Source organism: Dermacentor silvarum, chromosome 5, assembly GCF_013339745.2.
Source record: "Dermacentor silvarum isolate Dsil-2018 chromosome 5, BIME_Dsil_1.4, whole genome shotgun sequence".
In the NCBI taxonomy this organism is placed as follows: domain Eukaryota; kingdom Metazoa; phylum Arthropoda; class Arachnida; order Ixodida; family Ixodidae; genus Dermacentor; species Dermacentor silvarum.
Window position 1 is genome coordinate 3,544,087 of NC_051158.1, and position 72,089 is coordinate 3,616,175.

The 72,089-nt window shown below is 45.2% G+C and overlaps 1 protein-coding gene across 2 annotated transcripts; it reads right to left on the reverse strand.

The window, feature by feature from the left end:
• Nucleotides 1-5,433: 5,433 nt before the first annotated feature.
• Nucleotides 5,434-14,815, reverse strand: LOC125945491 (serine protease inhibitor swm-1-like). 2 transcript variants are annotated; one of them, XM_049667223.1, is made up of 3 exons: nt 14,673-14,815; nt 10,547-10,610; nt 5,434-6,011 (listed from the first exon to the last, which is right to left on the reverse strand). In XM_049667223.1, exons 1-3 carry the CDS (start codon nt 14,688-14,690, stop codon nt 5,788-5,790), a joined length of 306 nt encoding a protein of 101 aa, XP_049523180.1. In that variant the 5' UTR covers nt 14,691-14,815; the 3' UTR covers nt 5,434-5,787. The 2 variants fall into 2 exon arrangements, 1 of the variants encoding a protein (XP_049523180.1); XR_007466927.1 differs by lacking the exon at nt 10,547-10,610.
• Between the last annotated feature and the right edge of the window lie 57,274 nt (nt 14,816-72,089).

The window sequence follows — 72,089 nt, forward strand, 5'->3', positions numbered from 1 at the left end:
ACGCTACCACCGAAGAGTGAGCCCTTAACACCTTCACTGTAAAAAAGTTGTTCTGACGGCAGACGAGCCAAGTCGAGAGAACATTGTAGGTCTCACAGACGTATACTGCACCAGGTATTATTAGTACAAAGCACTTTGCGGCTACTTATACCGGGTTTCTCGGTCAGCCCCAAAAGAATGACTTTAGCGAGCACAGCGTCGCTAAATAGTGCCTAATATAAAGGACACCTCCCATGGGCCAATTTCATAATTCAAAGTACTCACGTTAATTTTCTAGAACGAATTGAGCCTCTTCATAGAGGGGAAAGCTGGATTTAGGACGAACGTCCATCCTAGGAGCCCGGTATGGGCGAAAAGCCCTATTATAAGTGTTCATAATGTGGCAAAGTACATTTATCGTCAATTCGACGTAGCACAGTCACCTATGGAGGCCTGGGCCATCTTATGGTCAGGTCACGCCGGCGTTAGTCTCGAAGGCAGGAGGTGGCGGCGCTATGTATGTACAAATGGTATCACGTGATAAGCGCAGCGCCATTCTGTGTGCGCAGATAGTTTGTGCGGAGAGAAAAGTGATGCGGCCGAGGTGACCGGGTGTTGTATTCAAGCCGCTGGGTGAAGTGATGCGCAACAAACGGCAGTACTCTAGCCTTATACCGACGAGCACAAGTTTCGCAGGTTTACGATAATTCCCTTTGTGGAGTGATGGCCTTACCTTTTTTTAACAGGCAGACTGGTATTAGGTGGGACAACCTCGGCAGCCAAAGTCGTAATTTACAATATTCATTTCGGCAAATAACACCTATTCTGCCTCAAGCGCTAACCACATGGTTGAGCTTCCATGAACGTTCATTATCGTATTACGAGAGAAGCGCTCAAAAACACGCATTTAAACACGTAGTGTAGTGTAACACGCACTGTATCACGTAGTGTAAACACGTAGTGCATTGCAGTGTGCTGCAGATCAGGTTTTACTGCGAGTCTATTTGAGAGCTCCAAATTGTGATTGCTGTGCCTATACGTGCTTACGTTACATCGCCGTTCGTTGTTGCTACCGTTTCTCATCATCCAAAGCTTCGACCTGGCCAAAGTGATGTGAAAAAAAAAACTCTTTGCCCACAATTGTTGCAGTTAAAGTCAATTTCTCTGCCCCACTGTGCAACTGGCAGCTGGACGTATTGACAATTGTGAGATAGTGCAGCTTTGGCAGTTGGCTACCATTGTGGAGTTTTAATTGATTGCCAGAGTTGTGACGCTTTTCCATGTATTTATATGTCTACAACTTCTTGCGCCTGGCGCTGAATCCAAGAACCAGTAAATTGGTTGGCGTACCCCCTCTATGCTGAACAATAAAGTATTGCAGCAGCAATGAGTGAATTGACCGTCGTGCTATCTCTCACTTCAACTTGAACTAAACTTCGAAAGCAGAGCGCATACGAAGCTACCGGCACTCGGCGTGGCGCACTTTGTCCACGTCGTAAGCAGCAGCCGCCGGAATAGATCGTCATCCCTCTCCCTAGCCTCCCGGCGTTCCTCGCACGTGATAGAAGGCGGCGCTTCCACCCGGCCTTCCTCCCTCAGCGCGTGCAAGGTTGAGCCGCGATCGTAGGCTGACCCTCGAATGCTTTTACTTTCACATACAGCATACAGCGAGCGGCGGCGATGTTATCGTGTTTGTACTTTATCTGGAACATCAGGCTGACGACGACGACGCCGACGACGGCGATGGCAGAAATTCGCTTGACTGGACATATATTTGCTATCGCAATAAATGCCTCCATTTGCCTCCACGGTTTCACTTTGGCCTCGAACTTCGGTTAGGACTACCTTAATAAGGCGTAGCATTCTTCAGTTAAAAAAACCGTACATTACTGTGTGACTCCCATCAAACTTCCATATAAACAACACTTCTGAAAGTACTAATAAAAAGGCAATTAACAATTTTATTAAAATTCGTTCCCCGAAACTTACAATATTTGCGGTAAAGTACGTCAGTCACTGCTAGCAACTCTTCTGCAAGAAATCCAAGTTTGCTTCTCTTATAGCCAATTTATACAGGTAAACTCTGCATATTTTAAATAGTTTCGCGACTATTTCCTCATCGGTTCGTGGAGGGTGTGCTTTCTTTGTGAAATGCAAACGCCGCAAGCGTGCGGGAAAATGTAGCTTTAAAGAGAAATGTGTTGCTCTTCTGTCAGAGGAATAGGTCGTAACAAGAAAGGCGAACATCTATTCTTAAAGCAGTCGCAGCTGCGTGGCAGATTCACAAATACAAGCCCTAAATGTGCCGTGCATTGTTATTTAGTTTCGCTCGAAGGATGAAGCAATTAGAGCGATGGGACACTGCGCAAGGCTAGCTGTGGTGCTGCGCTGTGCAAACAACACGACTGAGGTGTCGTAGGTAAATTCGACGCAGCGCTAAGTGTGCATCTGGCGAAAGTACGTCGTGATAGCTCCAGTGGCTTCGCTCGAGCCCATACACATGTTCGAAGATGAGCAGCAGCGCGAAATCGTCGGAAGCCGCCGTGCGACACCGAGTGGTGGTGATTGTTCGAAAGTACCGGACTATACCTCGTAATAAGCACTGGTAATAAGCACTGGTATACCTCGTAATAAGCAACGGCAGAAGCGCCGTTGTCCGTATGCACAAACTGATGCCACAGAACACATTCAAACGCCATCATCTGTGTCCAGACCGCCGGCAATTTTAATCCGTTAGCATTGTTTGGATACTTCACGGAATTTTTCGGGGCTATTTATGTATGTATGTATGTATGCATGTATGTATGTATGTATGTATGTATGTATGTATGTATGTATGTATGTATGTATGCGTGTATGTATGTATGTATGTATGTATGTATGTATGTATGTATGTATGTATGTATGTATGTATGTATGTGTTTGCATCTGCTTTCCGCTTACCTGGGTCAGTTGGTAGCCCGTGGGCGAATAGGTAGCACATCGCGCGGCTGTGCTGAGGGAACAGGTTTCGAAACCAACCATTGGACCAACTTGGCTCACTGAGGTCACATACGTGCCGCTCTTCAACGAAGCTCCTTCACGTCGACATACGGGACTTGACAGGTACCACTGTTTGAAGAAACTCTTTGACGCCGACTTGGAGCATTGGGTATGTGCCACTCGCTCGGGGCTGGTCTCCAACGAACCTCTTTGACGCGAACTTATGGCACTGTCTATGTGACAGCAGGTGTGTGCTGGTATTTAATGAACGTCTTTGACTCCTACTTGGGTGACTACCACAATTCAATGGAGGCGAAATGCAATAATTAACGCCCGTGTCCTGTGCATTTGGGGGCACGTTAAAGATCGCTTGGTGGTCAAAATCAATCGGGAGCCCCCCACCACAGTGTCCCTCATAATCGAATCGTGGTTTTTGCTCGTAAAACCCCAGAATTGAATTCATCTTGGATGACTAGGTACGTGCCACGGGAAATGGCGAAAAAGATCCCCTAAAATTCACCGATGCGGCGCGGAATCGAATCCACGTCACAGAGGCTCCTCAGGGATAACAACCCGACACCTTAGCAGGCTGCGCCACAAGTGCATCGGTTAACCAGTGTAATGGAGCGACGCGTGATTACGTGCCGCTTTTAATTAACACCTCTCGTCAACTTGGACAATGTCCGGCAAGCAAAGGGAATTCACAAACTCAGCTTTCACAGGCGCCGGCGTTTCACGCTTTTCACTTCGGAGGCCGCGTGCGGATTTGTCGGCAGTGCCACCAGTAGGCGCAGCGAGTCACCAAAGGAGTGCGACAGAGGAACCCGGTTGCCGCATGACGCGTTTCTAAGTGTTCGCACGCACCGGCGCGCCGGGCACTTCCTGGGTCATTATCGGCAGCCGCGCTAGATGGCGCTGAGTGTTCTTATGGAAGCGTGCAAGAGAAGCCGTACTGCAGTACACGCCTCATACATAATTCGTTTTGACGGTGGAAATACGTTGCGCCGCTACATTTATTCAATGCTAAAGCATTACTGTCTACAGACATCGTGACATGGGTTCTGCCGCAATATCTTTCTACAAAAATTCTCAGTGATTCTACGAATGTTACCGAAATGTCGTCCTGGCAACAAATATATGTTATCGAAAGCGTAATTCCGTCCTTAAGTCACACCTTTATAACTTCTTTACGCTTACTTTCCTATCCATTATAAAGTCACCAAACGACACAAAGCGTCGCCATCACGCGGATTTCCGTGATGGCGGTGGAGCCCGGCACTAAACACTTCTGTTTTAAAACCTAATTTCAAGAACTCCGAGTCATTGGCAGAGCTAATGACACCCGCGAGTGGAGGAGCCTTGCTGCGTCCTTCACTTCTTTAGTTCGAAGTTTACCCAACGGCATAAACGAATAAATACACAAATTCAGGCTGGTTTTGACAATATACGTTTGTAGGGCTCGATGGTTGGGCCCATGTAGCCAAGAATCGTATTCTGGTGTCATCGCTTGATGAAGGCCCACTGTTTGCAGGTAGCGTCGTTGGATATGATTTAAACCAGACCCCTTTTGGGTAAAGCGTGCCACGAGCATTAGCCATAGGATGTCGCACAGTGCCTGGGGAGGAGCAGCTGTCCCTTAAGTGGTGACAGATAGGTACGATTCCCGAACGCTTAATTATGTGGGTGTTTGGGAGGCATAGGGGACAGCAAAAATACGAGCGCAAAACATTGAAACATGGCCCATATGCCTGGCATATTGGGTTATCTGATCTTTGTTCCATGTAATGATCAGTAGCGTCATGCACCAGCGTCAAGTTTTGACGGCCGCCGGCCAATACCTGTGTCTATTATTTCCGTTAATCAGCGTGAAGACCTTCCTGCCTGTGTTCAGCAGGTCGCGGGGCGTGCATCTAACTAGCACCTATGAGTGAAGGTTATTCGAGGCGCAGTGCGTTTCGGATGCTGTGTTGAATGTAAGGCGCTTCATCCGCCTTTACAGCATATCACAATTTCAGCCTATGGACTGCCAGCTCACGGGGTCATAAGTCAACCGTTCGGGCTACTTTCACATGGTCCCCGTAAAGCGAATCACGGTGCGGCCGAAAGCAAAATAGTCGTTTGGAATTTTCGGCAAGCAATGTCAAGCCACTGATGACCATACGTTTTATTACAACCAATTCCTTCGCTCCAGTCAAAGTCGCTAGTTCTACTGAAGCGCTATCAACAAACGTGTATCGTTTATCCTGTTAGGCTTATAACCGCGACTGAACGCGCGAAGCCTTCAGACAGACTTGCTGTCGCCCATTCATTAAAGAACACGCAATTAAACAGGTGGAAGCCATCATCGTCTGATTTTCTCCGGTGTCGTTAAAATGCTAGCAGCGTAGTGTCCCGATGTCAATACGCATTGTTCGGGTTGTTGGTTCTTCGCGACTTGCAAATGATGGCAGAGAGCATGAAGGATAAGCAAGTGGACATGAACGCTATGATAGGGAGAACTCATAGGTGAAAGCTGATTTCTAAATCGCGCAGAGTAATGCGAGCGGAGAAGCGATAAACCAAAGATATGCACCAGCACCAAGATGCAAAAGAGAAATGAAAAGCGAAACTACTGCATTATCATGCACAATCCAGAAAAGAAGCACACATCCTTCTCTGGCAGCAAACCAGAGTGCATTTTACGGCGTGATTCTCCGAGCCCAACTTTACCGACATGAGCTTTATTTCTTAACTTTGGCCATCGCCAGAAAGTTTTTTTTCTTCTTTTCTCTCAGTTCGCCCAAGTGAAATGCCACAGAATTCACTCTCTCGATGGTGTCGTGCGCTTTACTCGCCTAATTTTGCCTGGTAAAGAGTGTACTCTTTGAAGCAGTGGTACCCTAACACGCATCGCTTGGCAGAATTTCTGAAGTACCCTTCTCGACAAAAACATCCGTTTATGCAGTCACGTGTGCAGCGTCGGGGCCATCCATAGTACAGGTATGAGCACTTCCACTCGGCGCATCTGCTACTCTCGCATTCCTTGTACACCTCGTACTTCAAGAGGCATCCTGCGTGCGAGAAGGAGCAGGTTAAAAGTATAAAAACACGCCATTTCGCCTGCATTTCAATATGAAACGACGTTTTTAGGTCGTTGCGCAAGGTCAGTAGCTTAACACACAGGCCGATGGTACAGAAAAAATTAGCAAAAGCCTAAACATTTAAGGAGAGAGCTGGCTTTCGTTTACCTCTCCAGAACAGTCCGATAATCCTGGCACGGAAAAAAATTTGCCTCATAGGATTCATTCCAAATTTCTCCTGAGGTGCTGCTTCGCAGCACCTTCATTGCGCGTATATTTATTCATTTTTCTGCATCATAAGTAAGGTATCCTTCACCACAAATCTTGGAATAACACCTCTGGTTGCATCGTAATTATATGAAGAGTGCGACTAGTGAAGCAGTCTCAGTGATGTCGCAGACAATGTTAACTTGTTAATTCCAAATTGTAGTGGCCTGGCTAGATGCTGAATTCGCTAAAGAATGCATTATCTGCACATGCACTTCTCCGCTCCATCTGAGGAAAAAAAAGCTCAGAAATGCTAAACGATGCCTCCTAACTACGGTATGCAGACAAAAATAGCATAATGAGCGACAACACGGGGCCACGTCTTTTCGTCCACTTTTCGTTCTGCAGCCTAAATTCAGCATCACGACCTACTCAAATACTGACCTGCTCAGCTGGCGGCTCTCTATGGAGCTGCCTGCGCCGGTTCTCGTTCCAGAGTTCACCGCTAAGGGGGCGCTCGAGTTACCCCACCCGAGCATCGACAGGAAATGGTTACAGCCCACGCGGGCGCGCTGTACAAGTGCTTTACTCACGCAACGTGCTCAAATTTAGGCATATTTTGATTTATTGTAATGTTTGTCATAGTGAGCATGTTTATCTGCACTGCAGCCAACATTTCAAAGCGTTTATATACAAAAGAAGCGACTGCACCAAAGCTGGTGTACTATATCGGTTCTTCAGCAAATAACTGATGTTGCGCACGTTTCTTTCTTTGTTTTGTGGACCGTGCAAGTGAGTCATGGGCTTATTTGTCGTGCACGAGCTTAACGAACCTTATTACTACTTTCAGCGATCGCTTGGGGGCAGTTGAATTTTTTTTTCTTAGCTGGCGCTGAATGTTTTCATGTTGCTAGATTTGTTCGGGATTTTTTAACAAATATTTTGGGTCCCGGAGAATGTCTAACGAGCATTGTACTGTTCAAGAAAGTCTACAATCTGCGATAAAATTCCAAGGCCCGGTGTGCAAGTCTGGGCACCATCAACTTCGCAATCTTCTAAACTCTCATTGAAGATTAGGGGTGCATCTGTCTGTACCGATTCATGACTTGTCGTTCTGTGATAGGCTTTGTGACGCGCGTAGTGCATACGACCGAGGACTGTTTATTTACTGCATAAAATTCGACTGTATAACTTACGTGCTTGTACCTCGTTTCACTTCCTTTTTGCTGATTACATGCGGCTCGCTTTTGGTACGGCACCTATAAGGTACAATGCACCTGGGGCACAATGCACCTATAGTGCACCTAGGGTACAATGAATAGAAGTATTGAAAGCAGTACATCTCACCTTCAGCCTTTATGTCATATTCTGGCTTTTGTTGCAAAAATATTTCGTGCAACCCTTGCCATGCATGCTCGCAATGCAAATTGGATACCGGTGGGGAACGTATTCGGGAAATTCCATTAAGTTACAAGTAAATGTACGGGTACATCTCTTTAATAACAGAACACTTACGTACAACAATTCAAGGCATGTAGCTGCATTTTAGGCACGCCAAAAAACATTAGGGTAGCCTCACCTTTTCTAGAAACTGCATGTCTTGATACATTTGTTCACCCAGGTGCGTAAAGCGGGATCTCAATGTCAGGCGTATGCCAGGCATCTTACCTTGCCGTGATTTACGCAAAGTCACGTAGCAGTGCGGCATTATTGTTGATTTTGCTCAATAAACGTACTTTTGCTCATTTTCTTAGTCGTACAAAGTGCATACCCAGGCAAACATCGCCGCTCGGCGCGAGCAGACGACAGCAAATGTGCGGCGCAGATGGGGTAACTAGTAGCGCCATATGGCTCGTAGTGGCGAAAGTACGAGCCAGAACAGGCGCGCTGGCGTTCTGCTCGCTGGTCAGGTCAGTATACAGTAGGTCGTGATCAGCATGAATCGCCCTCGACTTATCCAATACTGTATGAGACCATAGCTTGCATTCGTTCACACTTTCAAAGAACCTTCTCGCAACTTTGCCATGTAAGTAAAAAAAGAAACTGCTTGAAAGGACACTAAAGACAAACACCAAATAAGTTTACACTAACAATGTATTGCTTCAAACTCTGCCTTCGCTTATCCCCCTGCAATACCTAGCAATCACTTGAGAAAATGAGGTCGCAGTTGCGTGTTTGTTTAAATTTTGCTTCAAAACCATGCCGCTGATGCATCAACTTTAGGTCCCAAGTTTCCAAATACTTTTCTTGTGTTTGGGCCTTGATGATCAAGCTAGGTTTAGTCTTTCACGTATTTGTAACACAAAGTCCGCCTTTACAGACAAGGGAAATTAACTACGGCCATGCAGACACCGTGAAAATGTTGACGTCGCTGCAAACGGGCGTAGGAACTGCAAGGAGGCGTTCCGATACGTCCTTTGTTTTTATGTCTCTTCTGGCTTACAAAGCTTATTACACAAACAGCCGACTTTTTTCGGTAATGCGAAAGAGTAATTTATTATTACAGCTCAATTTATTTTTTTAGCGTTCCTTTAACAAAAATTCGGTTTAACAACGCTGTGTACAGATGCTGGCGGCAAGCCGGCCGCGTCTCTATCACATTGTGTTAGGGCTACTTGCAGTGGCAGCCATAGACTCTCCAGCTAGATTTACTAGAGGGGACTCTGGCTTTATAGTGTCTAGGTGAGCGGCAAACAGGGCGGTTCCATCAGCCTGGGAATAATGGGTAGTGCATTGATCTGCCTAAGCTCCGTACTTGTGGCTTCAAAGGCCTTGCGAATTTCAGGTTTGCCCATTTTCGTCAACATGCTGCTTCACAAACACTACAGTTCGCAATTGTTATGCATGCACGCTGAGCCTTATTACATTTTCGTTTGTTAGAAAACTAGGCTTTCATAGAAATTTAAGCGAAGAAACACCGATATGTAACAAATATATAGCCACAAGAGTATTTGAAGCCACAAACACCAAAATCAGAACATTTATCAGCCATTAGTTCCAAAGTAGCTGAATGCTCGAAGCACATGACAATTGTCTAGCAATTTTAGCAGGAAACTTACATGCCAAAAACATCTTAGTGGGACTTTTGGGAAACCCTCGTAAACATTGTAAAAATTTAACGTAGATTGTAAGACCACTTCAGGTTCTTTCAAGGCGTGTACAAACAGGCACATACTGATTTTTAATGCTGAGTTATAGATCTATAAAACTATCGCTTCAGTTTTAACACGAAAATGTTTTATGCCGGGGTCCACCATCAGCCTCTTGTAACAGATGTAATGTCGGCGTACAAGCGTAAAATACGCTCTCTGTTGATAGGGATGGCACCGCCATCCAGGAGCGGTGAAGCGAAGCATTGTATCACGACACTAACGAGTGCCGACAGTGAGCGCTTAGGTAGTCTCTGTGCAGCAGGGACTAAAACGCTGTGTAACCTAGTGTAGGAGGTGTAGGCCTTCTGCTGAGGTGACCACACAGTTTTCGCACATGGTTTGTCTTTCACGTCCGATGAGCCTGTGACGCCTCGTCGTGTACGGAGTGCAGCCTCAACATACATCCGCAGTGCTTACACGCCGCCTACTGCTTTGCTTGGGAAGGCACCATCTAAGAAAATAACTTCTAGGGTGCTTAAGCTTCGCCTTTAAGAGTGAAACGCGATATCATTCAAAGACCCCTGACTGCTTCTCACGTTTCCCGGCAACTACAGCTTATGCAACCGTAATGTTTACCGGGAAACGCTAGCGGTGAACGCTATGCTTGCGGTGGTTTTTCCCACGGTTATTCTTTCGCAATTTTAATATTTCAGCCCGGAATGACTTCGGACATGCCTTTTGGACATAAAAGGCATGTCGCTGTTGTCTTTCATGTCATTTGTTTTTGCCAAGAACTTCGCAAGGACAGCTTTGTCGAGAATGTAAGACAAGGTATGCGCAACTTTATGGATGGAATGATGTGGCAATATAAACGGCATATAGCGCATATCAATCAGTAAGGCCGGGCGTGTACATATACCCAAATGCATACGGAAATGTTCACTCATGGGCAACGACGCTGACGCCGACACCGGATTTTCAGCGACACGGGGGCCCTTTACACTGTCGCGTTCAAACTGCTGCGCTAAGCAACGCTGAAAGGCAATAATGACGTCGACGGTAGAATCTCGCTTTGGTCCGACGAGAAACATGCCAGCGTGAAGCAGAACGCCTTCGCGCGTCCGCAGCCCACGCTGCGAACTCTGGCACTCGGATTCCTGAAACTGAGCGCGTCGCGACTCAACTGGCTGCAGAAGACACTATGGAGCCAGACCAAGATGCTCGTACCGTCGCCCAGGGGACTCGCCAGCAGGACACCGCTCGCCAACAGTACGCCAAGCGCCAAGCAAACCTGCAACACGGTCGCCGACCCGCAAATCGTGCGCCTTTCACTGCAGCGGACTGTGAGTTCACGAAGCAAACATGCAACAGCTTCGGCGAAGAGGCGCTTCACTTTCGTGTTCTACGGATTCCTATGAAAGCGGGATCAACCATATCTTTTTGCCTGACCCATCTTCAGCAATTTTGCTATGGCACTAAATAAACATTTTGCTTGATATGGTCGGTAAAATTTGGCTCCCTCTCTAAGTGCCGTAAATTTCATTCAAATCAGTTCAGCAGTCATTTTATGAGATTACTTGTTGATTTGAGGTGTATTTGAATAGTTTCCGTATTTAAATATTAACGAATGTATTAGTACTTTTTCAACATTCGACCGAACACGTTAGAGTTGCCCTTGAGGTAATAATAGGGAGTGGTGGCGTCACGGATGAGGCTCTCTTTGAGAGGTTCAAGCGGCTAGATTAGGTACCGCAGTACAGTTTTGACTGCTCTTGTGACGATGCCGATTGTCAAGGGTGAGAGAATATAAAATATGTATAAATGCAACGAGTGTTTAAAGCATATTTTAAAGAAAAAAAATCTGGCATTCTGTAGGTGAATGAGCCTACGCCCACTTGCAACATATGCTGGAATTTCCCGTGGTGAGGCTCGACTTTGCTGTGGTGATGATCGGAGATTTCCTTTGATAGTAAAGCTGATCGCGGTCTTTCGTTCCACGTCTGCGATCTTGCTTTCTTGACTGTGAAAGTGCCTGCTTTTTTACAGCACAGCTCCTAGGCGCCCGTTCCTGGGTTGAACGTCGGCGTCCCTAGGCGTAACCGCGCGAATGCGCTTGTGCCACTGCTCAAGCATTCGTCGTCATCTTCTTCCACAGCTGCATGGCTCCGATGCCGCTCATCATGCCAGCGTTCCCATAATGCCCCTGCCTCGGCGAAGGCGCTGATGGCACTGACCCACTGCCATTCAGCGCGGTGATTTCGGTCCCACATTATTTGCCTCAATATATCGTGAAATGAAAACACTTGTAGAGCTGCGCTCAAATTTCCCATTAGTAAGTATCGTAATCGTCGGGCATTTTTTATTATCATAGGTATGTAAGGAGATGTTGGCGCCTCGTCGAAGCGCCGGCTACTGCTCTGCTTCCACTTGCAAAAAAAAAAAAAAAGCTCCTCGCGACAACAGCGGCAAAAATTCGTTGGAGTGTCCATAAAATTGCTATTGCAATAAAAAAAGAGGTATATTTGGAATAACAAAGTAACAACCACACAACATCATTCAAGAACAACATATTTCTTGAATGAAAAGTTTGAGTATCGACATGTGGTATTAATATTTCGTCGATATTAGGCGAATGCTTAAGAACTGTGAAACTGTGAATTACGGATGCTCCGGCAGGTAACTTCTGAACATTCCAGCTTGGAAAAGTAGCCGTGCATCAGGACCAACAATCATTCAAACTTCAACACTGCAGCTATTCCGCTGGCTTTATCCTACATGATCGCGAAACTCACCTAGTGCATTTTATTTTCTGGGTTCCATTTGTCATTTTCGTACATTCCTCGACGATTGCAGTGTTTTAAAATACCTTTAGCTAAAGTTGGTGCGTCTTGAAGGAATTCCTTCATAAATCTGTCTCTTACATTGCAGCAAAGCATCCGTGCCGCTGATGGTATGGATAGACAGGCGCGAAAACACGGACAAATATATAACGAGGAGGAAATACAAAGAAGGATTTTTATATTGCCCTTCGAGTTCTACTGACCAAATTCTGTATTCCTTTTAGCTTCTACTGTGTCTGTGTTAGTGCACCTACCTTTCCGTACCCCGAATCCTTTGCAACTTTCCGAACTTGTAGTCGTACATACCTCGCACATAGGACTGTAAACGGTAGCGCAACATTACAGCTACGTAGCGCAAAGTTGGTTATACTGTTCGGTATACTATTTACCTATTCACTTTCCCATACTCTTAAAACCAATTGGCATAAGTTATCGACGCGTTATTTCAAACATAGCACTCCATATTTTCGGTCTGGTGCTTCTTAGGAATGCTTCTTATAGCTAAATAATGGAGCGAGATGTGTCTTGTGGAGATGTATTAGCCTGCATTGCCTGGATATTTGCTTTGAGCACCCCAGTTATTGTAGAAGCGGCGCTTATGGGGTGATTGTTATATTTGTGGCTTATTTATTGCGGAAGTTCGAGATTAGAGATCCTTCTCTGTTCTCTGCCTAATGCTAACACGTTTTTTTTTTCATTCGGCACTAAAACAAGCGCGAGGCAAATCTAATACTGAATAGGGCAGAAAACTGGGCAAGTTGGTATTGGTTCGTGGCTAATACCAAAGGCGTTATAAAAATGAAGATAACAAAATCGGTATACACAACACTCTTGTGCTGTGTCATTGCGTCATTGGTTTGTTTTCAGTGTGCTGCTGTTATTAGTTGTCAACCAATGCCAAGTTGCATAGCTTTCTACTGGGTATCATCTAATGCTCTCAATTGAACTAAATATAAGATGAAATCTTAAGAACAACATGTAAAATATTTTATGGTCTAATCAGTATTTCTGCTGTATTGGGAACAGATAGTGTGAACAGATTTCTCCGCGGCTTGTCGCGCAAATATTACTTTTTTTTCCCATTTGCACCGTATTGTTACAATTTCTTCAATCGCAACGCCGTATCACTGCCATTGTTCATGGTTAATAATTGTTAGCACTAATCAGTGAATTTTCTACTTACAAATTTCTGCCTTTCTCTCTCTTTTCTAATTGTAGAGTCTGCTTTTGCGTCACATGTGACCTCGAATAAACTGATCCTGCAAATTACCACAGTTTTGCACATACGCTAGGCCTACCTGGACACCACTTGCTCTTCGCGAACCCTTCAAATCGAAGTAATAAAAAAAATTCGTCTATATGGGAATTACTTCAGCACTGTTCCCTGTTATTATCGGCACCACCCTGCACCAGGCGTGTATTATATGGCAGTCAACGAGACGCATCGCATCATAACGACTTATCACTCACCACGGCGCCTGTCTCTTGTACCACTCAGAATTCATCATTCCACTACGAACTCACTAACACAGGCATGACGCTCTTTGGCCATACCTGGCACTTGCGCCAGTAAACAACGTATATTCATTCACTCTGTCTCTGCTCGATGCAACGATGTGAAAATAGCGTTAGCCTGCCAGAAAGACAACCGCTTGCTGTGAACCAATATGGATGACTTCCACTTCACGGTGCCAACACGCTCTACAGCTAACACTGAGGCGTTCTAGTTAAGTCTGTTGGAAATTCGGTGGTCCATTAGTACGATATAGCGGTTTCTCTTTTTTTAACGGTTCTGGCTGCATGATTCATTTCCAGTTTCCTTTAGCAGTTCACTTAGGCTCGATGTTTTTCAACGCAGAAAGACGGACGAAAAGCTCTCAATGAGTTAAAATGTCTTTACTGAAAGTCATAGTCGGGATGCTAGCTCAAGCATTTGCAGTCATCTGCAATGATTTAACCATGGGAGAGAAAAGCCTTTTATAGAGCATCCGTCAATGATGCTACTTCATTATTCAATTGGCCTTGCTCAGGGGCTCTTACCAGCATTTAAATTACTTGATAGGAAAAGCTCAAGGTATTCACAGACGATCATTAGTAAACTGAATACCTTTGTCAAAGACTTAACGGCAGTATAACTTCACGGGTGGTTTGAGAGAGAAACATGCTTTAATTTGTTTTTATTTTCTCGAACGCCAAGAAAATCGGTTGTAGCATTGTGCAGACAAAACACAGCGAGAGACTAAAAAATGACACCAGAAGCTTCCTGCGCTTTCCATTACCGACAACATTAGCCAACTCACAGCTTTTCATGAAAGTTTATACACGTCTGCAAAGCACTCCCTGTTTTCTCCCTTGCAATGCGAGAATACTTATTTTTGTTGTGAGAGAATATCTGCCGCTTTTTCTAGAAATGGTGGTTAAAAAGCCTAGGAACTTGAAATTACGCGACGCTCACCTCCTTTTTAACTTCCCCGAAAATGATTGTTCAGCAAAATAAGACGTTTAGTACGTACGACTTTCAGGACGTTCATTTGTGAGCAAGGAGTGTTGATCGATTCCGCTAGATCCGATGGCGTTAGTTTGAGCTTGATGTCCCTCTACGTGTACTAGTAGTTTACAAAACAAGGGGAACATAAGAACGAGCACAGCTGTTAATTCTCGCATCTTGCGACGAAGTGAAAGCAATTCACAACTGTATGCCCTGTTTTTTGTTACACCCAGCATTGGATGTATGCGCTATTCAGACAATGTTCACGAAGGAAACCTATGTTTTTTAGCTTTTTTCAGATTTTTTTTTACGTAGGCCGAGGCTATTGTGCCTCGAGGTTTACCCAGAATAGTGCCTTGGAAGCTCTGGCTGTTTTCAATCTTCTGACATCTCTGTAATACCGCAAGGCTCAGCTTTCGCAAATGCCGCTTGTTTTGGCTTAGCGAGTGCCATCAGCAGTGGCGAAGTCATGGCAAAAAATTACGCTTCATAATCAGCAAAAAAAAAAGAGAAATGACGCTAGAATTTTTTTTTTCAAATTTTCTGAACATTGAATATACACAGCACTTAACCATTAGAAGAACAAGGGATGTCTCAGGGTATAACAGGGTGCGTTTCAGCCACTAACGCGCTGCATGTGATTTATATTTATACAAAATATCGAACAACAGTACCTCGCACCGGGATCCACCTATATCATTATCTTCATTTTTCTTTGTACCTAGCATTTTTCTTTGCACTGTTTACCTAGCCGAAAGGACAAATACAAGACTGGAGAACCCTTGTATGAGGATAAATACCATGTCTCGTAAAAAATAGGTGGAGAACCAGTATAAAAGAGCAATAGTGGAGTTTACACAGCGAAACAAAAGAACTATGTAAAGTACGGTGTGCTAGCATAACGTACTTGAACGAATCTCTTCTGGCCTGCATATATATATATATATATATATATATATATATATATATGTGTGTGTGTGTGTGTGTGTGTGTGTGTGTGTTGGTGTGTGTGTGTGTGCTGTGTGTGCGTGCGTGCGTGTGCAAAGAGAGAGCAAGATACAGATATGTATTCAACCACTTAGGGTGGTACGCTGCGGGTCCCTGTAGTAGCACTTCGCTCTTCGAAAAGGAAGTGTGTCGAGCCAGTTCAATATAAGCTTCAAGAAAAAAAATATCATTTACTGAACGTAGTATTGTTATAAGTAACGAACGCGTCTTATTGATGCTAATAAATCTTATTATTAAGCATCCGTTTCCACAGAATATATTCTCAATGTGTTTTTATGGTGTAATGCGGAACAGATATCTGTAATTCTTACTGAACTGTGCTAGTTGTCATAATCTACATACAATGTCGCAGATGATGGGCGAAATGCGCTTTAGTTGGTGTGCTTAAGAAAGAGATCAAATATTGATTTCTAGTTATTAACCTGCCTCTATTACGAGCAGTGGTTGTAAACAGAGCATGGATGCTTCTTTTGTGTACGAGTACTTACGTGAACACAACAAACTGTCACAGTGTCAACATGGTTTCAGAAAAGGCATGCCAGCTGTTACCCGACTATCACCTGCTGTTTATGATTTTCACGTTTTTTGGACTCCACTGGGGATATTGATGTCTTATTTGTAGACTTTTGTAACGCATTCCTTAAGGTTCTACAAGGCAACTTACTGTATAAGCTGGAACTAATAGGACTACCTGTGAGCATATTTCATTTGGGTAATGCATAGCTGACTAGTCGAAGCCAGTATGTTAAAATTAGTGGCTACTCATTGTATGTATTGGTGGTAAACTCTGGAGTCCGTGCACTTGGTCCTGTTTATATCGTTTGTACGTTAATTATTTGGCAAGTGCAATCCCAGATGGCGTTACAATAACGTTCTTTGCAAGATGATTGTGTGCTGCGCATACAAATTTTCTTGGTTGAGTACCACAGAAAATTACAGGAAGAAATTTCAGCCACTCGCGCTTGGTGTCACCTTTAGGTGATGATATTATATTGAAAAAAAATTGCACTCGCACGGAGACCACAAAAAAATGACTCGCAGCATTTTTTACCATTCACTCGGCGACATTAAAGTTAGAAAGGGTGAAAAGTAAAAGCATCTCGGTGTCGCCCTCTCCACAGAGCCTAATTCGTCGCGACATATCTTTATTATATGTGTGCATCGGCTTTACGTAAACTTCAGTGTATAAAACGAAAACTTCAATATGATCCAGTGCGTGCTAAATTGATGGCTTACATCGCCTGTATAAAATGTGAGCTAGAATACGCGGCGATTGTTTGGGATCGCCGGAAATAAAATACCTTGTGCAGCTGAAGCTTCAACTGCAAAGCAGCAAGATGCATATTGGGAAAATCTAGAGGGAACATTCACCGCCCTCTTTGGTGAAAGTGAAGGTATTACAAGAAATTGAAGCCCGAAGGAAAATTTGTCGTCCGATCTTCCTTTACTATATATAACTGCTTTACTGGAAAAACATTATTTCAACCTGCCTAAATGTGTCCATTCCATCACGGTTCGAAGGACTCGTCACAGTCCTGAATGTACACTTGCCCCTTTATTTTCGAGCACAAACAGCTTTAAACTTATTTTCTGAAGGAAATTGAAGATTGAACTCACTTCCTGAATGTGCTGTTTCGTAGAGCAATATTCCTACATAATTTGAACATTTCTCAGTTTTTGCAACTGTTCGTTGCTTGAAATTTATTCTAACAACATTGCTCACCTTGTGTTTGCTGTTTATTATGTAAATCTTGTACTTCTGTATTTGCTTTATTATGTTCCATTGTAGGCCCCAAAGCTTAGACCCAATCAGTATCTCGCAGTATTCTGAAATAAAATAAAGAAAGAAAATATCCAGCCACGCAAGTGTTGCGGAAATGTGTTGGACATTTTTTACTGGAATGTAATCATTGCGTGAGCCACTGATTTATCAGGTTTACGGATCAAACAGCTTACCAAGAAGAAACATTCATGCCTACAAAATTAAAAAAAAAAGAACCGAATCCTCACGCATCACTCGCAGCATCTAACTCTCGAAAAGAAAAAGGCAAAGAATGCCAAAACGTAAGAAGTAATGCGGGTCCCACGCACTGTGTGAACCGACTTGAGAGAAGCTTTCTGTGCAATTTGATTTGATTGACGGTAATTAGTGGACATGCTGACGGCAAATGCTTGATTTCTTCACCATTTAGTCCAATACGCAAGTGGTGAGCTGGTGATTAACGTTTCCTTGCGTGCACCACTGCCGTTTTCCTGCCCAGCACATATAAACCACAGAGAGACGTGACTGCTTGAGACGTTGCTGTGCGCCGTTGTTCATAACCTCCACGAAGGTTAGCATTATCACTGCATCCCATGGCACATCGGATCCTGGCAGAGGTGTTAAATTTTGATTGAATGACGCGGTTGTACGTGCGAAAACCGCAATCCGATTGTGAGGCAGGCCGTAGTGGCGGACTACCAATAAATTTCGACTCTCTGGGGTTCCTTACGAGCACCTAAGTCGAAGTACATGATTGTTTTGTGTCGCAATGGGGTACATATAATAGCAGGCAAAATGATTCGCTTTTCTTTGCCTGCTACCACGGGCAATGTTTTTGCAAATGGTTTATTTATAATAAACGGGTACGGCCTTCCCTCTTGGTGCTGGCCGTATGGGAAGGAAGGGGAGAGGGAAGAGAAACATGACAGGCAAAGGTGAAATTGCACAGGAAAGGAAGTCTCCCTGAAACATTCCACGGGAGAGTTGAGGATCCTCTTTGTAGCTGTAGGACGTAGAACTATACAGCTATTCAGCAAAATAGCACTCAACCACAAAAGCTGCGAAGTTGGAGGAAGTGCGAAGCAAAGTTTCGCTATATAAATAAACTCGTAGAAATTGAAGTACATCGGAAATGCTACATTATGCCGCGCTTGTGGTTGTCAGTAATATGCAGGTTTCCCTAACATTGTGCGGTTCCTTACAAAATTAAAGTGTGCAAGTTTACCTAAATATTATTTCTTTAAGCGAGTGAATCCCTAATCTGACGCACAACGCTCCTGTGGCATCGTTACACGACATAACTAATAGTTATCGTAGTGTAAAGCTTGAAAACATGGACAACACAGTGCTGCTCGCTGCCTACGCATGTGCACATTTTATTGCAGTCTATTTGACCCGCCGGGTGGCGTCGCGTAGAGGTAGTCGGTTTTCTTGCATTGAAAAGGAAAGACGCATTTGCCTCGCACGTCTCGGTATAAACCACGGCGACAGACACACTCATATTCGCAGTCGCTGACGCACCCTCTTGACCTGACCCACAGGTCCCAGCATTTCTTCTCGCCGCAAACTCCACTCTTGCATCTCTTCAATTTCTCCCACATTCTGCAATCTGCAAAGTTAGTCACGGTTACTTTGTTGAGGAAGAAACATTAGAATCTAAACTTATTGATTTTGAACCCGTACATTACCATATAAAACACGTTACTCTTTACAGGAACGCACCCAAAAAGTGCGTAACAAATACGACGGTCAGCAGTAGAAAAAAAATTGCCCCCACCTCCCCGAAGGGAATCGTGAGGAAATGCGAATGCATTTCTTGCGCCGAGAGTACACGGCGTAGTAATTTTAATGGCGTAAATTAATGACGAGACGAGGATTTGTACCGTAACCATTTATTTACACATTCATCAGCACCTGTTGACGTTTCTCCGCCGCGTCTCGAACACGAACTTCAGCGTTCTCGGCTCGCCGTTGACGTCTCACAGCGGCGTATCGAGCACACATTTCCGGATCTCCGGCTCGGCGTGGCGTTTCGCAGCGGCTTCCCGAGCACGGAGTTTGGTATCGGCAGCTCGCTTCGCTCGCTTGCGTTCGGCATCCCGCGCTCTTCGCTTCGCAGCCTTGTCTTCCGCTTCTTCTCCGGTTGATGATGACGTTGAAGCTACTGCAGTGACGTCCCCTCCAGCGAGAGGTGTAATGCTCGGGTTGGATTGTATTACACTCCTTGCTAGGGGTACCGTTGCCGTCAGACATTCGCCTTCACCGACTTCTGCCATCGCCTTGAGAGGCGCCCAGCCAGCGAACGGTCGAGAGTAAGGCGCGCGCTTCACTCCATTTAAATATACGTGCGAGCGAGCGAACGGGAGAGTGGGGCGCAGGGAGGAGAGAGACCGAACGGCGAGAGAAGGAGAGGCGAAGCACTGCACCTACCCTACCCTACGCTCTTTCCACACACGCGGGAGCTCCGCCGAGTTCCCGCGATGCGAGCGCCCTCAAAAGCCAGAACGCCCTCCTCCTCTCCACTCACTCTGCGCTACTCCGCCCGCACCACCTCCGGTTGCTAGGGGCGAGGATAAGCGCGCGCGCCCGCAGCTGTTGCTATGGGAGAGGGAGTGAGAGCGGAGAGATAACACCTGCCGGCGCGCGGACACCGACAGACGCCTGACATGCCCCGACTAAGAAATGCATTCGCATTTAAAAAAACTTCCACTCGGCCGCGCAACGCTTGAAACAGCGAAGCTAGAGGATCGTAGCCCAGCATTTTCCGGAAGTGTGCGCGAACTTTTCATCTTATTACTCATGATGATGATAATTTCTTTTCGTGCGTCTCGGACTTACGGCCGCCACTGCGCGTTGCATAGCGCAGCTTTCAGCACCGACAGCGCGTTCCAAGAGACCCGCTTAGTGAATGCGTCTCTCTCTCGCTCTCATAGCGCGCAAAACCTTTTCACCTCGCAGAGCACGAGCGTACGAACTGCGCCAGCTATGGACGAAGACGACGACGCTCGAACGCAATCATGTTTCGCATAAATACACGTTCTGCAGGCGTGGTTCAATGGGAAATGCTAAAACAGAGAGTAAAAAAATGAAGTGATTGCTATTTCATGTGAGCTGTCTGTAAGGAAAAAATGCAGAAAAACATCACTTTGATAATCTACTATATAAGCTGCACGCTTTCGAAAGCCAGAAGCCGGGGTTGTATAGCAACGAGATAAATACAGTTGGAGCAGAAATACAGAAATATGAGACGGAAGTGTACAGAGGAGCAGTGATGCATTCATGCACAACACGTTTCACGAATAAGGAGCCCACAAAAAGGGCTCTCGGGGACGCAAAGCGATATGCACTTTCCAGGAAAATATTACAAATTGAATCTGGTGGTTCCATATATACAGAAACGTCGCAAATAATAACCATATCTGAAGATCACTATAAACATATTTTCACTACAGTTACGCTTCAGAAGGGTTACGAAGAATTCTTATGCCACAATTACAAGAAGATGATCGAGTCAGCGTTGTCGAGCCAATAACTCGAGAAGAAATTAAGCTTGCAGTTGAAGCTCCGCAGAAAAACAAAACGCCTGGCCCTGATAGCCTTAGTGCCTAGTTTTATGTAAAATTTCCGGAATTCCTTTGTCCCTTTTTTGAGCGGCTTTTCAAAGACGCCTATAAACAGGGTGAGCTTCCTTCGTCTTTCTATCAGGGCCATACGACCCTAGCCCCAAATAGCACTGGCAATGAAGTATTAAAGAGAGTAAATGTATATAGGCCGATATTATTATGTAAGGTCGTTTATAAAATATTTGCAAAAGTACTTACAAATAAGTTGCACACAGTCATTGCTAAATTAGTAGGTGACCATCAAACATGCGGAATTCGAGGATGCTCTTTACAAACAAATATTCATATCGCCCGTTCAGTCCTTGACTGCTTAAAAGGTAGCATGGATCAAGTAGCTCTTCTCCATATTGACCTTGCCAAACCCTTTGATAAGGTTCAGCACAGTTTTTTGTTCTGATTACTACATCTGCAGTTAGATGATGCATTATATAATGGTATAACACTTTGTTATAAAGAGTGCACTACAAATTTAATTCTTAACCGTACCCTCTTAGGTGTAATACAGATACAGTCATCCGTCCGTCAGGGTTGTCCGCTCTCACCTTTAGTTTTCGCAATATACTTGGAACCTGTTTGCTTAAGCGTGCTTTATAACTCAAGCATTAAAGGATACATGTATGCAGATGAAGAATTAAAGTTCTAGCTTATGCGGATGACATTGCCTTCTTTTGCGTCGATAAGCCCGGTATTACTGAGACAATAAACACTACCTTGCGTTTCTGTGAAACGGCAGTAGCTAGTGTAAATTTGATAAAAGTAGGGAGTTTTGGCTAGGCATGTGGGTTCTAACTCCCTCTGTGTTCTCGAATATTCATTGGAATCAGTCTTTGTTGCGATGTCTTGGTGTGCCTCTCGATAACTTCCGTAATAGTGGACCTCATTGGACATCTGCGATAACCACTATCCGTCGAAAGGTGACAACCTAGGCAGGGACGTGACTTCTCCATTTTCGCAAGAGCTAAGGCGTGCAATATATTCCTTGCTTTCTAAGCTTCTTTATGTTCTGCAGGGCTTGCACTGCTCTCGCATCCATGTTCGGGCATTTCACAGAATATTTGCATGTTTTATTTGGCATTCATCATGGGAAGCCATGAGAATTAAGGGACAATCGTTTTCTTCCACTTGAGAAGGGAGGTCTCGGTCTTGTGCATTTGTTTGTGAGACAATTGGTCACGCGATTATTTTGCCTTAACAATGTCCGTCCTCCTTTCCTTCTTGCAGCTAATAGAGCATGTCTTGCTTCACACCTCCCTTTTTTTTTTGTCACGACAAACTATGCTGAAGAATTGCCGTTATGGGACTTCCTAAAAGAACTCGTGGATACTATTTCATTTTTAAAAGCCAGATTCTCGTTTGAGTATTTATTTAGCGTTGATCGAACATCGCTAAATATAGCACTTGTAAATAACCTTTTCCCTGCACCTATGTATCGAAAGCCGTGTATGACTCTATTTGGTCAAGATGTTCTTTGCCGTGAGCAGTCGAATGCGTATAACGCCACCAGCGAAGCATTTTTCTTTAAGCTGCACACTTCCACCCGGCCAGATAAAACATGGCTTCATGAAAAAGAATGATATGTACCCTGAAATACAAATTGTAGACTTTGCGACCAATCTGAGACATTATAACATTGCTTTATTCTTTGTCGTGATGCCTTTTGTTATTGGAGATTTTACAAAAAAACTATCAAAAAAAATTGCTCTCACACCTCACGATGTCCGGTTCCTTCCTTTCAAAAAGACAATCACTAATGCACCATATGATTAGTTTATGTTATTAGGACTGTATTTATTATGGAGAAGCCAAATGATCGACAGACATGCCGAGCTACCAAGCTCGACAAGGTCTGTCTTTCGAGAAGAGGCTGCTCGAGCGCGGAGTGTGGTTGCAACCTTTGATCCCGTTCCTGAATGGATTTCGTATCTGGACGCTTGTATTGGTTTGCCCGAATTTTGAACTGTCATTGGACTGCCTAGCGTGTGTGAATTAGATTTTCATGTATGTATAAATGTAACGCAACTATTTTTCGCATATAAGTGCTAATAAGTCCATGCAATAAAGAAAAAAAAAGTGGCTGTACAGCTTAGTGGTTACGACGCTCGCTTTCGGATGGCGTACGCGGGTTAGAATCCCGCCTCGGCGAGAAAGTTTCTTTTCTTTTCATTCTTGGTAGTGTTTTGCTACGCACCACAAATTACGGCTGGCTTAAACAGCTTCGCTGTTAAAACATATATTTTTCTGACACGGCACCTGTTCTACTGTTGGACTCCAAAGTCTGTCCTGGAAAAAACGGCTGAGGCAGAATTCGCTGAAATCTAAGCTAAATACGCATTGGCTTGAACTAGTTGATAACGTTTTCGTGCAGTCATATTATGCTGTTTTTTAAGGGGTGTCACGTCTTTTTTCAATAGGGCTTCTGAAAAATGTTATTTTGTGAAAGTGTCATCGCAACAGAGATCATGTATCCGGTATTTGAGGATGCTGAGAAAAGTTTCACCACTGCATTTACGCAGGCCCAAACAATCGTGCCTTTTTCGTTTCGTCCTTTACGAATAAAAACTGACTCCTGAAACATTGTATCATTAACAGTTGCGGACAGTCGGCTCTTTGAATGTGAACTACAATAACCGGAAAAAGAGACCATTTCAGAGTGAGGAGAGTGCGGGAGAAAATAAGAAGAATATGCAGTGAAGCAGTGGAAATTCTAAAGTACATTGTAACGGCCGTTTCTCCTAGCTTAAAAGTTCGAAAAGACCGTTAACGTGGTAATTTAGTAAGACAATTGTGCGCCGAAAATTTTATCGCCATTCTGGTGCCATCCCCTTCACAAAACCCGATAGTCAAAATGGTTTAGTGCACCGAATTGTTATTTCCATACATATAAATTAAAACATCGAAGACACGGACAGAAGAACGAGAGGGGTAAAACAAATGTCACCTTGTTAGTTATGTACGTGCGTTTGCCACGTCTGCCTGTATTAGCTGAATTGAATTGAACCTTTATGTTTCCTTTACATCATAAATCCCTACAAACTTGCTAAGATTTTACTCGTACTTACTAATTTGGTTCCAAATGCAATAGCAAGACAACGGACGGCTGAAGGCACGACAATGAACAAGGCTAAAATGTCAGCTTGCCGCTACGGAGCGTCGCCAACAGCCTGCCATCAGTGACGTCGTTTCCGCACCACACCAGAAATTGCTGATGCTGTCCATAGGCGGTACTCTTGCAAACTTGGCGAAAGCTTGGTGAACGCCTAATCCCACAGAGATAGAACAGCTCAACAACGTCACGCTCGTATGCTAACTGAATCAGCGACACGACCCGTCCGTACAAATCAACCTTCGGGAGAGTCCACTTACTGAGCATTTTGACACATAAACTTGCTTGCAAGCATTTATAGATAAAGTCGGCAGCACATTAGAATTTTGTCCACTTTCTAGCAAGGCATTCATGAAAAGACATTGATTAATACTACGCCGTATGCCAATCAATCCACTGCGAAATTCGGGCACATGTCACAAATCATCTTCACGACTGAGTATGCGTTTAGTTTTTAACAGTTAAACAGATATACTAGTTTGTGGTGTTAGAAGTTACGCGTCGCCTTCTTAATAATATTATTATTAGGTTTGCATAGATAACACAATCACAGAAAGAAGAAAGAGAGCTAAGTGACAACTGCCACCAGGATTGGCACGAATGCCTGCCGGCTCTAGAAGAAAAAAAGGTACATACGTACAGAAAGAATTGTGAATTAAGAACAAGAGGAAGCGGCTCCACCTGTATTATGTGCTCTCAGAAATATCACCAATGTCTTTTTGAGGAACTTCGATCATTTAGGAACTCTTTACTTGTGTCCTACCAAACTGCCTCTTTCGTCCTGTTATGAAGATTAGGCTCGCTCTCGGAATATATATATAGGCTTGTACTTAATAAAATTTACAGCTTCTCTAGGCGGAATGACTATTTCAATAATTCCTATGTAAAACTTTTAAACCAGACATCACCGCTACGTGTGAGCATATCAGGAGGTCACCTTGAATATCGTCTACGTACGTGGCTTTTGCTGCAAATCCGGTTTGATGGCGTGCGAATGTGGACCATTCGCTCGATCATTAGATGCTTGGTACTGCTGTCGCCTTCCAAGCTGCCCATGTACTCTCAAAGCTTGAAGGATAACATAACCAGCGAGAAACACGACGATATTAGGAGTCGCCAGTGTCGCCATCTTACAATAGCCTAGGCAGTATCCAGTCTTGTCAAGCTCTAGCACAATTGCCATTTTATTCCGTAGTAGCACAATGGAACATGCGGCAACATAATTTTTTTGCGCGTCCTCCTGCATGTTTTTCACCAATGATGACATAGATTCTCTCGAATGCAGCGAAATTCGTAAAGCAACAGGTTTTACCACGCCTGTCTTATACATCAAGTGTAATAAATTAGTTCAAAGTAATGTCGAATGCATTGATATAGTGTTTATTGTTTGTACATAAACGGAAAAATTGAAGAAGGGCCAGCATGCTTAGATTTAATTTTATTCGGACGTTATGCCACGAGGCAAACCAAGCAAATGAAAAAAAAAAACGCCAGCAACTGCACAATGTAAGTATATTAGATACTCTTTTTGCTACACACGTCCCAATCACGAGACAATGTGATATAATATCGCTTAAGCGACTATTTATAGCCGATGGCCTAGAAACCACTTATGTCTTACGTCTTGGTTTGCAAATAAGCTACTGTGGCATAATAACACAGGCAATGTCAATCCATTCCGCAGCCAATTTAGGGAACGGATATAATGAAATTGTCTAATTTCGAGGTCTTGTAAAAAGTGCACATGCTTGAAACGCTGATGAGATTTCGAGATCACCTATAGCGATGTTAATCAAATTACTGCTGCTGCCATTGTATGTGCCGTCGGGCATTTGGAAGAAAAAATGTTTTATTCTGTCTTAGACACTAATAAGATAGTCAGTGATTGTGTTACTAATTTTGGGTCTAATATTAACCGCTGGTCGACAATGCGCACCACTGAGTATGCGTCGCTCTTCGATGAACCTCTTGAGAAACTTGAGTCGAAGGGTATTTACCATTCCGTATATCCCGCTCTCCAATAAACATTGAAAATTTCTATGGTGCTAGACGGAATTTAATTAGCATCATATGTATTCATACGATCGTGTCTGAATATGTATATATACAGGCGCCAAGGGCAAACTTCGGGGCGGCATCGCTAGATAGCGCAGTGTGTCCAGCGGGAAACATGAGGGAGGAACACGGTCGCATACATGCCTCGTACACGCCATGTCTATTTACTTTGCTTCGCATAGATTTCAACATGTGCATTCAATCTGAATATTTTTTGGATGTTTCTGTTCGGTTTAATTTGCGCGCTGGCTTGAGGTGGCTGGGCGTTGCGCGTGCGCAAGTGCCGGTAGCTTGTGTAAGTATTCGCACCGCGCTCGAACAAGATATTCTTGGGAGTCATCGCCTGGTCTCGCATTGTTCGTTCTTGTCGCTTGTTCGCGCATTCGAGGCACAATGTGCCTCCAATGGATATAATGAGTTTTTCCTAATGCTTCTTTACAATATAACTGAAGATGTGACTTCTAGTAAGCTGAAGTTTATTTGTCATTTCCAATAGCGGACGTTCAAAAGGCAGATACAGGCCGGGTCCTAAGGCCGGGTCCCGTGTATCTGTTGTCCCCTGTATCTGTTCGTGTTATCTTTCTCTTCTCGTCCCGTGTTTAATTCGGGTTTTTTGACGCGGGCCCGGACCGGGCTCGGACTTTCTGGTGGTGTGCATGTAGCGTGCAGCGAGTTATCCTCGCGCATCTCGACTCTGAAAAGCATGTCTTTTTCGGTCTAGGGCCGGGTTCGGGCCGGGCTCGCGCCGGGCTCAGGCCTAAGGTAAGGGATAGTGGACCGGGTGGGGCGGGTAACGCAGATTATTTCCGGGCCCGGGCTGAAAAAAATCGGCCCGTGCAGTGCTCTAGAACCCACTCATCAGGAAGAGAAGAGAGTCGTAGGACTCCCAACGTGCACAAGCACAGAGAAAGTAGCAGGCCTAGGCGTCCAAAACACATTAGAGGATGTGGTTGAAGCACAGAAATTCGCACAAAATGCCACACTCTCGTCTACGGTGGCAGGTAGGGAATCCTGGCTGAGGTGGGACCAATCCAAAGACGTTAATAGACAGGAACGTTCAGCTTTCGGATAGTGTGAGGCAGGCTATTAAGGTCTCCCCCATTCCGAGGAACTTACATCCGACTTTCAACACTGGCAGCAGGATGGCTCACGCCTCTGCGCTTCTGCAGTACGCGCATGCAGGCAGAGTCATGTTTTGTGAATGCTGCCCATTACGAAGGCGACTACAGTCGTTTTGTTGCTAATGTCGTGGACATGAAGGGCCCAGTATTATCGGCCGCGTCAATCAGGACGTCGTCGGCTTGAAAGGCGGAGCAGCTGGCCATTGCGCTGGTGCTCCATGGGTCAGACAGGGAAGAGATTTATACGGACTCGAGATCAGCCCTGCGAGCATTATTGTTTGGGGCAGTGTGTGAGGAGGTTACTAGGGCACTTGAGGGTAAGCTGCTTACTCATCACGTCATTACGTGCTTCTTGGCGCACGAGGGTGCCGAAGTAGAGGGGGGCGGTAGCCAATGTTAATGAATTGGCCCATGCCCCGGCGCGAGCTCTTGCCGGCCAGGCCGGTGTGCTGGGTGGGACCGGCAACGGGCTTGGTCCAACCTTTACGGAGGCAGACTCCCCCCGTTTCAGGGGCATTCTCTCAACATTCAACGAGAACACTAGCCACAATCAGATGAGACGCAGGGCTTTCCCCTTGCCACATCGAAATCTCACGAGGCCTCCGGCCGTGACTCTCAGGCTAATCTAAACGAACTCGTATCCCACACTCTCCGTCTTCAGTAGGTACACGGAGTACACGACTGTATTCATCAACCCCTCTGTGTATCGACTGCGGTGAGGTTAGCGATTTTAAGCACGTGCTCTGGGAGTGCCCCTCTTTACAGCACCACACGAACCACGTAATGATGGCGGAATCATTTTATTCATCGGTTAAGAGACACGACTGTATTCATCAACTCCGGGCTGTGCAGAAGGCCCACGATGCGGCGGTGAGGCCTGGCCTTCCCGTCCTAACGTGGGAGCGGCCCGCAGTCTTGCCCCTATAAAAAGGCGGCGAAGATTCTTCCGGACCTCAATAAAGTTTACTACCTACCTACCTACTAATCTTGCTTATTGTCCATCTGTTTTGCACATATACATAGAAAACAAACACCTATTTCGAGTATTTATATGTGCCATCAATAAAGCAATAACAAAGCATTGCAGAGAATGATTTTCCTTCGGGAGATTGACAAGGTACGTAAGACTTTCGGAATTTTCGGTGCAGGAACTAAGAAGGGCGACGTGGCTATAAACATCTTTCTACTTTGTTTGATCCTTCATAAACTTTCGTAGTACTTTGTGAACTTGCTGGTACACACTGACAAATCGTTTTGTGTGTAGCATGTATTCTAGACAGCGGCAAAACAGAACTGAAAAAGCAATAACATAAAGATGAAAAACTGGCGCCCAAAGCCAGCAAACAACAGACATGCTACAGCTGTGTCGTTGTGTATGCATCCATACCTTTCACATCAACTGAAACGAAGTGAACTTTGTGGGGCTCAAGCGTTTGTTACCAATGTAAAGTGCCAAAAAAAAAACTTCTTTTTTAGGGGTGTGTCTGTTTAAAATTAATCATTTTTCGTAAGGCGAGCTCGTGTTGGGGTATGGGAACTTGACTTCCTTCGATGGGAATCGGAAGGCCCACGCCTCGGCTCCAGCGCACAATCATTGAGCCTCACAGTGAAACAACAGTGACGAGGAGAGTTCGGAACTGATCCCAAGACAATTTCACGCCATACTTCAACACTACAGACTCCAGCGCAGGAAATACCTGCCCCCCCCCCCCCCCCCCACACACACACACGACGCCACACAACAATGGACCGATTGCAATGATCCGGCTACACTCTACAACGCCACTTCGGCGTGCCAGCTCATGAGCACCACCCGTACAATCCGACACCCCACTAACCAACAGTGGGAAGCCTCGCTGTCTGCGTCAACTACCGGGCCAGCTCGATCTGGTCGTGAGAGTACGCCGGGCGGCCGCGGTTCACGGGTTCCTGGCCTGAGGACTCCACCCGCGCCCAGGGCCTGTCGAAGGACCCTGTGGTTTCACTTTAGAAAACCACCGGCCTGCTTTCAGTGGTGCCTTAACAGTAGACTACGTCAGCATAAAAGTAAGCTGAACAAAGAGCAGGCCGATGGTTTCTTGCAGAGCACTGCAAGAGATGCACCTGCCGGCCCCTCTTGGAAAATATGGCGATTCTAGGAAAAAAGCGTTAAGGAGAGGCACGGAGTAATCATTGAAGTGCATCACCACGCCATCTTAGGTGACGCTTGCATTAGCAAACCACCCATTTCATTATAAGGAAAAGAGTTGGAATTTTTTATCACGAAACGTGCCATACTTTCACGGGGGCTCTATCAGGAGCTCAGTGCACGTTCACTATTGCAGCCAAGTGAAGGGTATATGTATGCGTGATCTCGCAGTTAAAACGCGTTGTTGAAAGTTAGCGCCAAATTTGTGCGTAGTCTGTGTCCGTATTTGGTCCTGTTTCGGGCGCGCTAGGCCTTTTGCTTCCATCAGGATACAAGTGCGCTTGCTATTGAGATCGCTTCAAGACGCTCAAGCTGGGTTTAGCTACTATCTGTCTGTCAAGCTGGTGCAGGTCAAAGCCGGTTCGCATCACGTACCACAGCCAGACTGACCGCGAGTGCGTACTCAATCCAAGCCGTGCACAGTTGTGAGTAGCTGCGTCACCGGAACATGGCCTCAGAGATCACAACATCGCATCTGTACAATCTTGGAGGCAAGGCTGCTGCTTGCTGTATCTGCCCCGGCCACCCTGGGTCCAGCGACGAGCCAACGCCTCCTAGGACGAGCCCGCTCTCCATCGAGACGCTCAGACCACCGCCTACTCTGATTGGTTTCTGTGATTCTCAGTCACGGCGATGCGAGTCGGGCTGAACGCGCCACGCCTGCGGCTGCAGAATGGCGTGTGAGTACTTACGTCATTGGCCGCAACCACCAGGTTCACACGTCATGGGCTTAGATGCTGTTTAAATGGGGCTAATAAGAAAATTGCACAGTTACCAGCCCTGTGGCTTTGCCAAGCTTCATTCAGTGGTATAGACTACTATTTTAGAGCAAATTTAGCTAAAGGGAATTTTTCTTGTAACAGGCCTTTAAGTGTTTGTTTTTACTTCGTGGCTTCACAATTTACTTAAGGTTTATTCTCTGCGAGGTACGGACGCATACTATCGGTGTTGCAGCAGGTGCTACTCTTGGCGACTGGACGTGTAAAATTTTTTGTTGTAGAGGCACCTCACAGGACCGACGCAATACCCCCTGTAATCTCGATAGAAGCCCCACCGGCAGAAACATCCGCTCTTGCAGGCGTAGTTGCATTCTTTCGGCCAGCCGGTAAAAAGGTACTGGCATTTCCACTCTGCACAGCTGTTGCTGCACAATCCAACTTTCTCGTTCCATCTGCAATCTGCGTGTGGAGAAAATAAAAAAGAAAGTAGCGAGAATCATGCGCTTCTTTCTCTCTTTAGCAATAAGAACCGGCTACTGAATATTATATTTGCTGATTACCATTGTGGGAAAGTAAATGATTGTGACATTGTTATATGTTTAAGCTTTTCCCATCATACTTTTATATATTTACGCAATTTTTCATTTTTCTTATAAGTGAAATGGCACAAGCCGGAGGTGTATTATTTCCAACCACACCAGTAGGACCCAACCTAACCCTACCTACGTTCTTTTGAAGCGTAGTCTTATCAATGTGTCATGGTATCAATATCATAAGCATAATCAAATAATTACAAAGATGTAGATGAGAAAATATGGGTACCACCTTCCAGCAATGGTTCAGTTGATTCTGAGGAACGCATACATTATTGGCAATGTCAATCTGCTGATAATTTATTACAGATACATCGAAAGTTGAACTGGTCGGCGTGAATTCATTGTGGCTAAACAGAGCAAGCCAGACACATACACGGGGGAAAAGGGAGGGGCTCCAAATAATCTTGGCTCGTCCTTTCCCTATGATCGCAAAGATTGCATTTCGCAATCTTTGCGATCTAACCGCCATTTTATTTGATTGTTAAACCGTGTTCTTGGGCCTATCTCGAAGAAGTGCAGTTTAATCGAGCGCTAAAAAGCAGATAGTGGCACCATGCGGTGCCGACAGCGATACCGCATGGTAGCATGGTGGCAACGGGAGCCAATTCCCTTTCTTCCCTCGTGACAGATAGCGGTTTCAGACGCTATTGTCTTAGATAAGGATGATGATGATGATTATGATCATGATGATAGCTATGATACAAACGCTTATCGCAAATGGGTGAAATTATCGGGAGATGGATGTGGCCCTTCGTCTAGAGCTCCAGTGCGGGCCACTGTTGCATTGGCCCGCTCAACCAGGGAAGTTTATCGTCTTGGTGCGAGCGCAGCAGCGCGGCTTCCCAGGTGTCTGGTGAATGGGAGGTAATAGGAAGGTGGAATAGATGGGATTTGCAGGCCCACGTGACGTTTTATAGGGAGGGGTATTTAGAGCAGTGTGGGGAGCTAGCTGTGTATATGGTGGGATAGAACGCGTGGAGGATGGCTAGTTGTGTATTGGCTTGGGCTTGTAGCTGGCGCCAGATCAAGGCCCCTTCCCGCGTTAGGCTCATGAGTCATCTGAGAGGCTGTGCCTATTCCCCCTAATGCCAAACGGGGTTTCAAACTGACCCTTCAGAAAGGGCCGCTCGAAGTGCCAGTGGGTTTTTGCATACGGGTAAGCCATTGTCGTAAGGGCAATGCCATCACGAATTAATAGTGCCAACATAGGGCCACAAATAATCACCATCCCAAAGCATGCTAAAAGCATTCAGGTGTAGCAACCGCGGATGGCTCATCCTGAATTTTATAAACATCTGCGAACACGTGTCGCGTGTTGATAAAATATTTGCGTTCGCCTGTTCTAAAATCATGCCGGTTTTGGGGGCTAAGTTGTTGATATTTAGGTCTGCTTTATTTTCAGACATGGAGAGTGGTCGAATTCTATGAACTGAGGAAAGAATCTTGGACTACTCGATTGCCTATTTATTTCTCTTGTGCGTTGTCGTTGTGGCTCGAAGCAAAGACACGGAGTATTTTGTTGCAGAAACGAAACGACAACCGCTATGTGCTACGTAACCCACGATAACTGTGGTCGTTCAGTCCCTTTATCAACTATTTAATCCATCAACTCATTCGCTATATACGTCTGGCTATGATTACTTCTTAGTACGGCTACAGCTGAGGTATTTATTACATAGCTTTGACCACTAGTTTACCTTATGAAAAACCCACAGCGCTAAGAAGATGAATTACAGCCAATAAGAACGCTCGTACTTACCGCCTGAGCTGAGTCTAACGCGGACATAACAACAAATCAATACCGGCTTGACACATCTATATAGTGGTGTGTCTCATGCAAAGCATGTCGGTTCAAACAGCAATGCTCATCATGTTCTTCGTTCATTTACTTACACAGTACTATCACAGTTTTTGAGTATATATTGAGTTACAATCTTCGAGGAACCTTGATCCGTGTCTCGAAATAATGGAGTACACATCCCCTTCTTTACAACGTGGCATAGCATGCTTGTACAATACTGATCTCTTTGTGATCATATGCCGGGTAGAAAATATCTATACGTACGCTTTTGTAGTGACTTCATAAGAGCGAGCTGTTGGTCGGGAGTGGTTGCTCGCATTGCTGCTGGTTCAGCTTCCCGACCTCCTACGAGCTGTAGAAAGGTACAGATAGACAGCAGTAAGTAGCTCAAGGTCACGATTCCAAGCATCTTTCTATAGCTCCCAGCAATGTGTTGTCGCGTTTCTTCTCTTCGAGCACCGTGAACTTCAGTGCTGCTCCGACAATGTTCAATGGGAAATTGTTTTCCGCCAACCCACACTTCTTCGAACGTTTTAAGCACAATGATAACCTTCACACCTTTACTTTTTCTATCTCCATATTGATCGCCGCCTAATTTCTGTTTGAGCATTCAGTTTTCAACAGCAACGGCGAAATTCTAATGCTCGGATTCATTGCCAAGTAGAAGAGCCCAGTGATGACAAATGAGCACCCTGTTCTGTTTTTTATTTTTTTTTATTTCTATATTTTTCGTATACTTTCGTCTAACTTCTTGTACATTTGCGCTCGATGAGGATGAGCTACTGTGCTGATTTATTACAGTTTTTTGCATTATAAATTGGAATTTATGCTAATAGAATTACGCTTAAGCACAACCTTCCTGGCCTCGCACTCTATTCGCGTGAATCTGTGGTGGCGGTGGTGCAGAATTCCTTCTATTGTAGCCCCGCAGATTTGCATTGCTGTTGCGCTTGTTGCTGTAATGAACTTACATTTCTACTTCAATATGGAAAACATGCCGTGCAAGACCAAAAGCAAGGCAACAACTGTACCGGGTGCACAATAATAACGAACGCCTTTTCTTTGTTAGCCTGTACAATAACCTTTCTTTCTTTTTTGGTGGAATGAAATATGCAATGTCTTTTTCAGACTCACAGCTTTCCATTACGGCGAGTGGCTTTCACAGCTTTCCATTACTTTGCTTTAATTACCATTGCTTTCTCTTTTATTCCAATCAGCTTTCATGTGTGTGTTTGCCGATCCCTGTGTCGGTGTTTGTCTCTAACCGCTTTATGGCTAACTTCGCTCACCACGTCGTCCACGGTGTAATGGGTAGAACAATGGGATACTGTGTCGAGGGCACCGCGTTACAAACCAACCATCAGACCAACTTCCGTCGTTGGGTATGGAAAATTCGGTATGTATCGCGTTTCAAGAAACCTTTATGATGCCAACTTGCGTCACTGGTTAGATACCACATTGTATATGCGCTGCTCACCAATGAACCTATTTGACGTCAACTTGGGTCACTGGCTACGTTCCGATTATAAAAGAACCTCCTTGACCTTAACTTGCATCACGGGGCATGCGCCTCCCTCTTCAATGGACCACTTTGAGGCCAACTTGAGGTACCGTGTATCTGTCACTGGGTATATGCCAGTCTTTATAAACCATTTTGATGCCTGCTTGGGCCAATGGGTATCTTCCATTGGATATGTGTAACTCTACATCGAGAAAAGAATAATTAAAACTTTCGTAACGCAATTTGATTATTAGGCACGCCATAGTACGGGACACCGGATTAATTATGACCTCTTGGGTTTCTTTAAAGTGAAACCAGTGCATGATACTGGGTGTTTTTTGAATTTCGTCCCCATCGAAATTCTGCCGGTGTGGCCGCCATCTTACCCAACGCCCTCTGGCTTAGCAGCGATACACCCAAGCCAGGTGCGTTGCACGCTCATTAGGTGAGGTTTGAAGTGGGAACGGGTGAAATAAACATTGGGGGGCATTTATGAACTAGCGGCACTTGGGAGCGAGAAAAAAGACGTAGTAAGGTGTAGCTTACTTTGTAAGTAGCAGTGATAAGAGAGATCAAAATAAATAATGAACTTCTTATATTTGAAGTGATAGCAATGAGTTAGGCCGGGCCAGGCGATATTAGCAGGAAATATGAATACACACACGGAAGATTCCGACAGATACACTGAATGCAATTACGGGATTTCTGGTTGTTTGTGATCAACAAAACCTTATAGTAGTTAACAGGGAAAACGAATGTCATACACAGGAAACGTGGGAATCTTGAATTTTAAAGTCAAGAATCGACTAAACGTTTCTCAAAAACAGTCTACGAATGAGTATACCATATGAAAACCATTACTTGGAGACAATAGCCTGGGTAACGATCACAATCGTAAAACACTTAGCTTTCGGAGAGATACCGAAGCAAGATAGGAAGCAACAGCCGCCGAATGCTTTAAAATAAATGAAAACCAAATAGAAGATATCCCAAAAAGCATATAGGAAAAACCGCAGGCGCTTCCTAGACTAGTCTGGGATTACAAGGAACTGGAAGACGTCGTGAAGCAGAAGATAAGACAAACATGGCTAAAAAACTTCTTCAGTGGAAGGAGGAAACCACGTGAGTGGTGGAAAAAGGAACTTCATTATCAAGTTATACAGAAGCATAAGCAGGGGCTAGGTATTATAGAGCAGCCAAGAAATTGGGATTACACGAGGAAGAACTATACTCCAGAGGTATAGAACAAGTATGGAACAAGTACCGATAAAGGAAAAAAAGGGTGGCGAGTGAGCGCATCGTAAAAAAAATAATTGAACAAGTGAAAGTTGGGTGCTTCACATTCGCAAAGAGCCAGGGACGCATGAAAACAATTCTGCAACCACGTAACAGCACTACGAGCACCAACTAAAATTTTGCAAACGACGCGCGATGGAACTTGAGAGACTATATACGGGATAACTTAGGCACGAATGCGTTGATGCTTTCCGTTGGCGTGTCTCTCGATCCCTAGTATAACGCGCTCGGTTTCATGACATTCGCCCGTCGAGGTCGCTACCTCTCTGCAACGGTTAACGCAGACACATTGCCACTTGGCGCCATTGTAAGCGAAGCAGTGAGCGGCAACCAGGCGTCATAGGCTAAACCGACGCGAAAGAGAATGGACGCGGCAAAACTACGTCGTTACCGCAGATCGCCAGAGCACAAAGCTCAGTAAGTGGCAAAGTGTCGCTATCTCGCGGGGTGAAAACTAGCCGGCTCGAAAACTAGCCTGCTCTTTTCGTGACGCATTTACCGCGATGTTTGTACACGCGAGAATTCTTGGTGGAACCCGAGATAAGACACTTTCGGGGTTAAAAGGAAGTCAGAGGTACAGTGACAGTAAATTGGATGCAGGGGATGGCAACGAGAAAGACCATAGATATCTACATGTATGGCGACAAAGTAGTTAGAAAAGAACACCACCACAAAGGGCAGTGCCTTGCTATTGGTAAGCAGACCTGGTTTACTACGGACAAAAACCTACCGGAGCAAATATTCCGCACAGAATGAGGCATGTGTCTGCTGCAGAAATTATCCTGAGACCGCATGCAAATGGAATGCGAAGGTGCCCGTAGGTAACGTCCATCTTATAGAAGTTCCGGGATTGAAAGCGCATGGAAGCAATAACTGGTCATCAGTACAGATAGGTAAGGTACGTTTAGAGTATTGGTGGAAAAAAGAGAGAATGGGTTATCCCATTTTCGACGCAAAAGTAGGCAAGGTAGACATACATGGTCGTTTGAATGAATCGATGATTAAATATTGATTATGCGGCTACGACACAATTCACGCATTTGAGCGAGACGTGCTTCGTGAGCATCGGCCGTTTTCTTGTAGCAACTGGTTCCTGATTTGGCGAGAAGAGCTTCACGCGTGTCGGCACATCTCACTGGCCTGTCATCGATAGGCGCCCAGCCTCGGCGCCTCTCCGCCACCCCACCGCTTGCGTTTCCTAGCAATGCTGCCTGCGACTCTATACATTATGGACTACCCCCATTGGACAAAGAATATCCGTAGGACGTCCTCTAACATCCGGGAAGGAACCAAACGTGCAGAGCCAATAGCGGACGTCCGACGAACGATCGGAAGACGTACCAGTCTGGGCGACATTTCTTGCTCGAAAAATGAAAATCCGATGGACGTCCGAACAAAATCGCCCACGACGTATAAGTACGTATGATTACGGATTGCGAACGGACGTCCACAGGAAAACGCCTGCGAAGTTTTGCTTAGAGCGCTGGATGGAGAATGTGTACTGCAGAAAGGAATGGGGGCTGTAGAGTATGGCTGCTGTGCTTTCTAGGAAGTAGTTTAAACATTTTTAAACCAATTTGTTCATGTGCGTGGATTATATTTACTCAGAGGCCGTGTAAGCGTCTACATAAATTTCTCGACAGTCACTGCGCAGGGCCCGCTGTAAACGTACATCACGTACCACCTTCGTCCCCAATTATGCCGTCTCATAAAGATAGCACGATGCCTGCATATTAATTACTAAATGTAACCGAGATGTATTCATTAAATGTCGCTGTTTCACCCGAAAGGTGAAGCATCAATTACGATAGCAAATTAGTAGAGAGCTATTCGGAGTCGGGATAGTAGTTTTATTGGCACCATAAACTTGGACACATTCGCTTACTAACTGAATTCACAAGCCTGGTGTCAGCGCGCACAAGCAAACATGAATAGATCACACTCGATGACGTACCGCAGACAACCACTGTCAAAACGCTCGCTGCAAGCGCAGCCGCCGCAGCGAGCGAAGGTTCGTGCGGTCTATCGCTTCAACGGAAACTAAGCGGTGAAAGCACAGCGCATACAAAGGTCAGAGCTAGGTGGAGATGGCTTTCAAGCGCAAAGCGCAGTTGTTGGCAAAGTAGAAGCTGCCCTGCTCCCTCCCGCGCTGCCTTCCCGCTCTCCTCCTTTCGCGTGGGAGATTTAGTGACCAGTTCCCTTTGCGCCGGGTTGAAGTGTCCCGCTTGAAGTTAAGCGCCCGCTTGAAGTGTCCATATAATTTCTATCGTAATAGAAATAACGCATTCAGACACGCTGTCTTGATAAACTGCGTGGCTGGACGCCTAGCGCTAATTTTATCGGTATGCTTCCACCAGCGCGATTTTTTCTTCTGGCAGGATAAAGAAATCACGATTATAGGATTCATCGACCCCACGAACACAGAAAACTCTCCAAGATGCATGGCTTCAGAACGGCGCAACAAGGAAGACGAAAAGACGAAAGATGACGCAGACGAAAGACCAAGATCGCAGTTGAAAGACAACGCACACCGGTGCAATATGTTTATACAGGATAATGAAAATCTGGTCACAAACACAAAATATCTTTCGGCGACCTTCTCTTTTCTACAATAATAAATTTGTGCAGAGTACAAAACAGTCATTTTTTCATATACCTTTTTGTAGATGTGAAGCAGCTTTTGGTCGGGGCTATGTCACTGCCTCCCTCCCTCCATCCATCCGCCGTGCGGCGTCCACACCGCTACTGCGCATGCGCTACCTCCTCCCCCCTCCTCTCCTTGTCTCATCTCCTCTCCTCTCGGCATTCCTCCTCTCCTCTCCGTCGCCCCTCTCCTCTCCGGATTGCGTAACGAATGGCAACACCTGCGGCTCCGCTCGCGATAATGCGAAGCAGCTTAGGTTAGAGGCGCGACGGTAGGCGCTGCATACTCCGCTGGGGGACGCCACTGTAGCTCGCGGTAAAATGACGCGTGCGCGCGCTCCGCTCCTCTCATTCTCCTCGCGCAACGCACGGTAAATATAACGGTAGCTACGTACCTCAACCTAACGGAAACGACGAACTGAAAACTAATGGGAACTTCAGTCGACCCCATGGCTGCTTCGCATACTACTCAGAGTTCCCCTACGGGAAGATGGTGTAATTTTTCATTTCGGTCTAGCGCGCTTCGTGTTCGTTTACAGTCAGCGAAGATGATGACGATGACAGACTCAACGAAGTACTTAATTTAAGAAAGCGTGCATTTTCTAATTTTATAATAATTTGATTATATAACTAAAAATGTTGGAAGCATCGTCACGAGCACGGAGCATGAGTCGCGAGCGGTCGCGAGCTTCACGAGTTACAAGCTAGACGAGATGACTGCAGCGGCTTCGGCTTACGCTCGGATTTCCGCGCATTGTGTATATCAAAAATAAAGATATACACGTTATGGTATATAATGTTTGCGCAAGCCCTGCAGCTGGAGGAAGTTTCCCGAAAGGAAAAAGTCGCAGCGTCGCCTGAAAGAACGAGCATCGATTGCGATAGCAAAGAATTCGACAGATATACGAAGTAACGATATTAGTTTTATGGGCCGCATCAACTTGTAAACATTCGCTTACTAAATTAGGAAGCAGGGTGCCAGACACGCACAGCAAACGTCAACGCATCTCACTGGATGACCGCCGAAACTCGTCAGAACGCTAGCGTGAGGAAGCGTGGCGGCGGCAGTGAGTGAATTGACCTTCTGGCTGCCTTTAGCTTGAACGCGAACCAAGCGGCGAGAACACAGCTCACACGAAGCTATCTGTCCTTGGGCAACCTAGAATGTGACCCCATCGCAGACGGCTTTCAAGATAGGGCCCAAGCGGTCACGCTATACGCAGCCACCGCCGGAGTATATCGCCCCGTGCCTCCTCCCGCTCCCCTGACGACCCCCCCCCCCCCCCCCCCCCGGCTGCATTCTTGGCGTAGACTTGAACGTTTTCACAACATGTGCTGTGCGGCCATGATGTTATCGCACCTATAACTTCTACGCAAAATCACGACGGACAACACGGAGGCGACGACGGAGGAAATGCGCCTGGAGTGACCATATGATTAATTGCTCGCGCAATGAAAGACGTCGTGCAGCTTACGAACTTATTATAAACGCGTACGTGTTTCGTTTCTAGCCTCACGCTCCATCGGATAGAATACATTTACTTTTCATTGCACAGGTGCGCTATAACCTAAAGCTATTCCAAACTTTTCTATTCCAATTCTGCAATCAGCCCACCACGATTGGTCAAAACATTTTCGGGCCTCTCCCAACTTAGCTTGTCTGTCCCGCGACGTCACGAAAACAGCGATAGCCCCCCATCTGATATAACGCGTACACACTCATTATGCCTGATTAAACCACACAAAAGAAAAATAATTATTCATGAGTTGATGCCTTTTCACCATGAGCCCTCTGCTATTGTTCCAATGTTTTCGGGCTGCGCCCACTTCGCCTATCTGTCACGCGACCTCACAAAACCGCGAAAACTCACCGCGTCAAAGTGACCTGTACGCGAAAAAACATGCATTAATATGCCGAACAAAACTGAACATTTTTCTGAATAGCCAGAGACAAAGAATAGAAGATGGTTGCCCGCCGATCGCTCAGGCCCTCGCTCCTCGCTCCTGCCGGTGAGCATGTATTTATTTACGCATGATTCACCTTTTTGCGGGGCAGTAAAGCGTTATCGAGGCCTTTCGAAACGTATACGACATTGCTCTGCCAACTCTTCCTTGCTGAGGATCCGTTTTAGCGGCATACTTATCCTTCCGCTGCACGCGCCGCGATTTTCGATCAGCCACCGCAAGCTAAGTAAGGCGAAGCGGACCAATCGGAGAAGCCCGCACCACCCTCTCTATGCGGGTGGTGCGGGCTTCCAAAGTGCCTTGAGCAGCCAGTTGAGCAGCAATTTTGCGTGTATTCGCGGGCTTCTCTGACGCTCGGAAAAACAGTTTTATGTAGCACGTATTCAGCAACAGAAAGCTGTATCCGGAGTTTTTCTGTTTCTGTATTTTCTCGTTGACACTTTTAATCTAATTTCATTATTTTCAAATTTCGATAATTAATAATTAAGACTAATTGTGTAATTAGGCGGAATGCCAAAAATTATCTGAGTATCTGCAAACAACGAAAAACAACATTACCTTGGTTCTGTCCAGCTACCTGGCATTTGCGTATTTTTAAATCTTGGTGCATGATAGTTGGGACACCCTGTATAAATATAGTAGATGGTCATATCTACTATATTTAGTAGTATCTGAAGTAGATGGTCATATCTACCCACGAACACAGAAAACTCCCAAAGATCGCAGATGGGAAACCATGGACACCGGTATAACGTGCTTATGCAGGATACTGAAAATCTCGTTGCAAACACAAAATACCCTTGGGCGGCCTTTTCTTGTCTACAATAATGAGTTTGTGCTTAATAGAAAACAAACTGTCATTTCTAGTATACCATTTTTCGGTTTACCGCGCCTTCGTGTTTGTTTACAGTCAGCGAACATGATGATGATGATGATAGACTCAACGAAGGCCTTAATGAAGGAAAGCGTTTCCTTTGTATACCTTTAAATTAAGTAGAATATATAACTGAAAAAATTGGGAGCATCGTCGTGAGTGGTCACGAGCTTCGCAAGCTACAAGCGAGACAAGATGACTCTATGGCTTCGGCCTATACTCGGATTCCACGCATTGTTTATATCACAAATAAGGATATGCACGTTATGGCCACGTGATGCGTAGGATGGACAACTGGTGGACCATTAGAGTTACAGAATGGATACCAAGAGAAAGGAAGCGCAGTCGAGGACGGCAGAAAACTAGGTGGAGTGATGAAGTTAGGAAATTCAAATGCGCAAGTTGGAATCAGCTGGCGCAAGAAAGGAGTAATTGGAGATCACAGGAGAGTTCTTTGTCCTGCAGTGGACATACATATATGATGATGATGATGATGATGATGATGACATGTTATGGTATATTAGGTCTGCGCCAGCCCGCGATTGGAAGGAAGGTTCATTAAAACTTCGCCTGAAAGGCGGAGCATCGATTGCGATAGCAAAGAATTAGACGGCTATATGAAGTAAGGATTGTAGTTTTTTCGGCCGCATAAACTTGTAAACATTCGCTTACTAACTAAATTAGGAAGCAGGGTGTCACGCACGCACCGGCAAACATGACCACATCTCATTAGATGACCGCGGAAACTCGCTGTTGACCTTCGAATTGACCTTCGCGCTGCCTCTATAGCTTGAACGCGAACTAAGCGGTGAGATTACATCGCACAGGAAGGTATCAGTCCTCGACTCACCTGGATTCGGTCTCTATCCCAGATCGTTTTCAAGATAGGGCCCACACGGCAGCACTCAGCTGCCCCATACACAGCCGCCGCCGGAGTAGTACGCCCCATACCTCCCTCCCGCCCCCGCCTTGTGCCTCGCGCGTTAGAAGACGGTCCGGTCCACTTCCTCCTCGCCTTCCTCCCTCGCGCGCGTGAGATTGAGCCACCATCGTTGGCTCACCCTCGAACAATTTCACACCACACGGCACGTGGCCACGATGTTATAGCAATTATATTTGTACGGAACATCACGACGATGTTCATAGCATTCCCATAGCAATAAAACATGTCGTGGACCTTACGTGTTTATTAGAAACACGTATGAGTTTCCTTTGTAGCCTCACGCTGCAGTAGGTAGGAGGCAATTGCTCTTCATTGTATAGGTTTTGTTCCTTTTTTTTTCAATTCACTTTTCTGCATTGAGAAAGGTCATTATGCACTTGAGTATGTGCGTAACGAATGCCGTATAGACTGTTTGGTGGAAAGCCTGGATAGCAGCATTGTGATCGCTTTGGTGTTAAAAGTACGTATACTGGAGGAGATGAACGCAAAGTTCGTGTCAGCAGCTAGCGCAGTAGTTTTATAAAACCTGCTGATCAGCTGCTGTGTTCGTGTGCAATGGCTAAGATGACAAATATATTTTTACGTAGATAGCTATTTTTGCGTTCCTGACGTCCACAACGAATAATTGACAAAGGGTTGTTGGGCAATTGCTGAACACCAGCTGGACGCGCGTCATTCGACACCGATTGTAAAATTTTGGTACAATTATTAGAATCATTCATGCCTACAGATAGTATCTCAGAAACTTAGTAAAAAAGAAAAAAAGCTGCATAACTTTGATGGAGGACTTCTCGCTCAGCTGCATTGTCTTTACGAATATATAAACTCACGAGTGGTATCAGGGAATTCGAACGCCAACACGAAGTTTCAAGATGAAAACGTGTCTATTTAGCCTCCTGGTTCTTTTCCTAAGCTCTACTTTAATTCTATTTGTACTGGGGCAAGACTACGATGTCGAGGCTCCAGCAGCTGCCTATCGCTCCGGGATCTCTGGACTCCGATGGCCCCCACGTCCCGGACGCCCTCGTATGTTATGCTATTTATATGTCGAGGTTTCTCATTTATATTTGTCGTGCACGTTCGTTTTCCTAGCGGCATGATATTGGTGAAACAGATATCTCTTCTCTTCTCAGTGAGGAATAGTGCTTCCCAGAAAGATTGCAAAGTGGAGGGCCTAAAAAGTATCCTGGACATTATAATTTCTTCTTTCTAGCCTACGATTACGGTCACATTAACATGAAAACGCTGCAACTGGTAAAACGATCGCGTGACGCACCTCCTTGCAATAAATAGCCATAAAAGCAGAGAGGGCAGTGTATGACTTTGAATATCGTCAAATATGAAAGCACTGCTAGGCTGTTCAACACAGCGACACTTTGGTGCACCCCACGACCGCGTTTCGTAGGAGTTGAGTGCTTAAGTACTTCACAGAGTGGTAGTAGCCGAGTTTCAGAAACAACCTTCTTCACAATAGTGACAACGTACAAACAAGGTCGTGACCAGTTAGAAAACTAACGCTTTTCAGAAAGAATTAATTAAAACCACCACAAGCGAATATCATACAGCGTAGGGAGACGGAAAGTTCTTACTTAATTTTTTTTATTTGTTTCTCCTATCACCTCTTATTGCCGTTCAACCCTTTCCCCAGCACATAGTAGCCATCCGCTACTTACACTGGCTAGCCTCCATGTCTTTCCTTAACTATCTGTCTCTCTGTCAGGACACTGCGTGGATCACTCCACCATCTCGAGATTTCAGTATAGCTTCCATACTGTTTTGCGTTGAAGCAATAGTACAGCTTTGCCAAAAGTAAGTAGTGACCATGACTTCGCACATTATTGCATGAAATAAAATGAGCACTTTGCGCAGTTTGTTATGAGTTATTCACAGTGAACGACAAGAATAGCACGTTGTTGTAATGAAAAGGGGTGGAAAAAAAGCAGAATCATATTTGTATAGAGCCACAGCTGTTACATGGCAGTACTGATTAGGATTTAGAAGAACTTCTTGATGGGCGAGTTGGTACATATTAACGAACATTGTTTAATTGCGCTACCAAACGGCCACAGAGACAGCGTGGAACAAGGAATGCGCCTGTCCTTGTTCCATGCGGTCCCTGTGGGCGTCTGTTCGCGCAGTTAAACAATGTTCCCTGATTAGGATGTTGATAATAATATTGTAAATGTTAATATTGTGAACGCATTTTGGGCATATCGTCGTCGTCATCTGTGCAAACGACTCGTCATCTTGTGTGAGCGCTATTTGTGCATATCGTCGTCGTCATCTGTACATACGACTCTCATCATCATCATTTGTCTCGTGCGGTGCTTCGTCTCTGCTTCGGGCGGCTGCTCGGAAATAAAGGCATCGCATCGGTCGACGTCTCACAATATTACTACTTTTAAAGCCATATCTTATTTTCTTCTGTGGCTATAAAAACATCTGTAAGTAAAGTTCGAAATCAATTTCAAGGCAACTTAGCATTTTGCAAATAAAAAAAACAACATATGAGACATCATAACTTTCGCTCCTTTTTTTTTTCATGCAGGATGCGGGAAATTCGAGGAGTACAAGCGGTGCGTGAGTGGAAGTTGCAGCGAGTGGAAATGCTCATACCTGTTCCAAGGTTGGCCCGAAGCATGTACCTTGGACTGCGTGTCAGGGTGTTTCTGCAAAGAAGGTTATTTCCGGAATTCTGCCAACCGTTGTGGGCTTGGATTCCACTGCCTCAAAGAATACAGCCTGCACCAGCCCAGTCGGCAAGAATGAAGCTTGACACGTGGAACAGATGACTATGGCATTAAAAAGCCGATATATTATATAAGAGAAACGATGGCAGTGCGAGAAAATTAAACTGATACAGGTGAAGAAAAGTACTTCCAATCATAATGCGTTTCATTTCATTTTCATGAAGCAATATTACTAGAAATAAGCAGAATGCTTCCACATGACGCTGTTTATTCTTGTATAGATATGCGTCTTGAACACTAAACGCCACATTATAAAGAGAAAACTCGCGACTTTAGAGAAACGGGCCCTCATTTGTTTATTTACTATAAACTTGGCATACAGACCCAGCAAATTGTAATATCTAATAAGAACTGCCATATTTTTTGTAGTAGGCTCTTCTTCAGTAGGACGTCCTTAATTGAGGGCTAATTGGTTCATAGCTTTTAGACGTTTATATAACTGCGCGAAAAAACGAGCACACACGAAAGAAACACACACGACACCACGAGCGGAGACGCGGGACTGGCGCGTGTACACTGCGATGAGGTTCACACACGAAATAGCTGCCGCGGCATTTCATAGCTATATATGAACCAACATCTATATATGAACCAACAAGCTATATATGAAAAGCTATAAACCAACTAGCCCGCCAGAACGTCCTACTAAAGTACATTTCTCCTCCTCTGGGCTCTATTTTATGTGCGCAACCTAAGCAAGAGGCAGCTATTTCATGTGTGAACGTCATCCAAGTGTCAACGTGCCAGTCCCGCGTCCGCGCTCGTGGTGTCGTGCGTGTTTCTTTCGTGTGCCCTCGTTATTTCGCGCAGATATATAAACGTCTAAAATGCTCTTCTCGAACTTTTGGCCGGGATTTAGAGGGTCAAATTATTAGTATGACATACACTAACGACGTATCAACGTAAAATGCAACCATCTAAGTAGCGTTCACTACAGAGGCATGCCGTACCTATAGAGCTGTCCGCAGGTAGCGGAGAACGACTTGTTATGGCAATCACGTTTAGAGCAGGTTGTACCTATGAGCACTGGCACTCACTACGCAGACTCGATAAGTACGGTAAATTTTCCTTTCTTTAAATTAGGCCAGACGTCGACCTTACTTGACGTTAATATAGCAACGCAGACGGTTTTCTGACCGAGAATACCGCGTTTACCAACAGAACTATATGGAGTGGCCGGTACTCCACCTGTGCTATGGCACTCACGGCTCTCGGTAGGTGGCCCTATTAAGCGGTTGTCAGTAATGTCATCATGATCATCATCAGCAGCCTATATTTATGCTCAGAAAGAAGGCCTCTCCCTGCTATCTCCAATTGCCCATGTCTTGCGCTAGCTGATTCCAACTTGTGCCTGGAAATTTCCTAAATTCATCACCACATCTAGTTTTCTGCCTTCCTCGACTGCGCTTTCCTTCTCTTGGTATCCACTCTGTAACTCTAATGGTCCACCGGTTATCCATCCTATGCATTACATGGTCTGCCCAGCTCCATTTCTTCCTCTTAATGCCAGCTTAGGCCTAACATTTTTCGTTCCATCGCTGTTTTTGCGGTTCTTAACTTGTTCTCGAGCTTCTTTATTACCCTCTAAGTTTCGGCCCCATATGTTAGCACTAGTAGAATGCAATTATTGTGCACTTTTCTTTGCAACGGCAGTGGTAAGCTCCCAGTCAGAATTTGGTAATGCCTGCCGTATGCATTCCAAACCAATTTTGTTCTTAAATTTCTTTCTCATGATTAGGGTCCCCTGTGAGTAATTGACCTAGATAAACGTACTCCTTCCCCACGCTAGAGGCTGACTGGCGATCCTGAAATCTTGTTACCTTGCCAGGCTATTGAACCTTATCTTAGTCTTCTGCATATTTTTCTTCAACCCCATTCTTAACCAATAACGGTTAAGGTCTTCAATCATTTGTATCAATTCGTTCCCATTGTTGCTGAATAGGACAATATCATCTGCAAACCGGAGGTTGCTAAGATATTCGCCGTTGATCCTCACTCCTAAACCTTCCCAGTCTAAACGCTTGAATATTCCGTTTAAGCATGTAGTGAATAGCATTGGATAGATTGTGTCTCTTGCCTGACCGCGTTCTTGATAGGTACCGTTCTACTTTTCTTGTGGATAACCAACGTAGCTGTGGAATCTTTATAGATATTTGTCAAGATATTCACGTATCCCTCTTTTACTCCTTGATTACGCAATGCCTCTATGACTGCAGGTATTTCTACGGAACCAAATGACTTTTCATAATCTATAGACGCCATATAGAGAAGTTGATTGTACTCCACAGATTTCTCGATTAGCTGATTGATGACGTGAATCTGATCCATCGTGGAATACCCCTTCCTGAAATCAGCCTGTTCTCTTGGTTGACTTGTGTTGCCCTGATTCTATTGGACATTACGTTAGTCAATATTTTATACAATAATGAAACCAAGCTAATGCGTCTATAGTTCTTCAATTCTTTAACGTCTGCCTTCTTAAGTATTTGCACAATGTTGGCGTTATTCCAGCTCTCTGGTACACTTGGAGTCGTGAGGCATCGCGTATAAATGGCGCTACCATTGTTAATTGCGGGATATTGAGCAAACTGTCCGGAAGTGGCCCATACAAGAGTGCTGTTTTATTGAGGGGGGACGGTGGCATAAATAATGATATACGTGTGATGGTATTAGTTCAGCGAAAGGCCGCGAGTGGGAGGAAGGTTCATGAAAGTTGCAGATTCGCCATAAAGTTGAAGCATTGACTGCAATAGCACCGTATTTTAGAGATATACGAAGCGAGGATAGTGGTTACATAGGCCGCATAAACTTGTAAAAACTCTCTTACTAACCAAATTACTAAGCAGGGTTGCACGCGCGCACAGGAAAACATGAGCACATCTCACCCGTTGACCGCAGACACTTGCTGTCAAAACGCTGACATGAGGAAGCGCGGCAGCAGCTCTTCATGCTGCCTCTAGCGTCAACGCGAACTATGCGGCAAGAATACATAGCACACGAACCTATCAGCTCTCGGCGCATTGAGACTCTGTATCCATCGCATATCGCTTTAAAGATGGGGCCCGCGCGGCAGCCGCAGCCGCCGGAATAGAATGCCTCCACCCTTACCCCACTGCCCCCCCCCCCCCCCCTTCCGTTCTTTGCGCACTACAGAAGCAGGCGCGCTTCCTCCCTGCCTTTCTTTCTTCCGCGTGTGAGATCGAGCCACCATCCTCTGCTCACTATCGAACGCTGTCACTGCAAACGGCGCGGCCGCGATGTTATTGCAATAAGAATTTCTACGGAAAATACGACGCCGACGACGGCAACGACAGCGACGACGATGAAGTTGCACGTGTAGTGACTGTATAATTCCTATTGAAATAAAACATCTCACGCACCTTACGAGTTTATTACAAACACGTAATGGTGTCCATTGTAGCCTCATGCGTCAGTGCGTGAATGAAGACATTTACTTTTCATGGTACAGATTAGAGCATTGCACGGGCAGATTTTTGCGGCCCGGGCCCGGCCCGCGCCCGTTTTTACATTGGGCGGTCCGCCCGAGCCCGATAAAAACTTTTATGGCGAGACCCGGGCCCGGCCCGGGCCCGGAAATAATCTACGTTACCCGCCCGGCCCGGCCCGCCACCCCTTTACCTTAAGCCCGAGCCCGGCCCGAGCCCGGCTCGAAACCGGCCCGAACCCGGCCCGACACCAAAAAATACATGTTTTTCAGAGTTGAGAAGCACGAGAATACTTCGCAGAAAGTCCGAGCCCTGCCCGGGCCCGCGTCAAAAAAGCCGAGCCCGGCCCGGGCCCGGGTCAAAAAGCACACGCCGTGCCCGAGCCCGACCCGCGCCCGTGAAAAAACTGCTCTACCCGGCCCGGCCCGGCCCGTGGGCCGGGCCGGGCCCGGGCTTTCGGGTAAGCCCGATCCCGTGCAGTGCTCTAGTACAGATTCCCTACTTTGCAAGTGGTATTGCAATGAGAACGGTTCTTATGCACTTTCAGATGTGCGAAACAATTGCACCATCAATTGTTTGGTGGAAAGCCTTGACGGCAGCATTGTGATTGGATATGGTGACTATAATTGCCCATGCTTAAGGATATAATACAGGTTTCGTATAACCAGTTAGCGCAGTAGTTGTCTAAAACTTTATAAGTTGCTGAATTCGTGTGCGGTGGCTAGGATGACTATACTCCATCTCACCACTACCATTCAGCGCTACCAAAGCTACGGGGTGAACGCAAGTCGCATGCTTGCGCAGCAAAACATAGTTACTCAAGTAACGGCCTTGTAATTGGCAGGGTTGAGACATCCGCGCTTTTTTGGTACGTGTCATGTCACAAAGATAGATAATACGTTTACCCCACTTCGCATGTGCGTCGTATGCCTTTAATCGTTGTATCGGTAAACGCCAGCAGCTGTGGTGGTTACTAATAAACATGGGAGCACCCTCGCAGAACTGAGCGCCCACTTGGACCCGAACTGGCGCTTTCTACTCGTGCACTGGGCCAACAGCAATAAATAAGTGGTGAAATCAGCCATCGGTTTGTTTCATCTCTCGCTGAGTACTATGCATCAGGTAGGTTTTTTCGTTATTCGCGAGATCAGGTATTTCTTTTGCCACGCCTGCTAAGCCTAATGCGCCTAGAATTTGGTAACGGTTTCTCTTGGAAATAGCGCAAATAGTTACGAAACCATTGCTGTTGAAACGTCAGGACACAAATCTGAAGCAAATAAAAGTGTCAGTTTGGAACTTACGGGCCACCCAGAGCACGACCGCCTCCCGCCTCGAACTTCATAGGTTCGAGGCGGGAGGAACTCACTTCTGGCGGTACCGCCATGTATTCGACTCTGGCGTTGTCGTCTGCTCCAATGTGCGCTCTTTGTTCGTCGTCGGGATGCTCTTCGCACCTAGACGGACGGCGGAATCCGCGTCCGCCGTGTCGTCTGTCCTGTGTGTGCACCACAAATGGCGTCCATTGAGTCACCGGGGTGTTACATCTCAAAGTTATGCCATTTTTCAAAGGAGGCGAAGTTGGTGGCCCTAAAGTGAGTTGATGATGGCGCTCAAGTGCGTTGGCCCCCATGGCTCTAGGTAGGTGGCCCAGACACAAATTGTCAGTAATGCAGAGCATTCAAAGTCCATAAGTGCAGAGATGATATTCAGAAAGGTACTCACACAGTTTCCCGTTATAACCAGTGCTTTTCTGGCACACATCTGACACGTGTAAATGACGTTAAAGACAACAAGTATAAATTATCACCCTTGTATAAGCGACAGGGAGTGGTAGCAGTGCAAGGTCTTCCATTCATGTATAGAAATTACATTGCATCCTGGTGTGATAAGTCAGCCTCAGGTGCCCCTGGTCACTCTTTGTCAAACATATGAGGGTTATTTTGTCTGCGACTGTTAGGGTGACTGCGGGGTGTTTAAGGGAGTTCCTTTGGCATTTCTCAAGTTTCAGTGATCTCGAGAATGAAAAAAAAAACTTTTTTATATTCAGCGTTCCGGCGTCTGGAGTATTAGGAGCTTTATGTGAACCGAACCAAAAAGCAGGCGTGAACATTTAGAATGAGGGGCTTTACGTGTCAAAAGTTCTCTCTGATTATGAGGCACACCGGTGGGGGGGACTCAGGAATATTATTGACCCCATGGAGCTCTTTGACCTGCTCCCTGTGCACGTTACGCAGGTGTATTTAGAGTTGGCGGCCGTCGAAATGTCGCCGCCATTACCGGTATTTCGTCCCGTGATCTCGTACTTAGCAGCGTAGCCCCAAATCTACTTAGCAACCATGGCGGGTGCCATGAAGACGCCTGCATACTTTTAAAAAACTGCACAGAGAATTTGCTGCCCTGTGCGTGTGTTGCAGACTAGAGCAGCAATTCAGTGTGTCATATAAATTCACTTTATTAGATAATTAGCTTCCGGGGTTTACTAACATGTGACCGAGGATGAAACAGAAAGATGCAGAAAGCGAGGTGCCTCCCAGTGAAATTGTTTTCGTGTGGGTCGTGTTGGCTCTACTAACGAAATATTACCTAGTCAGGACCCGCGTTCTCGGCAGTCACGAATGAAATCATCACTGAAATGGATTACCCCAGAGCGTGCGATCCACAGAAGCTTTATGATATGCTGCTTTTCTATTGCCCCATCGTAGTAGGTGTAATCGTGACCGACGGCGCCCTCACTTTCTTGCGCAAGATAAGGCTTTTTCTGCCCGCATCGCAGGCTATTACGTGTACTGATTTATTTTTAAAGAGATAGTCGCTACGTGGGTGACGAACATGTTAAAGGATGGCCAACACTGTGCGTAGATTGAGTGCCAATGTGACTTCCCTTTAGTTAAAAACTGCAATTCTATTATTTTTTTTATACTATGGCCTACAAAGGACTTGCCAAAAGAGACAACCCAGTGATGAATTTGTACTACACTTGTCTCCTGCCTCAAATGGGAGGGATAAGCACGGGCACGTTCTAATAGCCTGCGGCCTGGTGCACCACCTGCTTCCATGTGCTGTTCTGTTTCTCCAGAATGTTTCTCCACAATAATTAGACATGGAGACCTTCTGCGTGCCGTCATGCAAACAGTGTGCCTACGTGGACAGCAGTGTGCAATAGTGAAAGGGGAGCGGTGGGCGAGGATGGCATCGAGGCACCCTAGACTGTGCGTGTGCGTGCCCACTCTCCCACTGCGGCGCATGCGCGCAGCCCTGCCGGCCTCCGCCGCCTGTGCCGCAGACTCTCTCTAGGCTCTCGCCCGCCTCTCCCCTAACAGTGTCGACAACGGCGCTTAGCCGTTTCGTCACGTAGCCAACGTTTTTACAGCGGTTGTGTGCAGTCACACAAACAACGCGAACAACTGTTTTCGACGGCGGTGGCCTTTTGCCCGCGTTTGCAACGAACGCGCGCCGCGTTGGTGACGTGTTTATGAAGAACGTGCCAACCTTTGCCGTATACACCCATGGCGGTGTACCGTAGCGAACATAAGGCCATGGTCCCGGCGGTCACTAAATAAATGAAAACCACCGCATGATATATATTTCTCATTCTTTAAATGTTCAAATAACCAATTGCAACATCACATATTAATAGTCATAATCGGAATTACATAATTCATTCCATAGTACAGCTTCGCTGGTCTTTCATCTCCACCCCAGTGGAAGGGCTGACAGTTTTTTAGTATATATTGAGTTACAAATTTCGAGGGACGTTGATTCGTGTTTCGAAATCATGGACTGCACATCCCCTTCTATAGAAGGTAGGATAGCATACGTGTGCAATACTGATATCTTGGGGACCATAAGCCGGGTCGAAAATATCTGTAGAATCCCAATAGCCAGTGACAGCCTTTGTCACTGGTTAGGTACCACATGGTATGCCGCCGGTCTCCAATGATCCTCTTTGACGCCAACTTGGGTCACTGGCCAAGTGCTACTGGCTACGTTTTGTGTTTATAAGAACCTCATTTACCTTAACTTGCATGACTGGGTATGTGCCTCTGTTCCATGAACCATTTCGAGGCCAACTTTAGCCGCTGGGTATAAGCCAATCTTTATAAAGCCTTTTGACGCCTTCTTGGGCCACGGGGTATGTTCCCCTGGATATGTGCAACTCTGCATTGAGAAAATAATAATTAAACTTTTCGTAGCCACGATTTGATTACGAGGAACGCCATAGTTTCGGGTACACGAATAATTATGACCATCTGTGTCTCGTTAACGTGAAACCAGTGCACGGTAATGGGTGTTCTTGCTTTTCGTCGCCATGGAAATGCGGCTGCCGCAGGCGGGATTTTTCCTCGCGCCTTTGCGCGCAGCAGCACCAGACCAAAGCCACTACGTCGCCACAGTGAGTGAGTGCGCAGGCATGCTCATTATCAGATGTTTGAATTGGGAGAGGGTAAAAAAACGTTGTTCTGCATTTATGGACTAGCGGCAAGTGGGAAGGAAAGAAACGCGGACGTGTCTAGGGGTAGTTTACCTTATAACAGCAAGTGATAGCAGAAATAAAAAAAAAAAAAGAATTGAATAAATTAGAAGTGATATCAATAAGGACGTAGGGCCAGTTGAGAGCAGAAAACATGAATACACACATGGAGGATTCAGACGGGCATACTGAACGCAACTAACAATTGTCTTGATGTTATCATCAGCAAAACCTCATAGTAGTTAACAGGGAAAATGCCATAGACAGGAAATGCGGGAACGGGGAAATTGAAATTCAAGCATCGACTTAACGATTCTCAGAAATAGTCTACGAACGACTAGACCAAATGACGATAGATTACATGGAGAAAATAGCTTGGGTAGCGATCGTAATCCTAAAGCCCTTAGCTTTTTGGAGAGATACCGAAGCATGAAAGGAAGCAACAGTAGCAGATTGCTTTGAAATAAATGAGAACCAAACAGAAGATACCCTCAAAAAACATGGAACATGAAACATAAAACAAGGAACTGGTAGACGTCGTACAGCTGTAGATAAGGCAAAGATGGCTAAGAAACCTCTTGGAGTGGAAGGCGTAAACCACGTGAGTGGTGGAAAAAGGAACTTTATTATCAAGCTACACAGGAGCATAAGCAGGTGCTAGGTATTAAAGAGCAGCCAAGAAATTGGGATTACGCAAGGTAGCGGTACTCTCAGATGAAACAAGGAATTCGAATCATGAAAGCAGGCTTTCAATTCCTGAGCAGAGCTTTTCCAAGTGGTCAGCATGGGTTCATGATTGTGAAACCAAAGTAGTGGGGTACAAGTGAGATAAAATGCTACGTTCACAAGCTGCGCTGGCGTGCTCCACTCGTTATGGCGGCTTTCTCTTTTGTAGTGCCTCATCCAGACATGCACGCCTTCATCTGCTTTACCTGTGAATATGCGTGGTTCCGGCGTCCAGAAGCTTGGATGCCTTGGACGCTGGCTGACTTGATCAGTGCCCTCTTCGGCGGTGCTAGTTGACTGTCCTGCTGGGGTGGTGGCCATGCTTGTTGCCTCTGGTGGTAGTCCGGCCAGGCGTCTGCTTCTTCTGAGATCTTGCAGGACTGGGTTGTCCAGGGCATCAAGTGCCCAGCACGTCCACCACTTGTGTTCCTGCGGAATACTCAATGCCACGCCGTGCTCCTGCGGAATCGTACTCGGAACCACGCATACCTGCCGGCGTGTGGCCACGATGTTATGGTACTTGTATTTGTACGGAACATCAGGACGATAACGTGGCGTTTGGCCCTGGGGTGTTCATAAGATCGCTATAACAATAAAACATGTCGTGGACCTTACATGTTTATTAGAAACACGTATGGTTTTCTTTTGTAGCCTCATGGTCCAGTGGGTAGAAGGCATTAACTTTTCATCGTATAGGTATTGTTCCTTTTTTTTTTTCAAGTCGCTTTTCTGCATTGAGAAAGGTCATTATGCACTTGAGGATGTGCGTAACGAATGTCGTATACACTATTTGGTAGAAAGCCTGGATAGCAGCATTGTGATCGCTTTGGTGTTAAAAGTACGTATACTGGAGGAGATGAACACAAAGGTCGTGTCAGCAGCTAGCGCAGTAGTTTTCTAAAACCTGCTGATCAGCTGCTGGGTTCGTGTGCAGTGGCTAAGATGACAAAGATATTCTTACGTAGATAGCTATTTCTGCGTTCCTGACGTCCAAAACGAATAATTGACAAAGGGTTGTTGGGCAATTGTCGTTGAACAGCAGCTGTACACGCGTCATTGGACATCAATTGAAAATTTTGGTGCAATTATTAGAAACATTCTGTATAACAAAAGCTGCATAACATTGATGGAGTGCTTTTCGCTCAGCTGCATTGTCTTTACGAATATATAAACTCGTTATTGCTATGAGGGACTTTGAAGGCGAACACGAAATTTCAAGATGAAAACGTGTCTATTTAGCGTCCTGGTTCTTTTTGTACTCTCTAGTTTAATTATATTTGTACTGGGGCAAGACTACAATACCGAACCGCCAACATCTGCCTATCGCGCCGGGATCTATGGACTCCGATATCCCTTACGTCCTGGACGTCCTGGACGCCCTGGTATGTTATGCTATCTCTATATGAAGGTCTCATATTTGCAATGCACGTTGCCTTTCATAGCGGCATGATATTGGTGAAACAGGTCTATTTTCTCTTCTCAGCGAGCAATAGTGTTTGCCAGAAAGACTGCAAAGCGGAGGGCATAAAAAGTATGGTGGAAATTTTAATTTCTTTTTTATTCTAACCTGCGATTATGATCATTTTAATTGAAAACGCGGCGACCGTTAAAACGTCCCCGTGACGCACCTCCTTGCAATAAATAGCCATGAAAGAAGAGAGGGTAGTGTATGACTTAGGGTCTCATTAAATATGAAAGTACTCCTATAGGCTGTTCAACCTAGCGAGCCTTTGGTGCACCCCACCACCGCGTTTAGTTAGCAGTCGAGTGCTTAAGTACTTCACAGAGTGGCAATATCCGAGTTTCAGAAACAACCGTCATCATAAAAGTGGTAATGGACAAACAAGGTCGCGACCAGTTAGAGCACTAACGCTTTTCAGAAAGAAATAATTAAAACCACCACTAGCGAATGTCATACAGCGTAGCTGTCATTTACGGAAGGAGACATGGAAAGTTCTTAAATTTTTTGTTTGTTTCTCCTGTCGCCTTTTATTACCGCTTAACCCTTTCCCCAGCACATGGTAGCCAGCCAGTACTCACACTGGCTAACCTCCTTGCCTTTCCTTCCCTTTCAGTCTCTCTGTCTATGGACACTGCGTGGATCGTTCCACCACCTGGAAGTTTCAGTAGCTTCCATAGCGTTTTGCAATGAAACAATACGTCTTGATCAAAAGTCCGTAGTGACTTCGCACATTATTGCCTGAAATAAAAGAAGCACTTCGCGGAGTTTATTATGAGTTATTCTCAGTGAACAACAAGAATAGGTATGCTGTAGCAGTGAAAAGCGGTGGAAAAAGCAGGATCATATTTCCATTAGAGCCACAGCTCTTACAAGGCAGCACTGATTATGATTTAGAAAAAAATTGTTGTTCGGCGAGCTGGGATATATTAGCGAACATTGATTGTTTGCGCGAACAAACGGCCACAGAGAGAGCATGCAACAAGGAATGCACCTGTCCTTGTTCCATGTTGTCTTTGTGGCTGTTTGTTCGCGCACTTACAGAATATTCGCTGTTTACGATGTTGATAATAATGTTGTGACGATTGCTAGTACTAGTTATAAAGCCACATCTTATTTTATTCTGTGGCTAAAAACATGTATAAGTAAACTTCGGAAATAATTTCAATGAACTTAGCACTTTGCAAACGAAAAAAAAGCAACATATGAGACATCATAGCTTTTACACTTCCTTTTTTTTCAAGGAGGATGTGGACGATACGAGGAGTACAAGGACTGTGTGAGCAGCAGTTGCTCCGAATGGAAATGCTCATATCTGTTCGAAGGTTGGCCATATGGATGTACCAAGGACTGCCGGTCAGGGTGTTTCTGCAAACGAGGTTATTTCCGGAATTCTGCCGACCGTTGTGTCCTTGGATATAGCTGCTTTAAAGAATACAGCCTGCACATGCCCCGTCGGCAAGAATGAAGCTTGACACGTGGAACACATAACAGTGTGCTTAGCAATATTATAAGGGGGAAAAACGGTGGCGGCTCGAGAATAATAAACTTATATAGTTGAAGAAATGCAGTTACAATGTTAATGTGTTTCATATAAATTTCATGGACCAATATTAATGCAAATAAGCGGAAGTTTCTGACGTTTCAATGTTGTTTAGTCTTTTAGATGTTCGTTTTGAACACTTATTGCCACACCATGAGAGACAGAGAGACAGGTACTCGTTTGTTCATTGACTATACACTTTGCTTACAGACCCAACAGATAGGAATTTGTAATAAAAACTTGTCGGCATTGGGCCAGGATTAGCAGAATTGAGAAGGCCGCACTACCAGCATGACATGCACTGACGACGTATCTACGTAAATGTAACAAAGTTACGTTTACTAAAGAGGCATGGCGTACTTAGAGATTTCCACATGCAGTGGAGCGCCACGTATTATGGTAATCACGTCCACAGTAGGCTGTATGACTATAGACACAGGCGATTATTTGGCAGGCTTGATGAGTACGATAAATTTCCCTTTCTGTAAATTAGTCAAGACGCTGTCATGGACCTTGTTTGACGTTCATATCCCAACGCAGTCGGTTTTCGTGCCGAGCACGGTGTAAGAAGCTAGGTGTTCCGACGGCGCGCCCGCGCTGGGGCGAGAGAGCGGCCACTTCGTGTGACCGGAAGTGAGCGCCGCCGCTAGGGGCAGCACGTGTTCAGGAGGCCTTGGAGAAGCGGCACAACAGTGGATTATTTACGACCCCCGTCAGCATGGAAACACACATACCAAAAGATATGCAATTTTTCGTTATTAAGACGCCAAATCCTGAGCAGGTAGAAGGTTTCGCGCCACTTACAGTCAAAATACCGTCATTTCGAACACGAGAGAGACGCATCGTCTGCTCGAGCAGACCGCACTCTGCGCTTACCGCTGCTCGCCCCGTCTGAGTGAATCGGAATGTCAGCAGAAATATAAAGGGACGTTCCTCCAACCAAGTAGAGTCGTTTTAAGCAGGCGAACAACATATATTCATCGAAATAAAGCACTTCTGCAGCGCGTGCCCTTAAAAGCGACAGCAAAGCGAGCGAAAAAGTGGCCCCCAGAACAGGTGCGGCCCCTTGCTGCAGCGGTGTGCGTAGAGTCACACTAAGTGGGCGCGCCTCGCGCCGCCGTCGGATCACCTTCCTTTTTTACACCGTGGTGCCGAGACTACCGCGTTGACCAAAGGTGGCATGGCGCAGTGGCCGGTCCTTCGATCACTGCGTTGGCGCTGATGCGTCTCGGTAGGCATCCTAGAGACAAATTGTCGGCAAATTATAAAATTGAAACTCTTACTAGTGCAGATACGGTATTTAGAAAGGTACTCACCAGAGTTGCCCATTATAGCCAGTGCTTTTTCAAACTAAGCTTGCTATAAGGTACATATTTTGGTGGCGTCAGTGTAGGCAAGAAAGTGGGTCGATCCTGGTGATTATGCAGAAAGGGTCCCAGCTAAATGGCACATACCTCCGTAGGCTGGGGCACCTGTAACGTGCCCTTGAACTACCCCGGCCACACATGGAAACCAAACAGACAAAATCAACAGCCCTTCCTCTGTCGAAAAAATAGGGTTAAGCGAAGCTTGTCGTCCGATTCGAGCGCGTCGATTCTAGCTTCCGAAGCCCAGGCTAAACGCTAGCGAAGAGCCGCGGACCCCTATTTGCGTGTGCGCGTTGTTCAGGCCTAACGTCAGCGAAGACTCGCCGACCCTGAGTTTAGGGCAAACATAGCGGAACGCCTGCGACAGCGTCGTCTTGCCCTCTAGGAACCCGACAACGACAAGTCAGCCTCAGATGTCCATGGTCACTCTTTGTCAAATGCATGATCTTTACATGGTCTGCGACGGTTAGGGTTACAACAGGCTGTTGTAGGGAGTTGCTTTGGTATTTTTCAAGTTCCAGTCATATGGTGAATGAAAAAAAAAACGTTTTTGTATTTAGCGTCCAGGCGTCTGGAGTATCAGGAGATTCATGAGGCACACCGGTGTGGGGGACTCCAGAATATTATTCATCCCATGGAGTTCTCTGACGTGAACCCTGTGCACGTTACGCGGGCGTATTTATAATTGGCGGCCGTCGAAATGTCGCCGTCATAGCCGGTATTTCAACCCGTGCTCTCGTACTTAGTAGCGTAGCCCCAAAACTACTGAGCAACCACGGCGGGTGGTATGAAGACGCCAGCATATTTTTGACAAACCTGCACACAGAGTTAGCCGCCTTATGTGTGTTTTGCGGAATCGAGCAGCCATACACTGTGTCATATAAATGTACTTATAAGATGTAGTTTAGGAGATAAGTAGCTTCTGCGGTATACTAATGTGGCGAAGGATGAAACAGAAAGAGCCAGAAAGCGCGGTGGCTGCCAGTGAAAATGTTTTCATGTGGGCCGTGTTGACTCTACTAGCGCAATGCTACCTAAGCAGGACTCGCGTTCTTGGCAATCACCAATGAAAGCATTGCTCAAATTGATTCCCGCAGAGCATGGGATCCACAGAGGTTTTATGATAGGCCTCATCATAGTAGTTTTAGTCGTGACAGACGACGCCCCCAATTTCCTGAACGAGATAAAGGCTTTTTCAGCCCAGAATCGCAGGGTATAACATGTAGGGATCTATTTTCGAAGAGGTAGTCACTACGCGGGCGGCGAACATATAAAAGGATGACCAACACTGTGCGAAGAGTGAGCACCAAAGTAACTGCCCTTTAGTTAAAAACAGCAACTCTATTACATATATTTTTTAATTTCGTGGCCTACAAAGGACTTGCCAAAGCAGACAACTCGGTGCTGCAATTATGCCACACTTGTGTCCTGCCTTATTTAGGAGGGATAAACACGGGAATGTTCTAATAGCCTGTGGCCTCGCGTACCACGTGCTTCCATGTGTTGTTCTGTTTCTCCAGAATGTTCCTCCATAATCATTTGACATGGCGACCTTCTGCTGCATGCCAGCATGCAAGCAGTGTGCCTACGTGGACACCTCTAGCCAAAAGGTACAGGGAACCAAAAAAGTGTACGGGCCACTTGATCTCCGAATATGTTTAATTTCCGAGCAGGCTGTAACAGTAGTCAGTAAAACAGAACATCACGACGTTGTTCACATAAACTGGCAGAGGCTGTAAGGTGCGAATACTAAGCGGCTTTGTGAGGCTGTGCAGCTATTCAGCTTTTTCTCAGACGTCATGGTACGTAAAAATTCGTGGTTGACTTTACGTGATAAGCGCGCAACATTTGTGCGCGTTCAATGCCTTTACTTCGCCTGCGAACTCTGCCGCTGCGTAGTCATTCCACCCATTCGCCCGTATTTCACATTACTAGCAAAACTGTTTCCACCAGCTGTCATTCACCAGTCACTCTGTATAATATAAACAAATGTGTTGGCCACACGGCTAGTTATCAGCTTATTGCACTCATTAGCCCCATCATCGTTCTAAGTGCTGCGTAACTCAGTTGAAACCGTCTGGCGGCATCAGTAACATTTTTCAACCAAGGACGAAATGTGCTGTGATTGTGACTGCTACACGCTGGACTGATCGTATGGACGAATGCTCTAGGGTATACGAAGCCACTTTTCATCCATGTTAGATGTCGATTCTGGATCCTTAAGGAGTACATTCAACATCGCAGCTTGGCGTGCTTTACATGACGGGCAATGTTGGTGTACATTGCTCGGATTGTTTCTTGAACGCACTGTCATCTTTCAGTTTAAACTAGATTTAGGTTGACTTCCTCTCTCCAAACTGCTCGCCACAGAGTTTACGAAGATATTCTGTAATATACGCAATGACCCCACCATACTTTCATTTAAATACATCATGCATGTCTGTTTACATTCGGCGGTTTCCAAAGGAGACATTCCGACCAAAATTATCGAAGGTACTTGTAATATCTCGAGTCCAGTGCTTCGGATTGAAACCATATCCCATGCCACCGGTGGGTGCCCAAACCATTCCTTGTCTTTTCACATGCGTACGAGAAGCACACAGGTGGAGGACCAAGAACGGAAGCAAGAAAGTTTTCTTTCATATTGAAGTGTCGATAGTCTAACAAGTTAACGGCAACTTGGGATTTCTAGCCCGAATACACAGCATCAACGTGAAGCACTCTGAAATAAAAGTCGTTTCGAGGACGAAGAAAGAGGACGAATCACTGACCCATGTTGTTAAGCTTGCAAGCAAGCATTTCTACATGCACTATAATTTATATTTATTTGCAGGCGTGAACGTTCGGCAAGATATGGCGTTGCGGGGAGCCTTTTGTTCTTACATATGTCGACAACATTACCACCAGGCTAAAACAGAAGATAAAGAAGTTGAAAGCGCAGTGCCGTCGAGACGGAAGTGGAACATTTACATACTGATATTCACCTGTGCCGTTGTACGAGCCGTGAACACGGAACATGACACTGATTGCTCATCGGAAAACTATGCTTGCATTCAATAGATATGTTGCAAGAAGAGGCTTGTTCAATGTAATGTACTCGGACATTAGAAGAACATTCAAAAAGGTTCCAAAACATCAACGGACTGGGGGCAGTGACTGAACGCAGAATAAATTCAGGCGTACTTTTCGAACCACAATATCCAATGGAAGTTCATTCCAGAACAAGCTCCCTGTTGGAGATTATTCTGGGAAAGGCTGATTCGTTCCGCGAAGAAAATGGTCGCACGAAGCTCTTAAAACTTTGAAGAATTGTCCACAACAGTCACGCAAATGAAACCAATGATTATTTCGCAACCAATAACCTACGTCTGCAGTAATCATTCGGAGCTTTGGGCGCCTAATTCAGGACATTTCTTGATTGGCACCGGCATGCGTCCACCGAAATAGTCCCATTGAGAGTCCGAAGGCGTAAGATCAGAACCAGCTGCACTGCGGCGTAGGTAAAAGTATCGTGATGAACTTCTCGAAATGTTTTTGACAAGGTGGCGCTGCGAATACTTGCAGGAACGCCGTTCGGCCCACATAATAAAGAATATTATGTCTGTGCCCATCAATATCAGGGAAATTGTACTATTAAATAAATAAACCATCGAGACAACAGGGGAAGGTAGGTCAAGTCATCAAACTCTTCCCTATGGAATCGACAGAAAGGTCTGTCCATGCAAAGCTCGTTCACCTTGCAGAGCAGTCGTACACCGACCGAGCCAGCTCATCTACCACATGGAGACTCCAGATGCATGCAAGAACATTGTGGGGAGCACACGCCGCCATCTTCTTCCGCGTGCGCTCGCCGTCGCATGCGCACGTAGCGCACGCGGCGCGAGCAGGGCGGACATCTCCCGCTTGCGCGCGTGGTCGCATGCGCAGCGGTAGCCGGGCGGACACGAGAGAGAGGCACTTTGCCCTTTCCCGGTTCTCGCTCGCCTCTCGCGACGCGCGTACCCGCGCGGGAAGAGGGAAAGTATCCGACGGGCGAGTAGGACATTCCCCTCGGGAACTTTATTGCCCACTAGCAATAAACGATGTTGAGTTGACTCACTTGTTGCCTTATGCAATGCCGTGACATAACCATGTATGAAGCGATAACGATAATAACGGCCACCAATTGACCTTGTATTCAACCAAGTCTGGCATTTTGTATACAGTTGCGAAACATGCAACAGGGACGCCAAAACTAACCATAGCACTGCGGTTGAAATACCATCCAGAGGCCAAATAATAGATCAAATTGTTAGCAGCAGAGGTTTATATTGTGTTTGCCGCACACAAGCCTGTTTTGCAGGATTGTTCACTCCATGCGCCTACGAATTAATGTAACAATGAAGATAAGAAAACGCGACAGAGCATCGTCGCTCATGATAGAATTTTACTTTTATGCACTTTGAGGACGCTAGATCGCCAGTGCTATTTGATTTTTCAACTTTGCGCAAGAATTTGCATTCTATTGCTTACAATAGGTCTAGTAGGAGCCAAACTGTCACGTATTCAAAGACACGGGGATCAGCTCTCCTGGAGGTGGTCTGTGCCGTTAGGATTGTTGGTCTAAGCGAAGTTTAGGTGAACCCACTAAAGAAGCGCAGCACACATGATCGTGTAGCATGGCCCACCACCGTCAGACCAGACGGTTGATAAACGCGACATAGCACTATGCTATTCTCCCTAAGTTTAACACTTCTTAAGTCGTATCCGCATGTAATGCATAATAGCTTCGAGGACCAGGTATGTCACCTAAAGAAAAAACCTGATTTCCCGATCTCGAAAACAATTTAGGCAGCAGATTTATTGCAGGAAGTCATGAGTGGTAAAGGAATAGAGGTGAAACATGTGACCAGCGGATATTTACAGAACGCGACTCAGAACCTGAAGAAAGTCACGTGATAGCATAGCGTTCCAATGATTCTCCTGGCCCCCTGTAAACATTCGAAGTATTGACCTCGAATCTCAAGCAATGATTGTCAAGCCAAGAAACGCAGCCAGAAGCAGCACGTAAGGCCGTATGCAAAATGTTCAACGGGTGTTGCATATGAAATACACCTGAAATGTAACAAGAGTTATGTTGCAAAGACGGGGCGATGCGTGAACGATCGTGCTCGGGAACAAGTGCTTAGTGTAAAGAATAGCAAGAGGCGCACATAAGAGCGCATGTGTGTACCTGGAGATGCGAATCACGACATGAGTAGTCGATGATGTTACGCGATTGCGACGATACTGTTGCACGGTAAATACGACAGCTATTTTGTTCACCAGAAATGTAACGTATATGCTAATAATTACTCCTTATAGCTGCATGACTCAAAGCTAACATATCTTGGTACTTCGCACCTTTTAAATCTGGACCGCCATATTGTAGCGATGTCTTCTGCTCAATCATATGACACTGTTGTCATTCACTGTTTCCGGTGAGGCTAAATTCTCTGATAACGCGGGTGGGGCTTCGCATTAATGACTGCTGCAGCGCGCAAAGCGAGAAATCGTATAGCATCGTAAACGCCATCAATATAAAATAATAGCCCTGTGTATATTAAACAAGTGTGTGCTTTTTAACAAAGTGAAGCTTTGTTACCCTCTTCCTTTAACTTTTCCACTGCTTCTGCTGCTACTGCCGCTGCTGTCTGGCGCACCACGTATCCGTGTGGTTTACAGCATGTAAATCCATGGCAGGAGTGTGGCGGAAAGATAAGTGAAGCGAGAAACATGTTTGGACCTTTCTATCGCGCCACCACAATGTGATGTGGTGCTGCCTAGGCGTCACCACAAAACCCTATAGAAGCTGCAATTACCCGTATGGCCCTGCATAACCATTGTAGAAGCTACAGCGCTTACCTTTGTGCTAACGCGCAACAATACACAGGGTGGTAAATAGAATGGTAGAGAGGTGGCCGGGATAGAAGGCAGAGAACGGGTAGAACAGGTAGAACCAATGCAGTTACGAAACGAGTGAATAACAACCTTGCCACTCTTCGCTAATGGCAGCTCGCCTACCAGGAATGAGCGCTGGAGAGGGATAGGTGAGGGGGCGAAGAAACGCTACTTCTAGACGCGGCAGCAGTTGTTGACAAACTTGATAAATTTGAATTCACGGTATGGTTCAGTACCATCTTAACAAAAGACAGCGCGAAAAGGACCTAGAGGAGCAAGAAAACGACGAATACGAGCACGTGAAAATTCAGAATTCAATTCAATTCAATTCGCTTGCCGACCAGCATCATATTCTATGGTGTCGTAGGAATGATCCTCCCCCAAGAAATATCCTGCGGCCAGCTCTCCTAAAGCAGGAGTGGGACTCCATACTAAAATATACTAACCCTCAAACCAAAGCCGGGCTGGCGTACTGGATGGCGAAGGTCGCGGCCAGCCGGAGGCCACCCTAGCCCCCTTCGGCCTGATCTCGGCCACCACCTCCCCATCTCCTTCTCTTTAATAAAGTTTATTTCATCCTACTCGCTTGCATCGATTCCCTCAGTACGTAGTATCCGCCTAATTTTTTTTTGGTATCTTCATAAATTGATTCGACAGTTCTGTATGCGACAATAAAAACCTGAGGGGAAAAAGTAAACAGAATGAAAGGGAGCTTCTTGCGCCTGGGGGTTGCAGCGATACGCGTTAAAAGAACGAAAAATTGGGCTACTTGCTTAACAATAAGCATATTCATAAGTATAGCGCTAATTTTACGAAACACAACAACGAAGAAGTGTGTCCCACTTCTTTGTTCTTGAGTCTCGTCAAGTTAGCATTAAGATTATGCTTAGCCATACACCTATCATCCGTGTTATAAGAATAAACATTTGTCTATGAGCGGTGATCTCATGTGTGCTTGTATGTGTTCTATTACTTCGCACTGAAAAGATTATTAGCAATTACGCGTCAACCATTCAAACATGCCATTCTACACATTAATATAGATCTGGCGGTGCTTTCTCTGGAAGTACCCTACAAATACCTAGCGATATGAAAACTATCTTTCTTCCACCTTTTTCTTAGTGCATTACTTTCTTTACCTGAGTATTCCATTACCTTCTAATCATAATACCTGTTACAATGTTGAAACTATCGCGACAGTGCATCGATGCATTCAATTGTTGAACAAGTTAAAGCAAAGTTGAGTGAGATTGCATTGTCTTTTTTGTTGTTTCCTTAGATTTACTAGGGGACAATTTTTTAAATATAAGATATGTGTTAAACCTAATTATTAGTGAGTTCCGTTTGCCGTCATTTTGCACGCACACAGGCGTTTTCTATAAAATGGTTTTGCAAGCCTTTCGGCACATCATTTTACGGTTTAGAAAGAATCCACTATAAGTTTTAATATGTGACACAAGGACGGCCCAGTTTATATACTTTAGGTGTTTTCAGCACTGCCTTGGTCTGGCGTGCGCACATAGTTACGGAGTTCTACAAGGGTGTCTTGAAATATTCTAACAAAAATGTTCAATAAATATCAAGTTTAAGCCGAAAGCAGTTAAAAACCAAACAAGGAAACGCTCTGCACAAGATGAGCTAAAGGATTCTCCTATCTGAGACAGAGAAAGAGTAAAGAAAAAAACTTCAATAATTGCAAAAAAGGTAGCAGATTCCTGTTACCGTCTCGCGGTGACATGACAGCTTGTACTTTTTAACGCGAAAGCGTTAAGGGCCCCACAGCTAGCTGTTTGTTATTACAAGCAATACAAGGTACCTAATGTCAAAAAATGAAAAAAAAAAGGCCTGTAGCTGCGCAAAAGAATGCGCAACACAGCAGTAAAGTGTACCTCCTCCAACACAGCATTTAGGGCCACTTCTATCCTCATCTCAGATGGCCTACAATCTTTTACAGCTGCAAAATTTTATTGTGGAGAAATCGTAAGACGAGAGACAGAGTCATTTTATATTCCCTGACATTTAAAGATCTATCAAAGAATTCACGGACCTATGCTATTCCTGCTTTATATTACTTAAGAACCTAATATAAATGCTGGTCGCAGTAATGGGTTAAGTTCACGGTTTATGCGTTTTTACTTGTGCTCCACGAAATTATGCAACTAAACTAGCGGAAATTATTAGCTCCTTTGGAAATAATTGGTGACGATATTGTAATGAGCAATACATGTTACAATGGTTGTGTAATTGGTGATGATAGGTTTTATATGTAATTGTTAGTACAATAAAGAGCAACACAGACCAAGTGGCCAGTAAAACACGTTGTGGGGCTAGTTGGTGCATAGCTTTCAAAAGATAAAGTGCCAACAGCGACAGCACATTAGGAAGCATCATGTCCTGTCTTTGTTCCTTCCTAATGTGCTGTCGCTGTTGGCGCTTTATCTTTTGAAAGACCAAGTGGCACATATTCAGTGTCGTAAGTTCGCCTGAAAATGTTACTGTTAGGTCCAGACAGACAAAGATACTGGAAAATGCGCCGAGCATGTTAAGAAGTCTCATCGCACTAAAACTAACATGAAAAAATTTTGAACTTTTTATCGATTGGAAGCAAAGCCAAATATAACTAAGATATGTACAAAATGAAGGTGTCACGACGTGGGCAATGACAACAAACAGTTGTAGAGCAAATTCAATCAAAACATACAGCGTTATCTTCGTGCAAACCGCCAAGACACGCTATCAAATATAACGCAGTTTTTTTTTTATTGTTTGCACGCTTAGTGCACTTGATGGTTGTGCGCATGCCAATTCCATTTTAGTAAAATATGGGTGTTTTTCTGTAATAAATTTCAGTTGCAATTTGGCGCTGTTTCCGTCACTTCTTTTTTCAACTTTCTTTTGCGCCGCCAGAACCACATTTCGAACATGCACGAACTAGCCCAACATCGTATTCTGCTATACTTCTCTTTCACTGGAGAGTCGCCTCCTGGTGGCCCCTTCTCCCTTTCCTTCCAGCCATTTCTCCGAAGCAAGGACGGCGTGACCCCTTCTTATTTTCTTGCTGCTGCCCGCACTTCCTCACAAACGAGTAAACTAAAATTGGCAAGCTCTCGACTAGCGTCCATATGTACTGTCAAAGAGACGCTGTCACGAAGCGCAGGTATTCGCCATGGTGACAAAGCAATCTATACATGTACGCTAGCGGTACTAGAGCACTGCACGGGCTCGGGCTTACCCGAAAGCCCGGGCGCGGCCCGGCCCGTGGGCCGGGCCGGGCCGGGTAGAGGAGTTTTTTCACGGGCTCGGGCCGGGCTCGGGCACGGCGTGTGCTTTTTGACCCGGGCCTGGGCCGGGCTCGGGTTTTTTGACGCGGGCCCGGGCCGGGCTCGGGCTTTCTGCGAGTTATTCTCGGGCTTCTCAACTCTGAAAAACATGTATTTTTCGGTCTCGGGCCGGGTTCGGGCCGGTTTCGAGTCGGGCTCGGGCCGGGCTCGTGCTTAAGGTAAAGGGGTGGCGGGCCGGGCCGGGCGGGTAACGTAGATTATTTCCGGGCCCGGGCCGGGCCCGGGTCTCGCCATAAAAGTTTTGATCGGGCTCGGGCGGGCCGCCCAATGTGAAAACGGGCCCGGGCCGGGTCCGGGCCGCAAAAATCGGCCCGTGCAGTGCTCTAATCGGTACATGTGCATGAAGGCACCGTAATCAATTGCAGCGACAAGAAGAATAAGAAAGCGTGATATGTGAAACAAACTCTTTTTCTTATTGTGTGGTTCTCTTTTGAATTTGGAGGCTCAATGACGTTTGTTTTAATGCACATATTTTCTTTACATTTTTCGTAGTGAACTTGAAACCACACACAAAAAATCATTTGAATCTGAATTATTCACAAAACAAGATCGCAGGGGGAGTTCAAGAAATGTTTACGTTTAGAAGTACTTGTACTTAGAAAAACCGACAACTCTACTTGGCTAAAAAAAAGGTCACAAATGTCCTTTTGTGTAAATGGCACCACGCACTGTATCCTGCGGTAGAAGTAGTTGCCTTATCTTGAAATGTTAACTTCGGCACTATTATAGAAATACGCAGAAGTCACAGTGTGTTGCATGGAGCAATTTTGTGCTGTTTGAGGTACTTACGGCTGAAAAAGGCGAACTCCGGGGCTAACCGCATGTTCCGCTAAAACACTGCCTGATCTCCACTCAATTTTCTCCCGGGTTTATTTTGCATGAAGTGTATTTCACTACCACATTTTTGTTTACTATCACGTGCACTGTAAAGAGCGAGGTGGCGGGGCACTCCGCATTTGTTCGGTTCCGCATTCAGGAAGTTTCAGGATGCAGAGTGTCGAAATAGAAAATCTACATGCACACGAACACTTGCCCCAAATCCAAATTACCTTTATTCAGGAAAAAAATTGTAGATGCATTATTTGAGATGCATGGTTCTTCAGTGCACAACATAATATTGCTTATTTGCGGGTTTTCTTTTTCCTCTTGCCCCGTTCGGCCATCGCCTGAAAATATCGCTTGCTTCCTGTTTCCGCAAGTTGATAGCTTAGGACGACAGGTCTTCGTATGGCGTCTTGAATTCTATTCGGCGAGTTCATTTTGATAGAACTTGAATTCTCTGAAGCATTTCCACCCTAGTACACATTTGTTCTTCTTATTTCGGAAGTAGCCTTCCCTACAGAAACACCCGGTTCGGCAGTCCAATGTGCAGCCAAAGGGCCAGCCTCTAAACAGGTACCAGCATTTCCACTCGCCGCAACTTCCACTCTGGCACTCCTTGTATACCTCGTTCTTCCTGCATCCTGGTTGTAAGAAAGAGTAGGGTCAAAATACCGAGACGTTACATAAATGTGTAACTTTTTTCCACGGCCCGCATTGAGCTTTTGAACGGATGTCCTCATTTTCCCCAATGCACAATAACAATTATTTAACACACACTGAAGGTGTAGCCCATTTGGAAAGTCTAATTAGGGCTGGCTGTTAGTAAATGTATTTCAGTTCATTCTTTTTTGTAGTATGAAGTGCATGACAAATTTGGAATACTAGGCGATAGACTATTTTCCAGTTTTGCTTCTTGATGCTGTTTTCTCCTGGCTTTGTTACGTATAATTTTAGTTTCTGTTACAACCTTTCGTCATGTCAATGTTGTCCACATGCCAAGATTGTTATCAACTAGGCGAAGCCTTCCTTTGTTTAACACTCTGCGCTAGCTAGTTTTCTGACAGGAATGCTGCGCCACATTGATACAAGCCCGAAACACAAATGGAGATAATTTTTGAGAGAGAATAAGCCCCTAATATGCCAATATTTACTTTAACGTATATTTGAACATTTAAACGTAATCTTTTCCAGCCATGTTCTGGATTAAAATATCGAGAGATATACAAAGCTGGTACAAAATAAAAGTACTGATGCTAACCGGACCGAGACCTAGAACAGTTGATGAACACGCACTCACGCAAATTCCCTAATTCATTAATCACGAAACTAAAATTGTCGCCTCGTGGACAAGATATATTTACGAAAGTTCAAGCTCTACAAAAGACAGCGACCATGCAAAGGCCGCTTCGACAGTGTTTTCTCTTGAGGTTGAAGAGCATTCAGCTAATCATTCATACTGAAGCGATAAAATGGGCTACTGGAGACCAAAAAAAAAAAAACGCCGCAGCGTTAATAAATTGTTTGCATTTAGGACCCTCGACGCTGTGCTAGCAATAACATTTTATTTGTCAAAAAGGTTAGGCGTGCAGGTTACGTTTTTTAATTACCCACAATGTTTTTCTGGTGCACTCTGCGCAATTTTTCGAAGAGCAGTCATAGGTATGCATTTGCTAATATTTGGGAACTAGACACCCGAATCGGCAAGTAACTCCTACCCAACACATTTCCTTGTTTCATTGTAGAAAAAAAAAACAAGAATTAAGATATTGGGACTGACAGAGTACCCAACACCCTCGTACACAGTTCGTACAGTTCTCATATATATGCAATATAATATCAATCAATATTAAACAACCAGCAACTTTCTGTTTACCCAATCCAACATGCAAAACATAAAACCTATGAACCAATGTGTCGGGCGTGTTTCAGCGAGCACTTTCAAAATCTTTTTTTTTTCATTTGCCTGTCACAGATAGCACAATTCCATTTCATGAGCTTATCTGCTGAGGCGGACATTACTTGCAAAAGAAATGGAAATATACATTGGTATAATTAACATAATTTTATTATTTAACATTTTCGCTAATTACCTGATGGCCCATATTGCAATTTACAAATTCTAGCCGTGGAGTTCGGAAGCCGGTTTCACTTGGAACAAATTCTATGGAAGACACCAGTGACGAGATAATAATTCCAGAACTTAGCGCAGAAATTCATTAGCGTTCCAATCACTTTACCGCTTCAATGCATAAAACGACATTTTCTTAAGAAAGTAAATGGAACGCGAATAGATTTCTGCGCAAATCTCGAAACTGTAGTCCTCCTGAGAATTCATTGTATGTGGGTCCACCTTGCCAACTTCACGGCTATTATTTGTAAATTGAAATATAGGACATGCGGTAATTAGTTAAAATAGAAATAATAATTTTTTTTATTAGTTGATTATGCATGTTAATTTTTTGCAAGTAATGTCCAACTCTTCGAGTAGACCAGCTCGTGAACTAGAATTGTGCTATCTGCCACAGGCAGCCTTTAAAAACTTCTGAAAACGTTAGCTAAAAGACCTTGTATGTAGTACATACCACGCCATGCGGGTGCACTCCAGGCCCACGCAGGATCTGTATAAGCAGCTCGGGTAAATGCGGCTGCGGTTTCCTCTTGCGCTTTCACGGGTAGAATCGAAACACATGCGACCAATACAAGCAGAATGCACACGATCGACATTGTTGTTAGCTTGAAATTGCTCGTAAGCCAGGCAAATTTAGGTATGCTCTCTCCACATTTATATCTACCCAATACAATGCAGGAAAGCTGAAAGCTGTTTACGAATATTCTGTTCCTGGGAGTAAGGACAGGTTAAATCGATGGGAGGGGCTTCTTATGATTATTTACATATATTTTGTTTAGTGGTGACCTGCGCTGAGGCGCCAACGGTAATGATTCGCGCGATTTTTTTTTCAGGTGTTAGCTTCAATAGTATTCAGGGTAGTACAAACGTGGGCCGACTTCGGCACTGCGCACAATGGCGTCATGAAACATTGGGGCTGGATATTGTCTTGTATTTCGCTCTTCCATATATAGCGCCTAGTGACGCCAAGCGTAAGTGGTGGTATTCTTTGTACTATATGAAGAAACAAGACTTCGAAATCTAGAAGAAATAATGTACAACGATAGCTTGGCTGCACAGCAACACGAACTCCTACCCAGTTTAACCTACTGCACTAGAACACAATCGCATTATACTCGAAGAAATCTTGTACTTTTTTATTGTTTGACACAGAGGAAAAACTTTCCTGCGGCTTTTTAAACCAGTTATGTCATCTTTAAAGCCCTACCAAACGCAGGTGTGTGAGAAAATACTGAAGTCCAAGTTTACTTCCAGCCTCAGGAACCATCCTTCTTTGTCACGGTTATGCCTTATCCCAGAATGTGATGATGATATGTGGTGTTTAATGACGCAACGGCCAGGTCTGACCGAAGAGCGCCAGTCCGACAATGTAAATACATTAGGCATGCACTAAGGTGAACTGCAGTTTTGCCAATAATTCAATGCATTATACCCATGAAATCTAGCACTGCTGAACAATCTCCTGCAGAGAAGAAAACAAATGTCATTACGGAAGCAGCCTTCACCAGCGATTGATAAAAGAGATCCGGTCATTTCTTCCTCTTTTTTCGTATCCTCCTTTTTTAGATTTTGTATCTGGATTCGTTCAGGTTCTGTTACCTAGGTGGTGGTTTAAGGCCGGTTCACGCTCGGGTAAAAGTCGCCATACAGAATAAAGCGTTATACATCAGCATCTCATTGAAAAAGTATATTGAAAGGAAATGGCTATATTTATATAGGATTAAATACAAGCTGCGCCGATACAACGTAAAACCATTGCATTGTGAAGGCCCTAAGTGCACAATTTTTCTGCGCAGCCAGAAAAAAATTGGAGGACGGAGGCTTTTTTTTTTCTTTTTTTGTAATTGTGAGTGCTCTTTAAAGGTGTTCACTTTGTTTTTCTAATTCTCACTGAAGTTCATAAATTTGACGCTTTTCCACTTGGTGCGCAGGTGTACAAAGTCTGTATGCGTCATCGAAGGGCATGCCAAGTAAAAGTAACCATAAACGATAAAGCGTTATACATCAGTATCTCAATGAAAACGTATATTGAAAGCCAATGGCCATTTTTGTATAGGATGTAATACAGGCTGCGCCGATATAACGAAAACCATTGCATTGTGATTTTATTCCGATCTCCAGACGGTATATTTACGTAACCACTCACGCAAACATCGGGCGGTGACTAGCAGCATTGTTTGAACAGCCCAAGCAAACGCTCCTCGTTCAAAGGAAGTCACATTCGTTTGCTTTCAAAGCCAATAGCATCGCCTATCTTTAGAGGTACTTCTCA

What these genes read in the sequence shown, in the direction of transcription:
- LOC125945491 (XM_049667223.1), bottom strand. An exon ending in GGCGAGTCCCCTGGGCGACG is followed by an intron (nt 6,012 to 10,546) that starts GTACGAGCATCT and finishes TCTCGCACGCAG; the next exon opens with GATGCCTCTTGAAGTACGAG.